We start from the raw sequence: 69,830 nt of genomic DNA on the forward strand, positions 1-69,830 counted from the left end.
TTAGGCCCCATACTCAGCAAGGAGCCCATCGTGGAGCTCATGACCATGAGATCATGACCTGAACTGAAATCAAGAGTCAGATGCTGGGGCGCCTGGGTGGCGCAGTCGGTTAAGCGTCCGACTTCAGCCAGGTCACGATCTCGCGGTCCGTGAGTTCGAGCCCCGCGTCGGGCTCTGGGCTGATGGCTCAGAGCCTGGAGCCTGTTTCCGATTCTGTGTCTCCCTCTCTCTCTGCCCCTCCCCCGTTCATGCTCTGTCTCTCTCTGTCCCAAAAATAAATAAACGTTGAAAAAAAATTAAAAAAAAAAAAAAAAAGAGTCAGATGCTTAACCAGCTGAGTCAGCCAGGCGCCCCATCATCGCCATTTCTTAAACGTGTCATACGTTTACATCCGGTTGTGTCTCTGCTCAGTTTGCCAGCCCTCCCTTCTCTGACCAGTCTTCCATTCCTACATTCATTCAAGACTCATCTTAGCCTAAATGAACACCAGGGCCACCCTTGGTCTTTCCCCAGCTGGAAATAAGTGTGTGTGTGTGTGTGTGTGTGTGTGTGTGTGTGTGTGTGAGATTCCACAGCTTTTTGTACCTTTTTAAAAAAAATTTTTTTTTAACATTTTTAACTTTATTTTTGAGACAGAGAGAGACAGAGCATGAACAGGGGAGGGGCAGAGAGAGAGGGAGACACAGAATCTGAAACAGGCTCCAGGCTCTGAGCTGTCAGCACAGAGCCCGACGCGGGGCTCGAACCCGTGGACCGTGAGATCATGACCTGAGCCGAAGTCGGACGCTTAACAGACCGAGCCACCCAGGCGCCCCCACAGCTTTTTGTACCTTATTCATTCCTCCATTCAGCAAATATTTGTCAGGTGCCTACTCTATCAATCTGCCTCCTTGCTCTCCTGTCTCCCTGACTTGGCAGTCAGTTCCTGGGGAAGGGGGTGAGCTCATGTCTCACGCATAGGGGTTTCCCGGGAGAACAAGTATCCTGGTCTACCCAGCATGGCTCCAGTTTTCATCAGTTATCTGGGGGGAATTATTGGTAGTGCCCCCTTTTCACTCTGGCTTAGATGAAAAGATCACGCGATCACTTGAGTTTTACGCACGATAGACGCTTACCGTAACTGTTCGTTGGAAACAAGAACGGATGGTGGATGAATGAATGTAATTTGCCGCTCACGATTTGAGACGCCGCCTTACTCTGGGCTGAAGACTGGAGAGAACGCGCTCCGTCACGGAGAGGTCATTTCAGCCTGGGCTCTGTTGCCTTTGAGGGGTTTGGTTTACGGAATCCTATAATCCCCGGACAGCTTGCTTATAGGTAGTGGGGCATTCTTGTGGTGAGATTCTAACGGGACATGCTAAGAAGTAACTGGCACGAAGGCAGCATTTATGAATGAAAGACGATGACCCATTGAAGTGGGGTTAGGAAGCTGTTTCTAAGACGAGGTCGTGCAGAGCAGAGGTTCAGCAGGTGAGCTCTGGGGTTCGATCACCGGGGTGTGAGTCCCGGTTTTGCTACTTGCGGCTGCGGAAACTCGAGCCAAGTCACTTCCTCTCGGAGCCTCAGTTTCTTCATCTCTAAAGTGGGGATGGTAAAATATCAGGCTGAACTATACGAAATTATCCCTATTTGATCATTTTGGCCTTCGAAACGGCCCGTCATATAGTACCAGCTGGCAGCTGGCATGTAGTTGCTGCATAAGAGATGATAGCTGTTTGCACCTCACGTCTGGTTGGGCTGATCTTTCTGCTTTCATGGCCTAGCTGAACAGTTGCTTCATTGTGTTTCATTCAGAACGTATTTGCCGGGGCGCCCGGCTGGCTCAGTCAGTAGAGCGGTTGACTGTCAATCTCGGGGTCTTAAGTTCGAGCCTCACGCTGGGCGTAGAGATTACTCAAAAAAATAGAAATCTTAAAAAAAAAACAAAAAACAAAAAAACCCGCAAACGTATTTGCTGAGCACTAGGTGCCAGGAACCGCAGGAGGGAAGTAGAACAGTCTTTCAACATTTTCAGCAACAGGGTAGCAGGGAAGGAGGGCTCCAGAATGCAGGTCAGAGACTGCTCTGTAAGACTGCCTGGCCGGGGGCGCCTGGGTGGCTCAGTCGGTTGAGCGTCCGACTTCGGCTCAGGTCATGATCTCGAGGTTCGTGAGTTCGAGTCCCACATCGGGCTCGCTGCTGTCATCAGCCTGTCAGCGCAGAGCCCGCTTCGGATCCTCTCTCCCCCTCTCTCTGCTCCTACCCCGTCTGCGCTCTCTCAAAAATAAATATTAAAGTCATCTGGCGGTATGCCCCATGACTGACAAAACGGGCCTTGGCTGACAGAGCATGAAGGGCTGAGGCAGAAACAGGCTTGACCTGAACCTGGCACTTTGCTTCGAGACTGGCAAGAGAAGCCCAGACCTTCGCTTTCTCAAAGATCACGGCTCAAAAGGAGCCTGGGCTGCCCAGAGGTGAAGCACAGGGGAAGAGGCTGATTTCTCACATCAGCCAGGCTCGAGACAAGGCTGTTGAGCTGAGCTTTCTGCCTGGGCATGTCCTTTTTGTGGTTGTCCGGCTGGAGACGAGATTCCACACACTGTCACTTGAGGTCATTCGCTATATTTAGTTACCAATAATATCGCCGTTAGGCCCCCTGGACCCGATGCCACTTGGGTCAGGATCCTGGACAAGTTCCACTTTCAGGCAGAATTCATCCGTGGCTGCTCTTTTTTGGGGGGTGGGGTGGGGTGGAGGAGGGATCCTGCTTCTACACCTTTTGGCCATGCTGAAGTGTGGATTGGATCCCGTCTGGAATGAAGGGTTTGAGCTAATGAGGACCTCAACTCGGCTCACCCGGGACCTGCCGCCCACATCCTAGAGTAACATACAGAAGCAAGTTGTATCGCAGGCAATGGTGAGGGGAAGGAGGCTAGAAGTAAGGGAGTTATATTTTCCCTTTCCACGGGCATGGGGCCAGTGGGGATTCTCATCTTGACGGGGGGCAGAGGCGACCTGGCCAAAGGCACTCCCCTGGCTGAGAGAGAGGCCAGTTGGGGCAACACAGCAGCAGCCACAGGCAAGAGGACCTTCTGGAGGGACAAGGCTCTGCACACCAGGGCTATGGAGGGCTGACGTCTATTGTATACTTCTCTTTTTGGTGTTATAATAATAAATTTTTGTTAGCCATTGCAGTCAGACTAGCCGGACTCTGGGGATTGAAGGAATGTGCCTACTCTTATAATTGGGGCTCAGCCTGGCAGAGAAGATTCTAGAACTATGCTTTCAAACCTGGTAGCCACTTGTGGCTATCGAACACCTAAAATACGGCTAGTCTGGGGGCACCTGGGTGGCTCAGTCAGTTGAGCATCTGACTTCAGCTCAGGTTATGATCTTGTGGTTCGTGAGTTTGAGCTCTACACTGGGGTCGCTGCTCTCAGCCTGTCAGCACACAGCCCGCTTTGGATCCTCTGTCACCCTCTTTCTGCCCCTCCCCCGCTTGTGCTGTCCCCAAAATAAATAAATATTTTAAAAGTATGGCTAGCATGAATGAAGATATAGGTAGAAAATACACATCAGTGTTCAAGGACTTACTATAGAAGAGTGTGAAATGATGTGGTTTTGGGGGTGGTCTGGAGTTGACAACCAAGAAAGAATTCTTGAGATGTCTTTGGTGCAAAAAGGTATTGTTTTCTTTTTTTTTTTTTTTAATTAAAAAATGTTTTTAATGTTTATTCATTTTTGAGACAGAGAGAGACGGAACATGAATGGGGGAGGGTCAGAGAGAGAGGGAGACACAGAATCCGAAACAGGCCTCAGGCTCTGAGCAGTCAGCCCAGAGCCCGACGCGGGGCTTGAACTCACGGACCGCGAGATCATGACCTGAGCCGAAGTCGGCCGCTCAACCGACTGAGCCACCCGGGCGCCCCCAAAAAGGTGGTTTTATTAAAGCACGGGGGACAGGACCCGTGGGCAGAAAGAGCTGTCCGGGGATTGTGAGGAGTGACGGACTGTATACTCCTTGGGAGTTGGGGGAGGTAAAGGCAAGGGGAGGTCTCCAAAAGGACTTTCATAGGCTACAGAGGACTCACAGGGTCCTGGAGGCCTAGCTATTGTCAAGCTAAGGTGGTTTTTCCCTGGAGGAATGGCCTACTCTGCCTGCCTCAAATATTTGCCCATGTGCTGCAGACTATAAGGAAATTTAAATTTCTCTACCATTTCCTTCTTGCCTTTGTTCCCCGCATCACTATGGAGGGGAGGGTGATGTTGGGGCTCCAAGAAACTGAGTCTACAGGATTCTGGAGATGAGGCTATTGATAAGATTGCCTTTTTCTTGTAATTTACTAAGACATCTGTAAAGTGATGGAGACTCAGGTCCCACATGACTGTGATCTCTATCAATTAACCATTGGTTTTTCCCTTTCCTTTTGTTCTTGGGCAGCCAGGAGTGCCCGAGGAATGTCACACAGGTCCCACCTGGGGAGGACGGGGGGTTTGTCGGGGTCCTCTTGCCTTATGCTCCCTCAGCATGAAATATTTCACTGATATTTAACTTTTTTTTTAAATGTTTGTTTATTTTTGAGGGAGAGAGAGAGAGAGACAGAATGTGAGTGGGGGAGGGGCAGAGAGAGAGGGAGACACAGAATCCGAAGCAGGCTCCAGGCTCTGAGCTGTCAGCACAGAGCCCGACATGGGGCTTGAACTCACGAGCCGTGAGATCATGACCTGAGCCGAAGTCGGACACTTAACCGACTGAGCCACCCAGGCACCCCGATGTTTTTAAATACCGATTACACGTTGAAATGGTGATAATTTGGATATATTGGGTTAAAGGGAACATATTAACTTCACCTTTTTTTCCTTTTTTTTTTTTTCCTTTTTAAAACATGGCTACTAGAAACTTTTAAAATTGCATGTGTAGCTTGCATATTTCTATTGGAAAGTGCTGTTCTAGAAGTCTCAGGGTGACTTCCAGCAATCCTGAGGTAGGTGAGTAGCCAAGATATGAAAGTGTCACTAGACTGGATTTAACTCACCAGCATCCTCTGGGGAGTCTCCGAAATGGGTGGCTCAGGAAGCCACAGTGAAGATTGCCTTTGCTATGGCTTGGGCCACATTAGTTGGGTATAAAACGGAGGACTGACCTCAGAGGGCTGGACCCACGGGTTAAGTCTGGGAGTATAACTAGTGACTTTCATTTTGCAGTGGCTCCTTAAAATGGCATCACCAAAATATCAGTCCAGAATTCCAAGGTGGGGCTGAGGGGTAAGACCTCCTGAGGTATACCCCCAAAGAACTGGGAGTGGCTTCTAGGCCCAGCAAGCAACTAGGTGGCTTTATTTTAGGGCTTCAGAGAGTGTCACGAAGTTTCACGAAGACCGTGTTAGACCATGGCTATGTAGTATGGATTTTTCTACCATGGGTCAAATCACAAATATCTACATGTAACAATTCCATATAAGAATATGATATTATCTACAGCAGTGGATACTGTTGGTGCCCTGCCAGATCGTCTTCTGGTTATGAGCCCATTCCCCAGATCCTGTGACTTTGCTGCTCACTGCAGCTGTATCCCCTTTAGATGATTGCTCATGGGCTACTGGTGTCCCCTTGACCATTTGGAGAGCCAAAGTCCCCATCGCCAGTGACTGCCTGGTGCAGGTGTACAAAACTCTGCCCCCCCTTGGGACGACTCTGAGCGGCCACGTATGTTCCAGAGCTCTTCCTTCAGTGAGCAGGCTGAGGCTACACCTCAGGTCACATTCCTGTTTGGCTTCTTCCCTTTCCTCATCCTGCTTCCTCCACCCCCTTCCTGGTTTCTCTTGGACGGACTTAATAAATAATAAATCATTTGTTCCCAAATGCTCATTTCAGGGTCTGCTTCTGGGGAACACCACCAGAAAAACATAGCCAGACTTTACTATGGGTATTGGTCTTGACCTTGGGTGGTGGCCATGTAATACATATGCATTGAATGTGTAGGGGTTTCTAAATTCTTGAGATTTCCTTGCTGAACCCTGACCTTGAGCCCAGAAGAGCAGGGGCTGAGCCCACCAGGACAGGGCCCATGTGTGGACTGCTTCACTCCAGGCTGCGTCCGTGAAACAACAATGAACATCACACCAACACGTGGCTTCCCCTCTGATGGTTTATTTTATTGCTATTTATTCAGGCTCTTCCCCAAACATCTTTCGATCTCCGTCATGGCCTCTTGTCCAGAAAGTTGAAACCGTGCCCAGCTTCTTGCCCTCTTCGCAACATCCCCCCCCCCCCCCGCTTCCCTCTTACACAGAATATTTCAAAATAAAGATCGAAACAGGAACTTAGCTGAGTTTTGCAACACAGAAGTGTATCCTAGGCCTACATTTAGAGAAAGCGGGGGGCGGGGAAGAGCAGTGAGTCCATGGGGTGGGGGAGGCGTGCACACGGAAGGCGGTCACACGGGGTGGGAGGCAAACAAGATAATAGGTATCTGAGTCCTGGGGGCTCCAGAATCATCACAAATTACCGACTTCCCGATGGGAAGTTTTAGAAAAATCTATAACACACACTGTCTCCACATGGGAGGCGTTCACTTCCCCTTAAGGTAGACTAGAAAAAAATGAAAGAAACCCCAAACCCCACATTAACCGAACACACACACGCAAACACACACACGACAAACTCTAAGTCTCCAGATAAACTCCTTCAAATAGGCACTCTGGGGTTGCAGATATCTGGGGCTTTGGCCCCAAAAGGCAGGGGGGCACGATAGCTTCTGAAAGCTCTGAGGTCTGATCTGTCGGGTGGTACCGGCCCAGCTGGATGGGAAAGGAAGCTGGTTTGAAAAAGAACCTTCTACCTTCATCTAAAATAGTGACTTACAGGAAGTTCTGTGCCCTGTGCGTTTCCTGAATGTAGCAGGTTGGCATTGCTAAAGAGCGCATCACTGAGATGGCAAAAGCTGGCCATTTAGATGTGGGCATTGCATCTGGAGACCTGGCTGGCTCCACGAAGCAAGGACAAGGTGCAGTCTGCTGCTAACCACCGTATCCTCAGAGCCCAGCACTGTGCCGGGCACTTAGTAGGCCTGCAACAAATGCCTGCTGATAGAATGAATGACGTAAGCCAAGAAGAAAAATCCTGTTCTCTCAAGAAGACGGATGTATAACCTTTTCATTGGTTATAAATTGGCTCTTTTTAAACTCTCAAAGTGGAATTACACTTTACTTATTCTCCTGACATCAGCTGGCCCTACGCTTTTTTTTTTTTTTTTTTTTTTTTAGTTGAAACTGAGTCTTTTTGGTTGGAGCCAGGGAATTAATCTAGTTATGTCCAAATTAGTGGTTGCTCAGCAAATGCACTGGTGAACTTCCATGGGACAGACGGTCCGTCTGAGGCCAGCTGCTGGCCCAGAACTGGCTGTTCGGCTGGAGGCCAGGCCAGGTCCTTACACGTTGAGTCTAAGATCTGGGGAGGACAGGTGGGTCCTTCACTGTACCCTGGGGGGGCAGGGCTGAGCTTGGCTGGTGGTGAAAAAGTCCTTGTCTAGCTGCCTGGAGGGATGGCGTCAGGAATAGGAAGTAGAGGCAGGAGAGGAGGGAGGTCAGGGATTGCCCAGAGACTGGAGAACCAGGCAGCAGAAGGCTATGGTGAAGCCCAGGTGTCTTCACGCACTGCACTCTTGGGCACAAGGATGCTGGTGTGGGGGGATCAAGCACTTGGGGGAGCCTGTGTCCATCAGAAAGACGAGGTATAAGGAGCATCTTGAGAATGGAGAAGGCTGTTCTGATAAAATCCGCTTCCAGGGAAGGTTCTAAGGTAAACGATTGGACCCTCAGGGAATAGGGAAGCTAGTCAATGGTGTCTACACCGCAGAGAGAAAGCCAAGGGGATCGGAGCGAGGCAGGGAAGGAATGACTAATTGGAGGCAGCCACCTGGACACCCCAAGAGAGCTGAATTTGAAATGATGTCAGCAGTTCAAGGTATGTCTGGGGGGGGGGGGTGGTGGCAGGGTCCCTTTCCATGGGATCTAACTTGACCTTCAGGGCATGGCTACCAGAACTGGTGATCCCAGAGCCTCCGGGACCTCCTTCCCTTCTCCCCTCTTTCAATTTCGGACAAGAGACTAAGGACTCTTTGGGGGAATGATTTGGGTACAGGGTTTTGGTTTTCTTTTTTGTTTTTCGTATCAGGGTTATACAGACACTGGCCAAGTGCACGGCTGTTTTCAGGAAGGACAGAGTTGAGGCTCACCAGGGTGGTTTGGGTGGATGCTAGGGCCCTTCTGAGAGATGACAAGGTACAGATATCTCAGATTCCTCACCTCTTGCTCCCAGTGGGACAGAATCCTTGTCAAGTCCCTGCCGGGCCAGGGGAAAGCTCTGGGGGGTTCAAGGAGTCTGGAGAAGGAAGGGAGGAGGGAATTGTCAAGGCACCTGTAGTGTAAGCCCTGACAGTTGGGTTTTCTCTTCGGTGGCTCAAGTGCCTGACTTAAGCTTTGATTGCTGAGGTAGCCACTTTAGAGAAGGCTATCTGCACTAGGCATATTGCCAGCCACAGGACTAGATAAAAAGCCAGGCTTCTTCCTCCCCCCAGGCTCCTTTGTTTTAGATTTGGTTGGTTTCTATAGCTGACCATCTGGGCCCCTGGGTTTCCCTCTTCCTGTGCTTTAAATTCCAGCTCTTATGTTTTAAGCTCACCAATAGGAGCGAGCCCGCAAAACCCTAGGCCCCCCCCTCGACCCCCCCCCCCCAAGAAAAGCAGAACCCCAGGCCTGTGTGGTCTCTCTCTCCCTGTGACCTCGCTGTGTGGCCCCAAGTGTGCCGTCCCATAGGTAATAATCCTAAAGTTTCCTGACAGTTACTGCCGAAGGGTATCTTGCGATCGTAAAGAACCACGAGGGCGGGCCCAGCCACAATACGGGTTATGGGTGAGCTGAGACCCGCACACGGCAGCCCCCTGAGATCAGGGTACCATGTGCCACCACTTGAAGGCGAAGGGCTTCCTGCGGACGTTGGTGCCGCAGTGGACTTCGCCCAGAAACTTGTGGTAGGCCGAAATGTCATCCACGAAGGTGCAGCAGAGGCCCAGGGGCTCCAGCAGGGAGCGCACGTGTGTCTCCAGGCAGCATACCTCCTCCACCTGGGGCCCGAACGGCTTAGGGATGCCCAGGTCCTTGTCCAGCACAATCATGTTCACCTGCCACGGGGGTGAGGCACCAGCTCCGTTTAGTGAGCGCCTACTACTCGCCTGGGCCCCGTGCGAAGCCCACTGAACCTTCCCAGCGACCCTACGATGCGAGTGTGGTGATTATCCCCACTTTACGGATGAGGAAACCGAGGCACCGATGGGGCGAAGCAACCTCCTACGTGGCAGAGCTGAAGTGGAAAAACCAGGCAACCTGCCTCTGCATGCACGCGTGGGAATATGCACACGCACACGCACGTGGTCAAATGTGTACATATGGGCGCGTGAGTATTTGCGTGTGCTTCGATAGGTATCTGTGTGTGTGTTCTAACCTCCCTCCTTCTCATAGAAGACTCTCCTGTATGACGACAAGGATCCCTCCTGTCCATAAAGGTCTTTTTAACTCGGAAAGCCGTTTCCGGTCTGTTAAAGGATTTCTGGGACCCCCGTGAGGCAGCTGTAGGATGGGCATTCTCACCCCTACGAGGGAACGCGGCCCCGAGAGGACAGGTGCCTGGGGTGGATGGGCGAGGCCACGCAGCAGCTCATCCAGGGCGGGGACCTGGACTTCCCGACCCACAGACTTAGCGGAGGGGACCTTCTGGCTCTGGCTGCCCCTGGTTGGCCCTGACGAGGTTTGGGGCCCCGTGTGCCTCACCATATTTGGGAAGTAGGCTCTGGCCTGGCGTTTCTCATCCATCTTGAACAGAGCGGGCAGATCGATGATGTCCTGCTCTGTCAGCCCCAGCTCCTTCTTGAGGATGTCACGGTTCCAGTCCAGGCAGCGCTGGGGGGGGAGGGGGAAGGGAGATAGGCAAGTCCGGGGACACTCCTGCCATCTGCGTCGACCCTGCTCCTGTCTGCGGCATCACACTTAGGGCCCCAGCACTCCAGGGAGACTTCCGGCACCTACCTAGCACCCCGCCACCTCTCCAGTGCCCCTCCCACCAGGGCTCAGTAACGGTGGGAATAAAGAGAACAAGACAGAAGAAGGTCACAGAATGATGCTTGGTAGAAATGAGACAGGGACTCAGAAGGGGGGATGCATCCATAGCAAACTTCAGGGAGCACTGATCCCCTAAACAAAAATTAAAATCCAGGGCATATATTTACACACGCATTGCCTAGAAAGCAAGTCTGAGGCTTGCATCATATTTGAAAGGCGTGCGCCTCCCCCAATGTCATGGGCCTTACAGAACCCTTGGCTCTTTAGCACTGCCTGATGCACCTTCCTTCCCAGGTCTCCTGTCTGCTCCTGGCCTCCGCGGGCCGCCACAGCCTGCCTTTGTCCCTCCATTTAGCTCCCAGCTTTAGCACAGCAGCAAAGCAGGGAGGCTGGACCGGAGGCTCATCGAGGCCCTTCCCTCCGTCTTGGACCCTGAACCCTCGGTCGTTCCCTGTGGAAGCCCTGAGGACGTGAGAGGCGTCATTGGGCACAACCCCATCCCTCCCAGGGCCCCCTGCTCCGGCCTCACCTGGAAGTACTGGTTCTCTTGCACGAGACTCTCGCTGGACAGAATCTTGTTGATGGTGATTCGTTTGCTGCTCATCCCGCCCAAGCCTGTGGAGGTCAGAGGTCCCAGGGGACAGTCGAGCCTCAGGTTCCCAGCCTGGGTGCTCCCCTCTGTCAGCCCCTCCCTGCTCCCAGCGATTGGGCTAACTGCTGGGAGGGAAGAGATGGGGCCGGGGACAGGCAGGGACCCAGGAAGGTAACCCCAGGGCAGGGGAGGGCAGCACACACACTTCCTTCTCCAGGACGGGCCGTGTTGCTTGGGCCAAGGAAGGGGTGGCTTGCTTCCTCTCTGGCCAGAGGGTGGAGTGGTACTCCCCCCGCCGGAGCCTGCTTCTAAGGACCAGCAGCTGCCCAGGGGGAGTGTGGCGAAAGCAGGAGGCCCAGGGGTCGCCCTTGCTGTTTTCTAGAGCTGCCTCATGCTTGGCCCCTGCCCTGGTGTGTGCCTGCACCTGCCTCCTATTCCACGCACGGCTTTTGGTCTGATTAGTCATGCCTAATGCTCGCTGAGCACTCTTCTAGCTGTTTTACATGGATCAACTCAGGAATCTTTCCTATATTCCTAGGAGGTAGCTGTTCGCGTGAAAGATGAAGAAACTGAGGCACCGAGGAGCTAAATGACTTGTCCAAGGTCTTTTAGCTTTGGCAGACCCTGTATGCAGACCGGGCAGTCTGATTCTAGAACCTAAGCTATTAATTCTTCTTCTTCTTTTTTTTTTTGTGCCTGATCTGGGAAGAGTTGGCTGGTCCATCGCACTTCCCAATCTTGAAGCCTGTCGGTGGCAAAGAGATTGGGGCTGTCACACCCTGCACCTGTGCTGCCTCCACAGTGCCACTTGGACCTGTCCGTATAAAGATAATGGCTCCTATATCCTATGGGTAGCTTTGGGGGTGTTTTTACTATATAAAGAAGCCTCCAGGAAATCCAGACTCATGCTGGCCAATCCAAGAAAAACAATTCCCCATCGGTTGGGAATAAAAACAGGACAGTGGTCTTAAATTGGCTTTGGTCTATTCTGGCCCCTAGTCACTATCAAGAACACTGCCTTTGGATACGGAGGGCAGTGATGTACGTAAGTATCAATGAGCCTTAGGAACACAGACTTTTGGGAGTAGGCAGACTGGAGATACCAACCTGAAAAGTGACAAAAAGTAATTTAAGAAAAACGTGTAAGAAATTGTTACGCCCTCTGTAACCTGGCTCGCCGTCTCCAGCCGATCAGCTTTCCCTCTTTCCATAATTAATTCAAGAGCACACCTAGTCTCCGTCTGCATCTGTCCCAGTTAAGTGCATGCCTAAATTAAGCAGATAATTTCTCACTCTGGGACTGATAGTAATGACGTCTGGCTGTAGATCATGTCAGGCTATTCCCATTTTTCTTCCTGTCCCCCAACTGCATTACGTATATTTTTCTCTATCTCCCTTTCAAGCTCCTCAAATCCAGATCACAGGTCAGTTAGCTCTTTTTGGGGTCTGGTGCCACTTAAAGTGTCCACTTTAAATGTGTATGCTGATAATAGGGAGCAGCGGGCAGCTCGATGGTCCAGCTGACCACGGCGAAGGTCACAAGAGGCCGGGGCTGGTTCCCACCATGGTGACCTCACAGCCCGGAGCCGTCCGGACCCCCAGAAACTGGAGCCGGATGCTCAGGGGCAAAGTGCTCTGCCCCCTCCTCCTGGGCGTCTCTCTGGGGGGGCTCAGCTCCCCACTCCCCGCCAAGGGCCCGTGGGCACTCACCTTTGAACATGATGGCCTCCCCGTGGCCCTCCCTCTGCTTCTCTCGGAAGAGCTTGTAGCAGGCCGAGGTACTGGCCATGAGCAGCCGGAATTGCTGTGAGAGAACATCCAGAGGGACGGTGTCCACAGAAGGGAAGTGGCCGAGGAGCACGAGGGAGCCCCCCCCAGGGATGCGGAGCCCTGTCTGCCTCTTGTCTCAAGCCTCCCCGTGCCAAGTGGCACAGACGGCCTGGCAGGGTTTTCTCCTCAATGCCATGGAGTCCAAGCTCAGAGTCCAAAGTGGCTTCGGGCAGAATGGAAGAGCTTCTCCACGTGGCCAAGAGGCCGGGCCATTTGTATAACATTCCCAGGGTATGACGCTGCAGCCATTCCTTTCCCTTCGGAAAACAAAAGAGCCCCAGGCCCACGCCCCACAGCTCTCCAGAGCATTACAGTAGCCCCTAGCCCTGTGATTATTGGACACTTGAACTGCGTGGCTAGTCTGAATCGAGACGTGCTGTTCCGGGTAAAGTACACACCAGATTCTGAAGACTTGGTATGAATAAAAAAATGTAAAATCTCTCATTAATAATTTTTAGATTGATGGCACGTTGAAATGCTAATATTTTGGAATATCGGGTTAAAAATTGACCCTGCCACAGCAACAACGTGCAAACCAACTTGAGCCTACTTCCTTCTTCCTCTCTGCGGTCCACTACCTCTAGATCCTGCCGTCTGCTGACGAGAGCTGGTAGCACATGAATTCTCCTCTATCCTATTCACTCAGGCCTCAGCGGCCAGCTCACCTTTGTGCCTGGGATGGGGACGAAGGTCATGAACTCATCGACGTGGCCCACGGTCAGCCAGTCTGAGTAGAGCTCCACGGGTGCCTGCACCTGCTGGGCTTGTAGGAAGTCCCGCACCACCTTGGTCATCCTCCGACCACCGGACCTGGGGTAGGGGTGGGGACGAGGCAGCTCTTCAGGGGATCTCCCGCTGTGCCTGCCTCACCAGAGGGCCTGCAGGAGTTCAGCCTCTGGGACCTAGCCTGTATCGAGGGCGGCATCAGCCAAAGTCACGGGAAGGAGCCTGAGGCTCAGGGCTGAGAGATCCTGGTACACAGGAAGGCGTTTGTGCCCAGAGGCAAAGAAGGAGGCCGTGGCTGCAGCCGTGGCCTGTATGAATGGGTGGCACGGAGCGCAGCCTTCAGCCCCTTCAGTTCCTGAGGGTGTCACGGGGTAGAAAGAGGCCAGCTTCTGTGCTCAGGGGTCCTGCCTGGACTGCTGAAGGGGGCTAGGGCACAGGCACAGTTCGAGAACCTGCCCTAGCCCATGTGCCTCTTTGTTACATTAACTTCTACCGATCTTCGATCTTTAATCAGTTTGAGCAACACCTCCTCCAGGAAGCGCTTCCCGTTAGACTCTCTGAGGGCTTCGATGTCCCCAGTACCCTGAGACTATGACTCCAGGCCTTTGCAGTGGCCAAAATTCCTCTCCGATCTGGCCGCTGCCCGGGTCTGCTACCTCCGTTCCCTCCCTTTCTCCTTGCTCTACTCGCTCTGCTCGCTATCCCCCAAGGCTTTGCTTTTGCTGTTCCTTCTATTTGAAATGCTCTTTCTCTCCCATCTTCCCATGGCTGTTCCCTTCTCCTTCAAGCCTCAATTCCCAAGTCATTTCCTTAAACCCACGGAAGCTAACTTTACTCTTCACCACGTAGCCCTATCCTATCTCCTTCATTGCACTTATTAGCCTCTAGAAGGATCTCATTTATTTGCTGGCTTCCGTGCTGATTTTCTGTACTCCTCCTACCCTAGCTGAAAATTTCCCAAGGGCTGGGCTTTGTCTATTTGGCTCACTGTTGTATCCCTACAGCCTAGAACAGTGCCTGGAAGAGGAGGCCCTCAAGAAGTATTTGTCTCTAAGGAGCCCTCCCTGAACTCCCCGAGGGGGACCTATCTTTGGGTTCCCCTGGCTCCCTGTGCTTCTGTCTATCACTGTATATGTCCCTCCTCTGCCCCTGCTGTTTCGTGTCTGTGATCTCCACTGTCTCCCTGAAGGCGGGGCTGGGCTTCATGTTTAGAACGCCATGACTGGCACAGGGCTTGGCACTTGGTTGCTACTTGGAAAATACCTGCTGAATGGATGAGTGACTATGGAGTGGAGGGTGGCAAGAAGCTAGACCAATGGTCACTTCCTGGCCAGTGGCCTCCTCCCAGAAGGTAGAGCATCCTGTGTGGCTCAGAGGGACTTGGTGGCCAAATCCTGGCTGGTCCCATATAGGCAGGTTCCTGGCAGCCCTTTTGTGAGATGAGGACCAATAATTCTTCATTGTGAAATGAAGACCAATCGCTCTTCCCACTGACTGTCCTGATCAAGAAAGAATCCGCCTTTTCACTGGGAAGTGGGTCACCCGGGGAGGGAGTGATGGTGTTACGGACAGGCCAGGGAGCCAGGACTGGTGCTTTGGGGGTAGGGCCACGTTTTCGCAGCCCTCTTTTATGCGTGGGCACCCCCAAGGACTTATTGGTACTCTCCCGCTCATTCTCCGTCAATTACCTTCTATGGACTCCTTTGTCCCTTCCCTACCTGGTTTATAGTCTCACTACACACCCTCCCATTTGGGGACGAGCTCTGTATTTAGTTTTATATTAGATCCTAAGTCATGCTAAGATACAAAGGCCAACTCGGTTTCATTTCCAAGCGTGTCTGCATCTTTTCAGAGTTGTGGAAGGGGTTCGTTCTCCCAGCCCATCACTCCACGCGTGAGCAGCCCAGGCCACTCCTAAAGAGAAAGAATAACTCCTCCCCCCCTGCTCCCCCCAGCCCCGCCCTGGCTTCTCTTACAGAGGAAAGCTGCTTCCGATGAGGATCCGGCCCAGGGGGTACGTCTTGCCGTTGACAGTCACTGGTGGACTGACCTCCAGGTTCCCAAAGGAATCGAGGCTGGTAACAGGCTCATAGAGGGGCTCCCGGGTCACGTAGCCGAAATCTGGGCCCTGGGCACGGGGCACACATCCATCATTAGTCTCCTGGAGCCCGAGGTCCTCAGCCCCCTCTCAGCCACCATCTGATGACTACTCTTACACCACCTTTAATCTGCCACTTAGCGTCTAGAGCCTTGCCCACGGTCGTCTTATTCCCGCCAAAGAGCGGGGGCTGGGCACGGGGAGGCTGAGTTCGTGAGCGCGCTGGTGTAAGGGTGGGCATGCCGGACGGTATACAAGTGTGTTTTAGTGTGTGTGTGCCCTGGGTCTCTGCGTGTGCCTCTTTTTCTCAGACACAGAGACATATCGGTGACTTCAGAGTTAGTTCTCATTTTGTGCTGTTGAAATCCCCGCTCATTGCTTCATTTATCTGACCCTTGGTTTCCCAAGCTATAAAAAAGAGGCATCCGATTGGATACCGGAGAGAGAGGGTGGTAGATGGTACCGTTGTTCCCAGCAACTTGCTACCCTTTTCCCAGTGAGAAGGCTCTGCATCCTGAGCCGTGGCTGGTATGTGGGTATCTCCCCGTGGAAGGAATAGAATTCCCCGCCTAGTGTTGGACTTGGTCACGTGATTTGCTTTGGCCACTGGCACGTGAACAGAAGTGTGCGTGCCAGGGCAGAGCAGAAGCCGTGAGATCCACCGCGTGTGCCGGCCAACTCTTTCTCTTCTCCTTGTGCTAGGAGAATGGCATTTCCCAGGCTGGGGGCTGCTCCTGCAGCTGGGGCTCTAGAAGGCGGAAGGTGTGAGGAAGCCGGACTGCAGGTAACCAGCCAACAGTCACTGCCGAGTTCAAGCAATACGTGGACCGTTAGTCGTTAGCCATTAAGATTTGGGAGTTGTTTGTTACTGCAGCCTTACTGAGAAAAGCTGACCGATACATGCGGGAAATGACGGACACGCAACATATAGACCATACCACCCATTCCCAGCCAACCGTATTTGTTCACTGAGCCCAGAGGCAGCCTCTGAATCCTTCTTAGCACACAGCTCCAACAAACTGGAGTTGACACATAATATAGCCCTCTAGGGACTCTTGAATTTTAAGGTCCCTGCCCTGCCTTTTTGGTGAAAAAGTAGGGGCCTCGCTTGGAGACTTGCCTTGGGGCCGGGACGAAGCTTGCCTGACAAAAATTCTTGTTTGAAAAGAAAACAATACCATGGGGTGGGAAGATGTGGCTTGCCCTGGCCCAGCCGAGGGCTCAAGGGTCAGCCGTGCCCAGTGGGGTGGATGGCTGCAGCTTAGCGCTTTCTCGCCTGGGAGCCCCAGATGGCAAGGTGTGATTTGCCGGGAGCTGGAGCAGCTGGGTTTTATGGCAGCACAAAGCCGGGCTTGGCCCAGGCCTCCGGGAACAATGCAGCCCGGGGCCTTGGAACCAGGCCAGCCTGGAACAAAGAAGGCAGGTGGTGACCCGGGAAGAGTGTGGGAGCAGGAGCTGGGAGGCCTCGGTTCTCATGCCTGCGGCGACCGTTGCTGGTGGCCAGTTTGATTCTACCCCTCACAGTGTGGGAAGAAGTGGACAGTCCTCACCGAGGACGATGTCTAGGACTGTGGACTGATAGCCATAATGATGGCTAATAATGACCATCGCATTAGGTGCGGCAGGATGCCCCAGGTGTGCCTTCAGTCTTCACAACAATACGGTTTCTATCCCCATTTACAGATGCGCAAACTGAGGCTTGAGGAGGGTAAGACGCGAGGCCAGGCTCTACCATCTCACCGTGGCGAGGGCCCCAGGTTAGGGAAGGTTCTCAAGAAGTAGGTGTGACCCTGTGGCCCTCTTGGGACTCCAGGAGAGGTTGCCACGCATGTGACCTTGGGAAAGCCCCCTGACCTATCCCCGTCTCTGCCTCTTGCTCTATCCAAGCATCCCCTGCCTGTTCAGGGTGGAAGGTGAGGACAAAGGAGATAGGTTTCGGTTCTGCCCTTATTGTGCCAGTGGTTCAGGGCATAAGTGGGGTGGTAATGGCCTCTAGAATCAGGGGGTCGGATTGCTTTAAAGAAACACATACACTGGGGCACCTGGATGGCTCAGTTGGTTGATTTCAGCTCAGGTCACGATCCCAGGATTGTAGGATTGAGCCCTGTGTTGGGATCTGCATTGGGTGTGGAGCCTGCTTGAGATTCTCTCTGTCTCTCTCTCCCTCTCTCTCTCTCTCTCTCTGCCCCTCCCCTGCTCTCTCTCTCTAAACAAAAACAAAACAACAACAAAAAACCCACACATAAGCTAAAAAACCACAGCTTCAATGAGCTTTGAAGTTGGAACCATGATTTTCGACAATGGCTTCACTGTAATTTTCCTCTTTGGAACTTATTTTTCTGCAAGTGGGGGGTGGGGCGGGGGCAGGAGTTAGGGTTCTTGCCCCGCCTCTTTCCCATAGCTCCCATTTCCTGTGAGATAACTCTCCTACGAGAAAACTTTTTAGCCAGGGGACAAAAAAAGTCACATCAGGGTGCTTTTCACTCCTGCCTTCCCAAGTGGGTGCAAGTGATAACAATAGAACATTTATCGAGCACTTGGGGTGTGTCAGGCCCTGGGGTAGTGTCGCACTTTCCTATGAGAAACTTCTCCAAGGAAAGGACCTTGGAGGTCACTATCCCAACTGATCCATTCTGCAGGGGAGAAGATGGAGGTGCTGGGCCACAGTCTAATTTGTCAAGGATGCCCAAGGTCTCCTGACCATTCTGTGCTGTAAGAGTCCTCAGGATTGTTTCCCCTGCCCCTCACCCCAAGGTGGCCCTCAGCATCTCACCAGAAGCTGCTTCATTGGGAAGTCCTTCAGGTATCCATCTCGGGGGGAGTCCAGTACCACGGGGAAGCCTTTATGGGGGGCCTCTATGTAGCCAAACTCAACTTCATCCTGTGGGGACACCAAGGAGAGCTGTCAGGCAAACCAGCCTCCCCAGTTCTTTTCACTAGCAAACGACGGCAGTGGTTTCTTACACATCCTTCTTCAAATAGTCTCTGCATGCTCCAAGCACGTTTGTACTCATATCAACCCCACTTCTTAAAACATAATCAATAACATCCTATGTACATTTTCTTGCAAGTAACATCTTTGTTTGAAGTGCATTCTGTATATATAGGTTGGCTTCTTTTTAGCTGCTGTATAGTACTCCACAGTAAGGCTGGCCCATCATGCCATATTCCAGTCGCCTGTGGATAAACATTTAGGTTGTTTTATAATCTTTTGCTGCTATAAGGAGCAATGCTGCAGTGAATTGCCTTATACATTTGTGTCTCTGTGCACATGTGCACGTATGAGTTGACAGCAGAATTCTCATACATGGACCTGCTGGGTGCCAGGGCCCTGACATGAAGCCAACTCTCCCTGCGTAGCCATGGCCCACGTCCCTCCCAGCCCGGGGTTCCTCACCTGGATCCAGCGGTCGCCTCGATTCACATACTGGAAGCAGACCTTTAGTTCACAGTTGGTTTTCTCAACCAGGTTCTTCACCTCTTTCAGGAACAAGTAATTGTCCTTCATGCTGAGAAGTTTGGGGAAGAGAGGGAGGCCAGGAGGAAGGGTGAGGAGGGACAAGGGCCAGTCCAACCGAGGTGGCAACAAGCAGCTGGCACCTCCGGGCTGTGCTGGGCAGATGAGGCCACAAATGCGTTCATAGTGACCTTTGCAAAGGTGGAGCCAAGGCCAAGCGAATTGCTCTAGTCGCGGCGTTTGCCAAGGTCACAAACAAATAAAACGAGAAAGGGGACTCTTGCCCCCACCTTCCCAGATTTCCAAAGAAAAGCTGTGTCTAGCTTAGAGGCAGGGGATGGGCCCGGGGCCTCAGGGTCCCATTGGGCTTGACCGGCACCCATGCAGGCCCTGCTTTTCCTTGCCTCTCCTTTTGCTGCAGGTGCCTAGCACATAATAGATGCTCAAAAAAAAAAGAAAAAAATGCTGCCTAAGATGAGCTGAACACCCACGGGAGGTTCCCAACCAGATGACACGGGCGAGAATGAGAAAAGAAATGATGGCTATCGTATTTGAAGCACAAACTGTACCAAGACCTTGGATTAATACTTTGCCTGCTTCTTTTAATGCCCACGGTGACTGTGTGATGTCAGCATTTCAGAGAAACGGAGGCACAGAGAGGCCCCGCGGGTCGCCCAAGGTCACACGGGCGGTAAGTGACAGAGCCAGGATCTGAACTCAGATCTGTCTGCCCCCAAAGCCCCAGCGTTAGCCACTTGCTTGCTTACCAGCACACGAACACGGACAAGGGAGGCAGGATGTTGGGGGTCATGATCCACGGAGCAATCCGGAACACCACAGTGTCCGTGAAGATAGGAGTCAGGGGAATCTCCTGGGCACGGGACAAAGGAGGGGATCACAGAGTCTGGTCAGGGTGCGTTTCAGGCCTGCCTCGTAGAGCGGGTGGAATCGACAACCAGCCTACATTTGTTGAACACGCACCGCGTGCCGGGCCCTGGGGTAGCGTCACATGTGCCATCTCCTTTCTGCCCCGCAGCAACCCCAGGGGGTAGATACTATCATAACCCCTTGCTTTGAAGGCGGGGAAACTGAGTCACAGACCTCTAGTCACAGGCTTGCTATGCAGCTGCCCACGGGCACGTGATCAGCAAGGGGTAAAGCCTGGATTTGAACCCAGGCGGTCAGGCTGCTGCAGCCATACACAACCACTATCAGATCTTGCCCCATCGAAGTCCACTTCCTGAAATTGGCCCACGGGACGGCCGAGCCAGCCCCCCGCCTTCTGCTTCTGCTCTGGGCACCTTGCCCTTTTCTACAGGTGAACGTTTCAAATGTTTGGGGGGAATTTTGCAATGTCCAGGTTGTTCTTTAAGGAAATGTTCAGAAGGCTTGCCTGGAACCCGAGGGAAAACAAGCGAACTCCAGGGTTCCTTTGTGTACTTGGCTTTGAACACCTACAGGAAACGGCGCCTGCCCTTGGCAGAGAAGGCGGGAGCGGACGGGACTATGGGCCTCGCTGGCCTTTCCTGCCTGGGTCTGCTTTCTCAGTCTCTGCTGGTTTCCACTAGGGGGGCCGGTCTGAGACCCCGTTGGTCAGGCTCCTCCAGGCACAGGTGGGAACAGAAGCCTTCTCCTCACCTCGTCCGGTTAGCGTCACCTTTCCTGCCTTTCTTCTTCTGTGGGACCTGAGGGATTCTGAGGAAGGAGTTCCTAAAAGTTTGGATGCTCGCAACGGCTCCAGAAGGAGAAACTTTTGCCGTTTGTTTCATAGACGGGGAAACGAAGGCACGGGGGCAAATTCACCCGCCCCGTGTCTCAAGGGCTCTAAGCCGGGCAGTCTGACTCCGGAGCCTGTTCTGAGAAGTCTGAGCTAGACCCAGCCTCACCTTCTACAGAGCCCATTGTGTCCTGGCCCGAAGTGGTCTGGACCTGACAGTGGGCACGAGGGCCAGGTCCCTCCCTGTATCTGAGTAAAGCGGGCTGGGCCCGAGAGGTGGGAGTCTGGGCCTAAGACCCTTGTCAGCAGGATACGTCTAAGTGAGGGTCGCTTCTCCTCCAGAGGGGCAGTCCGGTTTCCCAAAACCAAGAACAAAGATGGGTGACATATGTGGCCATAGGGTGGGGGTGTGACCTGGGGCTGGGATTGGGGTTCAGCCTGTGGGTCAGAGTTGGTGTAACCCACAGTCAGGTGAGGGGAGAGAAAAGCGGGGCATACGAGTAGTCGATATACCTCGCGTGTGTGGCCCAGTTTGCTCCCTGCGCTAACCAGGAGGGATCTGTGCCTCGGAACCCCGCTACTGCGGGGGGGGGGGGGAGGGCAGACCAGGGGACAGACGTGGGGGATGTCAGAAATGTCACGCACAGGGAATCCTGGGGAGTCGGTGCGGCAAGCCGGAGGGTCCCCAGCGCACGGCTCCGAGGACCCTCACAGACATGTGTGGCTGGCGGGGGGGGGGGGGGGCATCTAGGTCTCCAAGCTTGGGGTGGTCCAGGCTTGGAGGGCAGTGGAACGAGTGGGGGCCCCGAGACGGACCCTCTGGAAGGACTCCACCTGGTCCCCAGAGGCAGCCCTTCATGCTGGAGGCCTGGAGCCCTCACCTCGGCCATGTACTCCAGCAGGCTGACGTGGATGGACACCAGGCCCGGGAAGCCCTCGTCGGGAAAACGCAGGCCTTCCACAAAGAACAGCAGCTCTGCGGAGCCGCCCGTGTACTTGACCACGTGGTAGAGCTTCCGTCGGCCCAGGATGTGGATGTAACGCTGGCCGAAGAAAGGGTCTGGAGGGAGAAGGGCCGATGTCAGGTCCCCGCCCCCACCAGGGAGCAATGTCAGTGGGGCAGGGGGCGAGATGGCAGAGTAACTAGTCCTCTAGACTTAGGGAGAAAAGCACAAGCAGAAAACGCCACCACAAGGGCCATGGCCCGCTCGATGTCCCAGCACTGTGGCCCGCTCGCCATGTGGCATGGAACCAGATGACCTCTCTGGCTTCCGGCTTCCTCGCCTATGAAATGAGCTAGCCCTCCCCGCCATGGTGTACACAAAACGACAGCAGATGATGGCTGAGCAGCTAGCGGCGTGGAGGAAGGACATTACGTCCCTGAGTTACAGATAAGGAAACCGAGTCTCAGGATAGGGAAATGGCTTCTCCGAGGCCACACAGCCAGCAAGTGGCCAAGCTGGGACACAAATTCATGTGTAATTCTGAACCCCAATCTCCCTTCCCCCTTAATAAACAAAACGTCGCTGTGCCCATTTGCACCCCAGATTCCTGTCTGCGGAACAGAAGTCACGTTGGCATGAAGAACCACACGTGGTCTCCGGCTGTACCTTCTTGTGGCTCTTCCCTCCGCTGGGAATGGTTGTTCCTTTCCTTCCAGGCCTGGATGTGTGTCCCTTCTGGGAATTATGCCCAGATCCCCCAGGGACCAAGGCAGGGGCTCTGTGCGGAGCGTCTGCAGCCCCCCCCTCCTTGCCCATCACAGACTCTCTGAGGGAGTATGATCTTGGGGGCTAGTTGTCGGCCCTGAGAGACTGCCACCCGGGGGCAGAGACAGGCCTGGCTGGGCACAAAGCCAACGTGGCACGTGTTCATGTTGAATAAATATCTACTGAATGAACCAATGGCTTCCGTGCCATGCTCTATAGATTTTTCAGGCCAGAGCACACGTATTGAATGACAACTGTGTTGCCAGCATGGGCAAGGACTTCTGGGGAAGGATAGAAATGGTCGGGATGTAGCATCTCTCTCGGTCTACACACGGTGCTCAGCCAACGAGAAGGTAACGCGGGTGTGGGAAGCGTCATAAGTGAGCCACAGGAGAGAGATCCCGGCAGTTACTGGGGTAGGGAGGGTAGGGGAAGGGAGTCAGGGCGGGAAGCATGCGAGCAGAGGAAGGGAGACTTTGAGAGGCCCTTTAGGGTGGCAGAGGTGGGGTGTGGCAAGGAGAGGAGATACTTGCATTGCCAAAGGCATGGAGGTAGGACCCTATGCAGAGCTTCCAGAAGGAGTTTCTTTATGCCCTGCAGAGCTGGAAGGGCAGAATCAGGCTCAGCTTAATACTCATCGTCAATAACAATGGTAATGATTAATGACCAGTCACCCATGGGTTAGAACATGTCACCGGGACGGTCCTGGTACAAATAGGGTGCTTGATTAAAACGTGTAAATTAAGGGGCACCTGGGTGGCTCAGTTGGTTGAGCATCTGACTTCGGCTCAGGTCATGATCTCAGGGTTCGTGAGTTCGAGCCCCGCGTCGGGCTCTGTGCTGACAGCTCAGAGCCTGGAGCCTGCTTTGGATTCTGTGTCTCCCTCTCTCTCTCTCTCTGACTCTCCCCTGCTCACACTCTGTCTCTCTCACACAAATCAATAAACATTAAAAAAAAAAACCCCTTGTGAATTAAATGGAGGAATCTCAGAAGCCCGGGTTCAGGACAGTTCCTCACATTAGGACAATATGCTCAACTAGACCCTGGGATAGGTCTGGTTAACCTATTCATCTCGCTGAGGGCAGGTTACCCTAGTGGTTATGACCTCCAGAGTCAGAGAGACCTGGGTTCAAATACTGCTCTAACTTCACAAGCAAAACCTTAGGGAGTTCACTTAACCTCCCTGAGCCTCAGTTCGCCCATTTGTTAAATGGGGATAATAACACCGACGCCACAAAGTCGTTGCAAGGTAAAAGGACGCAGCATCAGTAACTTAGGGGAACCCAGTAACCCCGGGTAACCATCAGTAACCCAGCTGGGGCCTGTTGGCATTCGTCTTACAAGAGCCCGTCAGTGAGTTGGCACCGACCCTCCTGCGAACCTCAGGGCTTTCTCATTGAACGGCTTATGAACAGAAGGCGAAGAAATAATACCTCACCTCACCTTGCCTTGGGTGGGCCCAAGAAATGAGGCAGATAGACTCAGACACCGGATGTGCCAAGGAGCTCGTCACGGCCCGACCCGGAAACGACGGCGTGCGCCCCGAGTACCTCCCGATCACCAAGTAGATCCAGATGGGTGCGCGTAATTGAGAAAGTTCTCTTCCAGGCACTCAGGCCCACCCGTATGTCCCAGGTTGCACTTGCACTGATGCTCAGGGGAGAGAGCTCAGGCCTAGAAGCGGACCTGTCTTCGCAGGAAGCTCCAAAGCTTCCCCAGGACTCTGGGCACTTGGGCATTCGGCCTGGGCCTGGGCCGGGAAGGGGTCTGGTCAGGTAGCTGGGTCAGGTGCCAGGACACCTTCTTGCCCATCTGCAGGTGGTATTCTCCCCCTCGAGGCCTGCAATTTATGTTTCTCTCTTTCTGGTGACTTGGGTCAGCGCCGGGCGGATCGATTCCTTGGTGGGAACAATCCAGCCACTGTCCCAAGGAGCCTCCTTCCCCCCCTGTCCCCAGCTTGGTGCGGGCCGCCTGGGCATGGCCGGCTTTCCCTGCGGGACACCACAATGCCCTTCTGTTGAGCAGCCCACATGCCTCAGGCTGGGCCTGCCAGCCACCCTGACCTCTCCTTGGCCCCAGGCATTGGCCCTACCGGCCGGCGCGTGGTATGGGTTGGCATAACCCTTCTGGTCACTTTGGAGCCACTCCACCTCCCAAGGAGGCTCCTTGATAGTGCGACCAACTGTCCTGGTTTGCCGGAGACTGAGCAGTTTCCAGGAGGAGGGATTTTCTGTGTTAAAGCCAGGAAAGTCCTGGGCAGACTGGGGCACGCTGGTCACTGTATCCTTAGAGGACGAGGTCAGGCCCCAATGTTGGGGTCCTGGGGCAGAATCTGAGGCTGGAACACAGATACCTGTGTCTGCCTGACAGCACTGGGGACCTCTGTCTATGGCAATGATTGTAATGAATAATCGTCAGAATAATCCCAACAGAAGCAACAAGTTCTACCTTTAGAAGCATTCCACGGGCCGGCTGCTGAGCTGAGCGCCTGGCACCCACTCCTTTAATCCCCACCGTGAGCAGGGACGGTTAGGCCTCGCATCATCCCTACATCCCAGATGAACTCACAAGGCGTGGGCTTGTGAGCCGACTTGCCCAGATGCAGGGTTTGAACCTCCCAGGCTCCGGAGTTCCCTCCTGGGGTCCCTTGGCCTCCAGCCTGGCCCCCAGCCCTTGGGGGACACAGGTGACACACCGCATTCATGTAACACAACACGCTCTCACCCATCGCCGTACTCAGATTTTCACCAAGCCCGAGAACCTTTGCCCAGAAGGAAAGAAAACCGTCACAGATGGATTGTTCCCTTCCCCCCACCTGTTCTTTCCAAGATTCCACATTTTGTGGGGAACTATTCTGGAATCGTCGCCGTGTCAGGAACGGGCCCCCCTCGCCCCTTGGGACAGCAGCCCAGATAAGACAGACGGGGCGACGGAGCCTCAAGGTGCTTGTCTACTCAGGGCCCGTCTCAGATGGCAAGTGAGGGACCACGATGTGATCGCGGGGCCAGACGGCGACCCGCTCCCACTACCAAACAGGGCCCTCTGGATAACGTGCAGGTGTCACCGCCAGCAAATCATCCCGCGTTACAATTCAACGTCACGGTCGAGAGGCACAGGTGGAGGCCCGGTCCCGCCGGCAGCCCCTGTCGCTGTGGCAACCCTGGACGGGACGGGGTAAACATCAACCTCTCCGGCCCCCTGGGGGCAGCAGAGCCGGCCTGTCTCTGGGGACGTTCCAACCTGTGTGAGGTCACTGTCCGGGCCCAGGGTGGATCAGAGGGAGGACTGGCTTTGGGTGGCCGCCGTCCACTGCTGTCCTGGTTAAATCACCCCCCGCGGTGAGGGTCCAGGGCCCCCGTGACCAACTCCTCGTGGTTCTAGCAAGCCTGTCCAGAGATGGGCCCCAGAGGTAGGCCGGAGATCCGGGGCCCCCCAGACAGCTGGGCACACAGGGGAAGCCCCGCCCCACATCATGGCAAATTGCAAAGCAAACTATTTTGCTGAGAGAGGCTTTTAATACATAAATCAGATCTTGACAGCCCCTTGCTTAAAACCCTCTAATGGCTTTCCACTGCACCCAGAATAAAATCCAAGGCCTCTCTCTGCATGCCCTGGCCTCTGCCCAGATCGCTGACCTTGACTCCAACACAGCCACCACTTCTGGTCTCCCTTTTGCTCCTCCCAACGCCCCAAGCCGGTCCGCTCCTCTGGGCTTTGTATGTGCTGTTCCCTCTGCTTGGAACACTCTTCCCTCAGCTCATGAATGGCTATTTCCTCCCCATTGTTGATTTGGGTCTCAGCTCAAATGTCACCTGCTCTGAGAAGCCTTCCCAGACCTTCCCAGGCTAGCGAGGCCTCCCCTCTGTCTCTGATGTTCCCTATTACTTGGTGGGTATCGTTCCCTCCAGTTGTGCTCCTTATCAGGTCTCCCTCACTAGGCCATCGCCTCCCCCACGGCAGGCCGGGACTGCAGAGTTCACTGCCAGGACCCCGGCACTGAGAATGGCACTTGGCACTGAGGGGGCTCAACGTGTATTTCTAGAAAGAATGAGACAGAGCGGGCAGCTGTGAGGGCTAGTTCTGTGGCAGAAGCAAGCTCCCTGCACAGCGGGGACCCAGGGTGCCCTGTCACCATCAAGAGGCGCAAGGGGTCAGCTCTGCAAAGGTGCCCAGAACCTCATCGGAGACCCTTTAAAAGTTAGAAGGCAGTCGGGGCACCCAGGTGGCTCAGTCGGTTGAGCGTCTCACTTTGGCTCAGGTCGCGACCTCACGGTTTGTGAGTTTGAGCCCCATGGGGGGGCTCTGTGCTGTCAGCACAGAGCCCGCTTCGGATCCTCTGTCCCCGCTCTCTCTCTCTGTCTGCCCCTGCCCTGCTTGTGTATGTCCATGCTCTCTCTTTTGAAAATAAATAAACACTAAAAAAAAAAAAAAAAAAAGAGTCAGAGGTCGTTTTTGGCTCCAGAAAGTCTGAGATGGGCAGAAAACACCCAGGGAAGTGATGGGTGCATGTCATGAAGGTGATGCGGCTCTAGAAAAGATGGACCTCAAAAGCCCTTCCTCCTTTGGTTCATGGGGAAGGGGGGACTCTAGGTTGTACATAAACCTGCATCACTACCAACTCCTTTGAGGCGGGAGAGGCCCATCCCTGGGGCCTCGTGACCTCACAGGACAAGAGTGCTCCCCGTGGCTATTTCTAAGAGGCCAATCCTGGCCCTCTCCAGTCACCTGCCCCTGCAGGGGCCATAACTGCTAAGGGGTGGGAAGACAGGAGACTCCACAGAGGCGTCTGGGGAAGGCCTGGGGCAGAGCTGGGGATAACTCTGGGGAAGGTGGAGGGCAGAGCTGGGCCCCGGTGAGGTTAGCTCAGTGAGCGCTGAAGGGACGGAAACGTTCAGAAGGGCAGGGGTCACTCACTCTCCACGTAGAACACGCCCACTTTGTCCGAGTCTGTCATGGAAATGTAGAGAACGATCTCATATCCCACGGGGAGGCGGTCTGGGCCTTTGGTCCGCAGGATCATCTGGGACATGTCCTTGAGGTCTGTGGCGAGTGCGGGGGGCGGGGCAGGGGGATGCACGAGGAGGTTAGAATTAAGAGACATGCGGCTGGACTGTCGGCTCGCAAATAACCCTCACTTTCCCCATCAAGACAGAACCCGCAACCCCCCCCCCCCCCGCCTTGTAACATGCGTATTGTGGAAACTGCAGAAAAGCATAAAACCCGGTTATCACCTCCAATACCATGATCTCCTGTGACCTCGTGAGAATTTCCTTCCAGTCCGTTCCCTAGGTGTATGAGTATGTGTAACTCCTAAAAAATGTGGTTCCGATTGAACCACATTCGTAGATTTGTCTTTTTTTTTTTTTTTTTTTTTTTTTTTTTAGCAAGAGTGGATACTTCAGTCGACCACCCCCTGGAGACTGAAGGTCACTCCTGCCTCTGCCTTGGCCCGGCCCAGGACTGAGCAGGAGTGTTTCCATTGCTTCTCCCTGCCCCCAACCCCGAGCGTGGGTCCCGCTGGTACCTTCCTTGCTGTAGACCTTCTCGTCGTTCAAATCCTCCTTGGGCAACCAGGGCGTGTCTCGGTCACAGTTCACCAGCAGGATGGCCCCCTGGCCCTCAGGGCCCCAGGTCCAGGATGCCTGCGTCGGCAGGGAGACAGGTCAGTGCCTTCTTGTCTACCCTCTGGCCGATTCCCGGCGCCACTGCAGATCCCACGGGACACCAAAGAGACAGCCCCAGGTTGACAGAAAGAGCAGTCACTGCTCATCAGGGGCAGGGGGCACTTGGCAAACGCGAATCCGCCATCTGATGCCCGGAGAGGGTAAGCTCAGGAGGGGGACGGTGGCAGAGGGAGACCCAGAGATAGGAAAACTGACCGGGGCTTTTATGAGCCTCGTGTCTGGTGTGCCTGTGCCTGGAGGAGGTGGAGGCAGGGAGACGGAGGGAGGCCAGAGAAATGAGCCCGCCGACATTCTGTGACAGGCTCTGAAGTCCACAGGGGATCACGGGGAGATGCCTGGACGGACAGACACCCAGCTGTTTGCAGACATGCTGAGTGGTCCAAATGGGACCTGCAAGGCGATCCATTCTCTACGCTGCAGCCAGGGCCGAACTGGAACGAGCTCCAACCAGATCATGTTGCTTTCCTGCTTTAAGCCCTGCCGGGGGCTCCCTGTTGACTTAGGATAAAGGCCCGATCCCTCACCGCAGGCTGCAAGGTCCGGCGAGACCTGCCGGCTCTCCTTCAGCCCCCCTCCACCTTCCCCCTCGCTCGCTCTGCTCCCCCAGCTCTCAGGCTTGTGCCCTTACATGTCGCTGTGCTCACTGCGTGGTCCTGTGTCCCCCTAACCTGGCCAACCCCACTCCTCCTTCTGGTTGTGGCACGGCCATCCGTTCTTCCTGGAGGCCCTTCTGATTCTCCAGCCCTGAGCATCCGCCCTGGATCTACACTGAGGGCACCGTACACGTCCTCTCTGGGGATGAACTGGCATATGAAAGTAACATATGCCCCTGGCAAAAATATCGGTGACGTAGAAGGCCAGGAAATGGAAAATAGGTAGGAGCAAACCGCCTGGATATACGCAGGGCGAAACCAGTGGAGCTGAACAGCTGGCTTGAGGGCAGGGGAGAAAGCAGCATGAAATGGACAGCACAAGGCTCTCGGCACGAGTTAAAATACACACGTGCGCGAACCACACTGTGCGTTCTACGAGAATCATGAGAACACAGGGGCGCCTGGGTGGCTCCGTCGGTTAAGCGTCTAACTCTTGGTGTCAGCTCGGGTCATGATCTCGTGGTCTGTGGGTTCGAGGCCCCACATCAGGCTCTGCACTGACAGTGTGGAGCCTCTCTCTCCCTCGGTCTGCGCCTCCCCCACTCGTGCTGTCTCTGTCTCTCTCAAAGTAAATAAAGACAATTTAAAAAGGAAAAAAAGAATCATGAGAACAGAAAGAAACACCTTGAGCCCGTTAAAATGGCCCTTTGCGGGGGAGCAGAATGGGAGTGTGGAATGCAGGATAAAAGAGAATAAATGAATGAATGAATGAATGAATGAGTAGAACATGAGAGGTGTTGTGTGTGCACCATGAAATTAACATGCACGGGCGCCTGGATGGCTCAGTTGGTCGAGCATCCCACTCTTGATTTCAGCTTAGGTCGTGATCCCAGGGTCTTGGGATCAAGCCCTTGTGTTGGGCTCTGGGCTAAGAGTGGAGCCTGCTTGGGAGTCTCTCTCTCTCTCAATCTCTCTCTCTCTCTCTCTCTCTCTCTTTCCCTCTGCCTCCCTCCCCCCACTTGCTCTCTCCTCTAAAGTGAGAAAAAATATATGACTTGAACTGAGAACGATTAATGCAATCTTTCCTCCCGAGAGTCCCCCTCGTTCAGTTTTAAAATTAAAAAAAAAAAAAAAAAAGGGAAAATAATGAGAGCAAATGCTTTGGCAGCACTTTCTCTGTGGCAGGACGGTCATTATTTCCACAAACTAGTGTCCCATCCTGTGGTGGTGGGGGGGGGGGAACTGAGACTCAGGAAAGGGCCCTGTAGCTATTGCTTTAAGGAGCCCGGCTCCCCCGTGAGCTCTGCCACGGGTGTGCCGTGTGTGGGAGCCTGCGCTGGGCCTCAGTCTCCTCCTCTGTAAAAGGGGAGCTGTCTGTGTCTGCTGGGAGAACTACGGGATCCATCCTGGGGCTCTGCCCCCAGGCACTCCCCACCCCACCCCACCCCCCCATGCCAGCCCCGTCTGCCCTGGTAACTAGGTACCTTTCTTGGGTTGTTCTTCTCCACCACGCCGTCCCGGTCTGCGTCCACATCCAGGGAGATCTCTGGGGACAGACACATGGGTGAGTTGTTGAGCCTGCCGGACGGGGTGAGGTAGGCCGGGGATCTCCCAACACTTCACTGTTCCGCAGGCAGTTCTGGGGGGTGGGCGGGATGAACCTCACTCTACAGGTCTAGGAGCCTTGGCTCAGAAGGGCCAAATTGTGTGCCCTGTGTAAACAGGTAGCATTAACAGAACTGGGACACACACTGTGTTTGGTCAGATCTGAAGCTCACATTTTAAAAACTTTCACAGGCAGGGTGCCTGAGTGGCTCAGTCGGTTGAGCATCGGACTTTGGCTCAGGTCCTGATCTCACAGTCTGTGGGTTCAAGCCCCGCGTCCGGCTCCGTGCTGACAGCTCAGAGCCTGGAGCCTGCTTCGGATTCTGTGTCTCCCTCGCTCTCTCTCTCTGCCCCTCCCCTGCCCATGCTCTGTCTCTCTCTGTCTCAAAAATAAATAAACATTAAAAAAAAAGTTGAAAAACTTTCATAGGGGTTCCTGACTGCCTTTCCCAGTCTTCTGTCCTGATGGTGCACACACAGGTGGTGCATTTGTATGTGATCTCTTCTAGAACGCCCACCTCCCACCAGGGTTTTACTGTGGGTGGGAAACTAGGTCTCCAACCCCTCTGGATCTCAGGATGCCCGAGAAGCCAGGCTGTCAGCTAGAAGATCCAGGGTGAGGTCCCTGTTTATTCTTTCTTTTGGGGAAGGGGCGTTTGGTGACCTTAGGCCTGTCCCGGGGACAGGTGTCACAGAAACTGTGTGGGGCAGTGAAATGAGCTCAAGATTTAGTGTCAAGAGAGTGCTAGGTTTGAACCCTGCTTTTCTGCTTATGAGCTGTGTGACTTTGGGCAGGTTAGGCAGCCTCTCTGAGCCTTAGGTTCTTTACCTGCAAAATGGGGCCCTTCCTAGTCGGAGGAGGTGTACTAATTGGAACAGTAGGCACTGCTGACATTTTGAGCTGGAGGCTTTGTTGTGGGGACTGTCCTGTGCACTGGAGGATGTTTAACAGCATCTCTGGCCTCTGCCTGCTGGATGCCAGTAACACCCCCCAATTTCAGCAATGAAAGTGTCCCCAGATATTGCCAAATGGCCCCTGAGTTAGAGACTAACAGGGAGGGGCAGGGGAGCTTGTCCCAAGGTGATGGGGATGTCACACAATGGGACAAGCTAGTCCAGGTCCCAGAACTGCCCCGTGGGCTTGGCCTCACGCTGAGCATGACTTGGACAGAGGGCAGGAGTTGGGTGGGAATGAATGCATTCCTGGTCTGTCCCCTTGGCAGGCAGGCTCTCTCCCTGGCTCGGGTGGGAAGGAGGGTCCTGGCACAGGAAGGGCACTGATGTCACCATTCCGGAGATGGCTCACCCTGGGGATTACACTCAAGTCTTTCCTTTGCCCATAGCCCGATTCCCTGAATGTGGCTTTTCTGGGTCTAGGAGGAGGCAGGGCAGGGAAAGCTTTTAGGGTACTCTTTCGTTGGGAGAGACAGCACCCCAGGGTCCCAACCTCTGCCTCCCTAGGGATGCCAGGTGCCATAGGGCATGATTAGGTAAGCTTCTCCCATCGACCATCTGCTCAGCAAATCACTGTTGGTCATCTACTATTTCCAGGCACTACACCAGGCATGGGGACCCAGCAGTGGGCATTCAGGGCATAGTGCCTGCCCTGGAATCCCCGGTCCTATGGGATAAATATTATTGTTGCCGTTGTACAGGTGAGCAAACCCAACCTCAGAGATGTCACCTGTCAGCAGACGGGGCTGATAACCTGGAGGCTGGTGCAGGGTAAGGATGCTGGGGACAAAGTGGTGAAGGGGGGTGCCCCCAGCTGCTGTTAAGCGACCGAAGTCTCAGATGGAAAAGCAGTATTGATTTTGGCTCCCAGACCTTCATGAACGTTCCAGCTGGACATTCCCCAGTCAATGCGGCCTCTCCGCGAGGTTGGCTTCCCGAAGCTCCGCCCCCGAGAACCAGCCACAGACCCGGGCTCCTTAAGGAATCCCTTTCTTTGCTTTTCAAGGTAACAATCTCTCCTGTGTGCGCAGTTCCCCTTGCCAGAGGCAGAGAACTTGCCATGCAGGGAGGAGTTATCACTCGCCCTGCCACCCTCCCCACACAGACGAGGAAGCCGAGGCACCCAGCAGGGAAGTGACCATGATGTCCCCAGAGAGTGCAGAGCCAGGCCTCCCAGGTGGGCCTCTGACTCCAGGCCCCTGGCCTTGGCCTGTTTCCTGCACTGTCTCAGGCTGATCTCCACCTTGGGCTGTTTGTGAAACCCAAGTCCGCCTTCAAGGGGAGATTTGCTCCCCTTAAGGTCATTCCCAGAGGGGCTGGCCACATCCCCACCCTGGCACACCCCTGTGGCTTTTGTCTCTGGGTCAAGGTGGCGCCCTGCCATGGCAGTGGCGGGTCCACGAGAGCAGCGGATCACAGGAGAGAAATTACGAAGCACTGAATTGTGTTCTACCTCATGATGAATTCCTTAAGTTAAAACATTTTATCGATATAATATTTGCACATAATGCAAAAAAAAAAAAAAAAAAAAATCAAATAGCACCAAACAGCTTCTAAAGAAAAATAAGTTTCCTGTCCATCCCATCCCCTCACCTGACCGAGGCAATCTCTGTTGCTTTTCCTTGATTTGTTAACTTCAGACACATTTCATTGACTTCCTGTTAGGATATTTACCTAATTGGGCCCTCTTATCACCCGCGGCCCAACTGAGGACTTCTCCCCCTTCAAAGCTTCCTCCAAAGTTCAATTTAACCAGATTCTGACGGGATGATCCTTGTAGGGACAGAGAATAGGGCTCTCATGACCCTCCCAGAGCTCTGCCCTCTTGGGATAGCTCTGTCTTCCCCGGGGGGGGGGGGGAGGGAGTGGAGGGAGGAGAGGAGAGGACATCTGTTTCGGGGCATCTAGGCTCCAGACGACATTTCCCAGAGGCTCTGAATCCTACCTCAGCTCCCCAGAATAGCCCTAAGGTGTCAGGTGGCCTCTGGGGTGTGGGGCAGATTTATGGGAAATGTCACTGGGATTGGGTTCAAGGTAGTCTGCCCCGAGAATCAAGACACGGAGGCTTGACACAGAGGCCTGAGCATCTTGGCAGAGGCCGCCGGTCCCCATGGACAGTGGCAGGGTGCCTGGCCTTCTTACGTAACTGGGCAGCTTGGGGTGGGGTGGGGAAGAAGGACTTTCTCCCCCACAGCCAACTAGGGCAATCATCCTAGACTCTGGGGAAGGGGTACAAGGAGTGAGATCCTTAGGTTGATGCTAAAAATTCTCAGCGCTCGCGTCGTGCTCCTGTTGCCAGGATAGCAACAAAGAGGAGCCCATCCCTCACCCCCATTCCCCTCAACGGGGTTGGGGGGGTCGGGGGGGGGGCTTTGCAAATCAGCTGTACCTGGAGTCTCGAAGGCCCTCGGGGACCGCGGGGCCCAAAGGCTTCATTTCACAGCTGGGAAAAAGTGAGGTCTAGAGGGGTGGGCTCCTTGGTAAGGTCACACGGCGAGTCCTTGGCGGGACGGGGAACCGAGACCCGGTTTGGCCGAGGGCACCATGGGTTTACTTCCAAATCCCAGGAGGAAGACTGAGGGGCAATAAGGGTCTTCCAACTTTGCTCAGGCAGAGGGGAAATGTGGCTACCCCCAAGCAGAAGGGAGAAAAGAAAAAGTCCTGACTGAGCATCTTCTTTGCACACAGCATCCCATCGGGTCCCCATGAGCACAGCGCAAGCATGCGCCGTGAAGAGGAGGGCCCTGAGGCTCAGAGGGGTGACGGTCCCTAGGTGGCTGAAGGGGCAGGGCCAGAACTTAGACTTATCTCTGTCTACTCCGCAGCCAGGGCTCTCTCTGCTCAGCGTGGGCTCAGGACAGAACTAGGGTTCAATGGGGGCGCCCGGGTGGCTCGGTCGGCTAAGCATCTGACTTTGACTCAGGTCATGATCTCATGGTTCATGAGTTCGAGCCCCGCTTCGGGCCCTGTGCTGACAGCTCGGAGCCTGGAGCCCGCTTCGGATTCTGTGTCTCCCTCTGTCTCTGACCCTTCCCTGCTCATGCTCTGTCACTCTCTCTCAAATAAATAAACATTAAACGACAATTTTACTGGCCCGTGGAATCTAAACTGTCTGGAAGCATAGTTAGTATGTTCTGGGGTCTCGGCCCTGCTGCTCCCTCTGCAAACAAGCTTCAGGGTCTTTTAGTGGAGAGGGGGGGGGTCCAGTCCTGCCTCCTCACGGGGCATTGCCATCTGTTCTGTGTGCCTCGCTTTGGCAGAAGTCTCGCTAATGGCATGGTCAGCCCTCTGGGACCACCCCCGTTGGACAGGCCTCTGGCCGCTGCCCTTCCTGCTTTGTCACCAGTGTCCCTGTCTCTGTGGGATTAGGTTTCCTCAGGGCCGGTCATCCGAGACATCCTCACGTGCATACGCCTGCTGGCTCCTGCCTGCAACGGGGGAGGCGTTGGCGCCTGTCTCCCAAGGCCCCGCGGAGGGCGTCCTGAGGACCCCACCCCAAGGCTGGGCTCTCCCTCATGAGGTGCAGAAAGCGGGTCAGGGTAACCAGCAAAAGAACCCACTGGGGAAAAGGTGAGAAGCAGGGGAGCGTTGCTGTTGAGCCCATTTTGGTGGCTAACGGCACACAGCTGGAGGAGGAGGCCCTGACGTGGGAATTAATTGTTTTCTGGGGGCAGTTCTGAGACCCCCCCCTTCGATCCTTGGGACAGCTAGGAGAGTAGATGGCAATCGTGACAGTAAAACGTCTAGGATTGGAGCCTGGCACACTGTAGGTGCTCAATAAAGCTCAGGAGTTTCTCCTTCTCCTCCTCAAAGCACCCAGCACAGGCCGGGACACAGAGTGGGTGTTGAAGAAATGGAAGACATTATTACTGTTTTTAAAGCGCTCAGCACAGAGTTGACTCTCAGTAACTGGTGGTTCTCTCCCCCTGCCATGTGGCAACTCTATCAATGCTACATTAAGGCTGGACAGACAGAATGACCCCCTGAAATATCCTCCCGGAAAAAGCATATACACGTGTACATGGAACACCTCGACTGCAGAAGAAGCCGACCTGAAGGACTGGAGGAGACCCCAGCCCATGTGCCCTGGCACCCGGGCAGGGGAGTGCGGTGCAGATGGGAAGGCCCTGGGAGGGGAATAATCCTGAGCTCCGGACTCAACCTGCTGTGGAGTTGCTGTGTGACTTTGAACAAGTTCCCTAACCTCTCTGGGCCTTGCTGTGCCAAACGCCAAATGAAGGGCTTGGACTAGGCGAGTTAAGGGCCCAGGCATCTCTGTTTCCACGGCTGGGTCCAGGGTGAGTTGCTGGCGGGCCAGGGCCTGCCTCCTCCTGCAGGACACCCCCCAACCCAGTACGGAAGGGACTGGGTACCTGTGCATCCCTTCTCGGGCCCGCGTTATTCAGAGGAAGCTCTGAGTGCCAGGTCCGAGGCACTGAAAACAGGCCAGGTGCCCCTGGGGAGCAAAGGCACGTGGGCCACAGCCCCACCAACTTACCGATGGCCGTGAGGAAGAGCCCAGCCTGGTCAATGGGCATGCTCCCCTCCTCCTCGTAGTAGTTGACGGTGACCTTGGCAGGGAGGGGTGCACCGGGAGGGAGAGAAGAGCAGAGATCACAGATCACAGGCAGCAAGGTTTGCAGGGACCGCCTTCCCTGACTCATACCTCACGGCCTGTCAGGCCAGTTCTCCCCAAACATGCAAACCGTCTCCTCCAGGAAGCATTCCTGGGTTGCGGGGCTGCTTCTGTCCAATTATCCAACCGGACAGGGGCCTCCCCTCCTCCCAGAGGGCATCCGGGGTGCTGACTGCTTACCTGTGTGCCCCGGTGCATTCTGCTGGGCCTACCATGGCGTATGACTAGCTTCTGCTAGGCAACCAGGGCACGGGACTGAGGTTGTTTGCTTTGAAGAACGCCCAGAGCCATCACTGCCGTGGGGCACATGGCAAAGCTCGTAATCAAAGGACCCAGCGACGAGACATCTGGTCTCAGCTCCGGGCACATCACCCAGGGGCACTCAGCGCCCCATTTAGACCACGTCGAGACGGAGGACGTTGCGGGGTGTAGCTTCCAGTGATTTCATAGATCACTCGGCAGCCGACAGCCTTACCCTTCCACGAAATCGTCACTCGGCCGTCTGGCACGGAGCTTCCAAAGCAGTAGCCACCAGCCACACGTGGGTACCAAGCACACAGACGTGGCAAATCTGATTTGACACGCGCCGTGCGATACGGACTTGGTACGACAAAGAACGTGAGCCAGCTCCTTGGTCTTTCTTTTGTGCTGGTATCACGTCAAACTCGTAAGACTGTCCTCTATGGTGTTAAGGGCCACGCACTGCGAAAATTAGGCCCACCTCTTTCTTTTCGCCCTTTCACGGTGGCAACTAGACAACGGGCAAAAGGGGGGGTGTGGTTCCCACTCGCTGTGCGCTGGGATGGCGCGGTCTAGCTGGGCCCCTGGTTCCCGCCGCCCTCGGAGCACCTCCCCAGCCGCGGTACCTTGTCGCTGCTGGCCTCGGTGCTCGCCTGGCTCATAGTGACCCGCAGCGTGGTGCTGGGCGACAGAAGCCAGCGCTGTTTGCCGTTGGCGGCCACCTCCTCGGCCTGCCCGTCACGCACCACCTCTACCCGCACGCGCTCTGAGTGCTTCAGGCTGAAGGTCTGGGCCTCGGCGGGGGCCGCACTGGAGGGAGAGAGGAGAGCGGGTCGGAGGAGGCGATCCCCGGACAGGTGGGACAAGGGGCTCCAAGAAAAAACTCCTGGGGGGCCAGGTGGCAAGGGCCCTTCTGGGGGATCGGGTCTGGGGGCCCCCGCAAAGGACCCCGCTGCACTACAATCACCTGGTTGTGAGGAGGGCCCTCGGTTAAAATACAGATTCCTTGGGCCCGTCTCGTACCCACTGAGTCAGAACGTTCGAGGGTGGGGCCTGCGGCTCTGAATTCTTAATGGCTTCCCCATGGCTTCCGATGGGCACCTGTGTGGTACCTTACGGGTCCAGGCCCAGAGGCCTGGACCAAGGAATGAACTTGCTCCAAAGGCAGGGCCCGCCCCCCTTCCCGTGTCTGAGCTACAGGCGGAACTTGGTGGAAAGGCCTCAAAGCGGCAGGCGCCCAAGTGCGGGGTCTGCCCAGGGAAGGAGCCTGGAACTTGGGTCCTCAAAGGGCAGGGGTGGGTTGGCTCTGTCACAAAGGCCCCTCCCGCCGTGACTTTCTTTCCCACCTTGGAACTTCCCCTCTCACAGTCATTCCTACGGGTTCTGGGGCGGCCTTCTATGAAACGGCGGTACATATAGAATTCTTGAAAAGCCATTAAGATTTCAGGGCAGGAAGCGAACTGGTTTGATCTGGTTTGATCTAGGCACATTTGTGTCCCCCCACAGATACACATGTTGGAGCCCTGCTCCCCAACATGACTGCATCTGAAGACAGGGCTTTTAGAAGATAATTAAAGTGACATGAGGTCATGCGCACGAGGTCCTGTCTGATAGGGCTGGCCGCCTTAGGAGAAGGGGAAGAGAGATCTTTCTCCCACGCACCGAGGAAGGCCACAGCCAGAGAGCGGCTACCCGCCCGCCAGGAAGCATTGCCACCCCAACCCGACCACGCTGGCCCCTGATCTCAGACTTCCGGCCTCCAGGGCTGGGAGAGAGAATTGGCTCTTTTCAAGCCCGCCAACCCGCGGTATTTTGTTACTGCCTGAGACACTGGTTTAAGGGGAGGCCACAGGAAGGACAGGGAGACTGGGGGAGGAAGGTGTCTGGGGAGGACAGTTTTGCTAAAGCCAGCGCCCAGTCTGAAGAGGGCTCAGAGGGATTTAGGTGGGATTCCCCTGGGCTTTAGGACTAAGACATAGAGGTAAGTGTCAGCTTTGAAGGCACATCTGCCGTCCCGAGGGCCCGGCACTCCCGGTTCCTGAGCTGTTCTCCACTACAGTTGGGCATCAGAATCACCAGAGGGTGCGGTCTAAATCCTCAGGGTTTTTCTTTTAAGGCTGGAGATTTGCGGATCCTCTCCCCGGAGTGTCTGGCTGGCAGAGCGGAGGTCCGGCCGGGGCAGCTGCAGAGGTGAGCAGCGGCCAGAGGCAGGGTGAGAGGTTTAGGGCAGAGGTTCTCAAAGCTCAGCAGCATCACCTGGAACACTTGTCTAAATGACGATCGCCGGGCCCTCCTCAGAGTTTCAGATTCAGACGCTCTGGAGTGGGGCCTGAGACTTTGCATTTCTACCATTTCCTTCCTTTTCTTTTCTTTCTTTCTGAGAGAGGGAGGGCACAAGTGAGCAAGGGGCAGAGAGAGAATCCCAGGAGGTGCAGAGAGAGAGAGGGAGAGAGAGAGAAGCAGGGCTTACCCGAAGCGGGGCTCGAACTCACGAACCGTGAGATCACGACCTGAGCCCAAGTCAGATGCTTCACGACTGAGCCACCTGCGTGCCTACTGTTTCGGGGACCTGTTGGTGATGCTGCTCCAGAGCTACACGGGTCTAGGGAGCCACTGGTTTAGACGCCCGGCAGTGCAGTCTGGTGGTTAGAGCTCTGGGGTGACCAAGGTTGTGAGTGAGTCTGTGGAGGCCGCCAGGCAGGGTGTCTCTGAGCCAGGCCACGGACTGCAGGGGCCACTGGCCAAGACCACCGGTCCGGGGCGCTGCAGGAGAGCGTGGGTCAGGGTCTGGCCGTCCATGCCCGGGGCTGGGAAAGGAGCCTGAAAAAGCTCCAGGGCCACCCTGTTTCTTGTCCAACTGCCCCCTTCTGAACTCCTGAGCCCATCTCGGGGTCACTGAGCTGATCTGAGGCTGGACGCTTGTTGGCAGTGGGCTGCTGTCCTCCGTCCACACTCATGGTTGGGAGAAGCAGAGTGGCAGCAAAAACCCGGATTGGGGGTCCACTTGCTTAACACGTGGGCTTGAGCCCAATTTTGCCACTGAGTTGCCGAGGGAGGCTTGGGCGTGTTCCTTGCACCTTCTGCCCACCCGGAAGACACCCACCCACCCCTCCTGTCCCACGGGCTTTGTCCGTCATCCGTCACAGGGCAGGGACTGAGTTTTGTCTCAGGGTGTTGCCACGGGGTACCTGTTCTCTGGATGGCAAGCCCCCGAGGGCTTCAGGGGCTCCCCGCCCCGCCTCCTGCAGAGACCAGCGTGGGGCTGGGCACATCACACACACCCCAGCAAAGAGGGTGTTGCTGAGCAGGACAGAGGTGAGCCTTCTAGAAGTGCCAGGCGGCATCACCCAAAGGGCACGCGCATAAGACGCTGCCAGGTGGCACATGGATGCACAATTGAAAAGATTTATGTATTTATTAAAAGTATTATCTTTTCGGGGCGCCCGGGTGGCTCAGTCCGTTGAGCGTCCGACTTCGGCTCAGGGCATGATCTCGTGGTCTGTGAGTTCGAGCCCCGCGTCGGGCTCTGTGCTGACAGCTCAGGACCTGGAGCCTGCTTCCGATTCTGTGTCTCCCTCTCTCTCTGACCCTCCCCTGTTCGTGCTCTGTCTCTCTCTGTCTCTCAATAATAAATAAATGTTAAGAAAAAAAATTTTTAAAAAGCGTTATCTTTTCATGGCAATTGATAAAGGATTGCCATTTATGGTAATAACATAAGTTCTCCATTTATTTACTTTTATTAAAATTTTTAAAGTTTACTTATTTTGAGAGAGAGAGAGAGAGAGAGAGAGACAGCGCAAGTGGGGGAGGGGCAGGGAGAGAGAGAGGGAGAGAGAGAATCTCAAGCAGACCCTGAGTTGTCAGCACAGAGCTCAACTTGGGGTTCGGACTCCCGTGAGATCATGACCTGAGCCAAAACCAAGAGTCAGACACGTAACTGATTGAGCCACCCAGGAGCCCCTATTTACTTATTTTTTAAAATAGGCTCCAAGACCTCGTGATGGAGAGTCACATGCCCTACCCACTGAGCCAGCCAGATGCCCTGCAAGATCGCCACTTAAAGTTAGGGGCGCCTGGGTGGCTCAGTCAGTTGAACATCCGACTTTTGATCTCAGCTCAGGTCATGATCTCATAATTTGTGAGTTCGAGCCCTGCATCAGGTTCATCCCCTCTCTCTCTCTGCCCCTTCCCTGCTCAAGCTCTCTCTCTCTCTCTCTCAAAATAAAGAAATAAACTTAAAAAAAATTAAAATAAGATAAAGTTATAAAATGTGAGTTGATGTAAAGAAAAATGTTAACAGTACTACAGGCAGAATACTGTGTGGGGGAAAAATCACAAGCCTGGGCAATTGTGGTCTCAGGTCAGGAAAATATTCCTCTAGCCCAAGTCCCAGCTTTGACCATCAACTTGCCGGATGGCTTTGGGCAACGCACTTTTCCTCTGTTTCACCAAATGGAAAATGGGAGCATGACACCAGCGGGAGGCGGCTGGCACCGGGGGAGCGCAGGCCCTGCACCCAGGGGTGAGGAGGGAGGCACTGAAAAGCTGGGGATCTCTCGGCCGGGTCCCCACTTCCCTTTACGCACAGCCACTATGATTTCATCTGGTTTTATACGTTGGGTTTCTGCATACAGTTTAGAAAAAAACGCTTTACAAACTCACAGGGCAGGATGAGTTTTAGGACCCGACTTTGACAACTGCTGCTCTAAGTGATGCTTCCTGCCACCTTCGTTCCTCTGGGCCAGTGAGAAATTGGAGGAGGCCCCAGAGGCTCAGGGGGTTAACGCCTGGCCCTGGCTGGCATTGGAGCTCCAGGGCCCCATTCCCTCCTACCCCAGCACCAGCCCTGCTCTGAGCTGAGCAAACAGCTATTCTTGGAGCGGCTCTGGCAGGAGCAACAAAGGCACCCGTTGTCCCCTGGAGATCCTGTTGGCTGCCTCCCTCCCCAGAAAGAACCAACCTCTCAGAGCTCTTCCCCCAGAAACCCGAGAACCAGGGGCTGTGGGCACCTTGATTGTCCCTGGAGAAGGCAGGGAGGGGCCCAGGACAGTATCGAGGGACCGAGTGGGGAAATTGGGGGCGGCCACGATCAGGTCACGATCTCACGGTTCATGAGCTCGAGCCCCACGTTGGGCTCTGCACTGACAGCATGCAGCCTGCTTGGAATCTTCTCTCTCTCTCTGCCCACCCTCCGCCCTGCTTGTGCTCTCTCGCGCGCTCTCAAAATAAATAAATAAACTTAAAAAAACACTGCATTTCTTCCCCCCCCCCCGCAAATTTATGGAGGAACAACTGACAAATATAATTGTGCATATTTAAAATGTCCAACATGATGATGTGCTACACATACATGTTGTGGAATGAAACTGCATGTCTTTCTTTTCTTTTTAAAAAAATGTGTTTAATGTTTATTCATTTTTGAGAGAGAGGGAGAACGTGAGCAGAGGAGGGGCAGAGAGAGAGAGAGACACAGAATCTGAGACAGGCTCCAGGCTCTAAGCTGCCAGCAGAGAGCTGGATGTGGGGCTTGAACCCATAGACTGTGAGACCATGACCTGAGCTGAAATCCAACGCCCAACCGACTGAGCCGCTCGGGTGCCCGGTGTCTTTTCTTCGTTTCGTTATTCATTTAGTGGCAAACTAACAACGGTTATCTTCAAAAGTTATTACAGCAAAGGTGCTATCATTTCTCGAGGTGAATGGGAGACCTAGGATCACAGACCCTTCCCACCTAAGAGGCATCCCTGGGGTATGTCGCCAGCATTTGCAAAACCAGGACTAGGGAAGGGACAGGGGTCTGGGGACACGCGTGTGGTCTTAATACGGCGAACGTGTAGCCTGGAGACTGCCTTTCTAACAAGCTCCCGCAGTTTGAGAAGCAACGAATTGGACACAGACAGGAGGAAGACGAGCAGAGGATGCCGGCAGCACGGGCAGCCTGGGTGGTGGCTGAAGCGGACGTTAGCCAAGCGCGTTGGAGAAATGCGGGAGAGCAGCGTGGCCGCGGTTTGTGAGCAAAGGGGAGGGGGGTGGCGGGAGGAGAGGACCTAGCTCATGGCGAGGAGCTGGCCTTCCCCCTGCGCCCCCCCGCCGAGGGCACTGATGGCTTCTAGGCTTCGGTGACATGATCGTTTTTGCGCTGTAGACAGATGGCCCAGGGTGCGGGGTGGGGAATGTGTTTCAGGAGAGCAACAGCGCAAGGTGGGGGGGGGGGGGGTTCAGTGAAGTGACTGCCGCTGTCCGGGTGAGTCAGGATGGCGGTGTGGGACAAGGTGATGGCCGTGGGAATGGAGAGTCATGGCTGGTGTCACACAAAGGAGCTTGGAGCAAGAACTGGAATGCGGTGTCAGATGTGCAAGAGGGAGGTTGGCTGAGCCCGGCCCAAGGGAATGGACTGCGGAGACCTAACATGTGCCCGGCCCCCCGAAGGTTTTAGGGCGTCCGAGGAACCAGTCGGTTTCTCCGATCTTCGCTCAGTCAGAAGGAAGGGTCACCAGCTTGGCCTCGTGGGGCCGGGGTGCCCACTCGGCCCCAGGCGTGAGGGCACGGCGTGCCCGCTCCTAGCTGGCATCTGGAACTCTCGGCTTATCCACCTGTCCCGGGCCTCGTTAACACCAGGCGGGGATCACCCCCACAGGGAGCCCAGCTCCTGGCGGTCTGACTGCGACATCCTGCCCTCGGGTCTCTGCAGGATGTGAGGGGGTTTGTGGGTGCCAGCTTGGCAGGCAACCCCACGGCGAGCACCCTCCAGACGGGAGGAAGGCAAAGCCTCAAGCTGGCGTGATGGGGGCTGGGGACGGGGATGGGTCTCTCTTCAGCCACCCCCTTCTCTGCCTGGTGACCTCAGCAGCCTCTCTCAGTAGGCACTGGTGCTTCCAGCCGCCCCTCTCCTTAGGGCAGAAACAGTCTCCTCTGTGGTCACTCCCTCCCCAGACACCTTCAGTGGCTCCCCACTGCCTACGTCACAAAGTCTAACGTCTGAGCCTGGCAGTCAAAGCCCTGGCTTGAGCTCACCGACTCTCTAGCCTTACGCTCTAGGCTACGGAGTCGATGCCCTTTCTGCCCCTGTGGGTCCCTACTGTCTTGCCAGGTACCTTTGCTCCTGCATGGCATGTCCTGGTCACACTGTGCACCCTGTCCATCCTTCAGCTTGGCTGCCTCCTCCTCCAGCAAGTCTTCCCTGATGCCATCTGCCAGGATTCCTCCCTCCCCCCACTTTGTTGGTGCCTCAAACGGCACTTAAAACAAATGCTCAACATTTCTTTCCCATGAGTCTCATGGATGTTTTGAGGCCATAGCTCGTTATCGTTTTACTAATATTACAATAAGCCCAACGGTACCTCACGATAATGACTTAGTGAGTATTTACTATGTGCCAGGCACTGTTGGAAGCCCTTGACTCACGGGATCTCGGTCCATCCTTCCGACACCCCATGAGGTCTGTCTCAATATCGTCCCATTTTACAGGGGAGCATGTTGAGACTGGCAGAGGGTGAACACTTGCTCCGAGCCTCAGGGACGGTGTTGGCAGAGCGTGGGGGTAAATTCAAGCTCTCTGAGCTCTGGGTCTGGCGGCTCCCTTCCTGGGGGAGGATCCACAGGTTACAGAAGGCGAAGGGAGAATGTCAGGCCTGGCTCAGGACAAGAGCAAATGAGAGGCCCTTAGGGACCCCTAGAGCTCCCTGCTGATTTTGTAGGTGGGGTCAGAGGCCCAGAGAAGGGACACCGAAGGCTTGGGTGAGTGGCCTAGATAGTCAAAGCCCCTGGCCATGGAGTCTGGCGTGGCTGGACAGGCAGAGCTGCCTCTGAAAACTGCCCCCCCCCCCCGCCCCATCTAACAGGTGTCTGTCCAGCCGGGGGAGGGGGGAGAGGAGAGGACAATGGTGGTGAGCCCCTGTCACCATGCTCCCAACCTGATGCAGGGCCCTGAGGGCAAGGAGGGAAGGCTCTCGGGGACCCCAGCTATGCCAGCTGGGCCGGACACACAGGGTACAAGGTCCTCCTTAGAACGCGGCCCCCCCACCCCCCAACCCCTCCCAGGAGCTAGCCTGAAACCAGAGCCCCCGAACCGCTCCTGGCAAGGCCTCCTCTTTAGGGTTGAGAGCGCTGGGTGCTGTTCTAATTTATGAGGCCTCCTGACTTGGCCTGATTCCTCCTACCATCATTCTCTTAGCAGCAAGCGCTGCTCTGGCCAAGCTCGGCTACATGCCCTTGACCTTCCACTGGCCAGTCCAACGGTGCTCATCCCTTGAGGCTGGGGGTGGGGAGCTCAACCCAGTGACAGGCCAGTCTACATGCATCACTGGCCACATCCATCCATTCATTTACTCAGTGAAGGAGCCCTTCATTGACTCGGGGGCTGGAGGTGTATGGGAGTGAGGAAGGCAGCCGGTGTGGAGAATGCTGCTCAGAGGAGGTGATATCTGAGCTAAGCCTTGGTGGATGAAATGTCAGGCTTGCAGCGGTCTGGGGGATGGTCCTCCAGGCAGAGGGAACCGCATGTGCAAAGGCCCTGTGGTATGAATGAGCTTGGTGTGGTCGAGAGCTAGTAGGATCCACAAAACCAGTGCGGCCAGAGCGGAGTGCGTGCAGGGTCGTTGGCCAGAGATGGGATCGGTGAGGCAGGGCTTGGCACGCTAAGGGAAGGGGAGATCATGGCACACCAAGTCTCCATTGCTTCTAACTGGATCGCAGACCCTCCCTGGCCTTTGTCCTAAGGATACTTTCTAAAACACTCATACCAACCGAGGAACAGGGAGGGAGGGAGTCTGAGAAGAGTCGAGGGAGTGAGGTGGTGAATTTGGAGGCTCTGGGCTCTTCCCCAAAGTGGGGTACAAATCTGTACCCCTCCCTATGTTCCCAACATTTTACTGTGCCTGCTTCTCCCGCCCTGGTACCCTCCTTCCTGTCTTCTGCCCGAAAGTGATGGTCAAGATCCTGCCAAGAGACATGGCTGGTCAGCCTCTGCCCTGGGGTATGCCAGGGGAGGGCGCGGGGATCATTCCCACCTCCCTTCTCATCCTGAGGCCAAGTGTAATTTAGGACACCACTCTGCAGAGGCAAGAGACAATTGTTCACATCATCTGTGCCCTGAAGTTCCTGTGGACTTCAGGATACGGATCCTGAACTTTCTCCAACAGAGTGAGGGGGCCGCCTCTCACCCCCCAGGACTGTGTAAACAAAGGGAGGGGTAGGAGAATCTGCCTTCACAACTTGGTCTGTGGGTCAGCGGGAGAGTCAGGCAGAGTGTGATCACCCCATTACTTGACCCCACGGCTGCCCTTTCTCCAACGCCTCCCAGCTCTGGGGGTGTCCCCGCTGGGAAACCAAAGGTGAGTGGGGAGGAGGGTGAAACCAACATGGGAATGTCACTGCTCTGTGCCCTCACTAGCCTCAAGCCAGGATCAGGCGGGGGCCCCGGCAGCCCCAGTGAGGAAGCAGCTGCCAGCTAAAGGGAACATCTGGGGAGATGGTGTGGGCAAGGCGTACCTGTGCTAGACCTAAGATAAGATGCTTGGGCGTGAGAGAAGGAAACAGAAAGTGCCTTCAATAACTATGGCAAAGCAAATCTCTAGATAAAAATCCCCACTTCCCCTTTTCTGTGTGTTTAGTCACAGCTCGCTAGAACCAGCACCCAGAATGTGCCTGGGTCAGGGCGTCCACCCCCAAAGGGTCAGTGTGGCTGGGGGGAGGGGGGGTCAACCATAGGGTCTGCTGAGTAACGGGGCAGGTGGGTCCCCACCGTGTGTCTGGGAGGGGAGCCGCGTGTGAGTCTTAGGAAAGGGGGTGTGGGTGTGGAGACTTGTTCATTCTCTTTTGTCACTCAGGAGTGAGAAGTCAAAAATACTCCCTTACTAGCTGGGCCCAGGGTCCATCAGGCCTTGTCCCTTGATGCCTCCACAGAGACCCTGGCAGGGGCGTGGGGGAGGGGGGCTCATGTGGGGTCTGGCGTCAGTACCTGTGTCTGGATCCAGAAGGACTCATTGGGCAGTGCAGGGCTGAAAGGGGGCGAGTGAAGTGTCTGGGGGCAGCGGAGGGTAGAAGGGACACAGGCTGAGAGGGTCGCCCAGTTCAACCTGCTAGTTTGAAGGTCACACAGGATAGAGTGGAAGTTAAGTCAGACAGACCTGGCCCGGAGTCCTATGTGACACCTCTCTGGGCCTCACTTTCTTCATCTACAAAATGGGATGATCTCAGCATGACCCCCAAGGTCTGCAATGAGGAAGATACAAGATAATGCATTTGGTTTCTCAGTGCTCCCTAAAATCTCTGCCATTATTAATACTGACAGTAGCTCGTAACGCTACCAATATTAGGTGTGACAACAGCAGTAATAGCTCCAGCTGCTTTGTTCTAGAAAGGGCTTCCTTCCACTAGACCGGTGGTTCTCAAGCCTGGGGGTGACTCTGTCCTCCCACCAGGGGACTCCTGGCGTTACCCGAAGACATTTTTGCTTGTCACTTTTGCAGGGGCATTGCTACTGGGGTTAGAAGCCAGGGATGCAGCTAAACATTCTGCGAGGCACAGAACAGCCCCCTCCCCACCCAGCAAAGAGTTATCTGGCCCCAAGTGCAACGGCGTTGAGGTTCAGGACCTCTGCTCCAGGCTCGTGCTGTTCAGTACAATGACAACCGCCTACCTGGGGCTCTGGGCACCCGATGCTCGGTGAAAACTGAACTGAGATGTGCCGTAAGTATAAAATTTACACACTGGATTTCAAAGACTTAGTATGAAAAAGACAATGTAAACTATCTCACTAACAAGTTTCATACTGATTACATACTGGAATGCTAGTATTTGGGATTATATTGGGTTAAATAAAATATATTATGAAAATTGGGATGCCTGGGTGGCTCCGTTGGTCGAGTGTCCAACTCTTGGTCTCAGCTCAGTTCACGATCTCACAGATTTGTGAAATAGAGCCCCGAGTTGGGCTCTGTAGAGACTCATAGAGCCTGGCTGGCTAAGATTTAAGGAAGAAATGTTTGCAGCCTGGGAAACAGCTGGTTGAAAAGCAGCAAAGCAGACCAGGAAAACCAGGTGTCCTTTGAAATGTCAAGCCTGGAAACAGCCAGACCTTGCCCGGGGATCAACATTCCCACTGTGTAAATGCTTAATCTAAGGTAGAAAAACAACCCCCTTCCTGTGATGTATATACTGCCCCCATCACGTTCCGCTCGCCTGCCTGCACGTCACTACCCTGATTGTAGTCATCAGCCAAAACCTTAGGAATAAGCTTTGATCCTGCTTTTGAAACTACGTATTTCTTTCCCCTGCAGCCTTGGAGACGGGCCATCACCACTCGAGTTCTTGGCCCCCTTGCTCTCTCCTTTCTTTGATTCAGGAGCCTGGAGTAATCTGTCATTTGCTGCCCCAGGGTTTGCTGATCAAACCCGGCAGGGCTCTGTGCTGACGGCCCTGCTTGGGATTCTCTCTCTCCCTCTCTCTTTGCCCCTCCCCAACTCGTGCATGCGCACACACTCTCTCTCTCAAAATAAACATTTAAAAATATATTTTATGAAAATTAGTTTCACCTCTTTATTTAGTGTTTCATTTATTTTTGAGAGACAGAAAGAGAGAGAGAGGGAATGAGCGGGGGAGGGGCAGAGAGAGAGGGAGACACAGAATCCGAAGCAGGCTCCAGGCTCTGAGCTGTCAGCACAGAGCCCGACGCGGGGCTCGAACTCAGGAACCACAAGATCGTGACCTGAGCTGAAGTCGGATGCTTAACCCACGGAGCCACCCCGGTGCCCCACACCTCTTTCTTTTAATCCTAAAAAATGGGGCCACAAGAAAATTAAAAATTTACACTTGTGGCTCAGTTTGTAGCTGGCATTCTGTCTCTGCTGGACGGTGCTGGTCTAGACTTCACCTCTTCTCTCGGGGGTGGGGGAGTCTTAAGGGATGTGCAGTTGCGGGGTGTGGGTTGTGGTGGCAGTGGCCGCTTTCTTGAGAAAGGACAAAGCGGATCATCACAGCTCTGCCCCCTGGCAGAGGGAGGGTGAGTCCACACCTCCCCGACTCCATGCCCGCCCCACCCCCACCCCGCCCCGGGGCTGGGCCTCTCTCTGCCAGGACAAGGTAGGGCAGGAGGCCTGAGCATGGCCCCTCTCTTTTCTCCCCATCCCCCCTCCGGAGGCACCATGCCAGTCTTTCGGGCTGCGGCAAAAGGGCCCCAGTGCACAAACAGGCGGGTATGGGGACAGCTGAGGCTTAGAGACCTAAGTGCCCTGGCTACCTGCCCACCCCCTGGCAGTGCTCAGTTTAGGACTGGGGGGTGGGGAAGGGAGGGGAGCTCTCCCAAGCACTGAGGCCTGGACCACACTCCACTGCTGCGTTATGACCCTCAGAAACCACCCCTGGAGTTTCCATGTGGACAACCGAGGCCAGGGGCAGATGCCTGGGGAGGGTCCCTCATCTGCGTGGTGACCAGGACCTTCGCCTTCATGGAAGGAGGCTGGGGCTTAACGGTATCAGGGTGGCCAGTGCCTGCCCAAGAGGTGGCAGGCGACTGGGTGGGCAGGGCTGCTGGGGCCACCGGAGACGACAGAGGATGGGCTGGGGAGGGTGTGTGGGAAGACACAGGGATGGGATTGGTAAGGGTCTGGGGAGGCGGGTGGTCCAGATGACAGGGCAATTTGGGAGCAACACGTCACACTGGCACCTCCAGCTCAGCTCAAGGCACAGGGAGGTTAGGGGACCTGCCTAAGGTTATCAGCATGGGGTCCCGCCTTAGAGTCCGGCATGCTCTCTCCTGTTGGCACTGACCCCTCCAAACTCTAGCAACGAGGAACATTTCACATGCTTGGAATAGAGGGCTGCTATGGCAGAATGGTCACAGAATGATCCTACCTGGACCCCGTCCACCTTTTCACTCACACCAGCCACACCTTCGCAAGGATGCCCCACAGAATTACAGGAGATGGACCACTGGCCTTGCCTGCTTCCTGGGGGCTGGGGGCTTTGGGGGGCATGGCCTCAATCCCCCCACCCGATGTCCTGCTGTCTCAGAAATCCTGCACCCTGCCAACATTTGTGGGCAAGTGAAGACAGGGAGGGGACAGGGTCTAGAATCAGGGACGCTCTTCGGACAAAGACCCCCACCTCTGCACCCTCCAGCCTGGCAGAATAAAGTCCTTCTCAACCCCAGGGTGAAGTCAGGGGAAGGCATTTGGGGACAGGAGCTCACAGCCAGTGCCTGGGGACAGGCAACCACGGGCAGCCCCCACAGGGCGAAATTGGAGCCTGAGCAACCCCCAGGGCCAGATTCCGCCCCAGGGCAGCTCCCCTCTGGCCTGGCCCCAGCCCCCCCCCCCTCCCCCAGCAAATCCTGGAGAAAGCTCAGCTGATTTGAGGTGAGTGGGGAGTCGGGAGGGTCTGAGAGGAAGGGGAGGGCCTGGGGGGAGAAGGGAGGTGCTGAGGGGAGAGGATGGCGGGAGGACTAGGGGTGTCTCTGGGGTTGTCCTGAAAGGGGCTGGAGGGGGTCAGACCGTGGGAAGATTGGAGTACAGGGGAGGGGCCCTGGGAAAGGGGTGGTGAGGTTGCTGGGTCTGTGTGAGGGTCTCGGGATTGGGGGGGGCGAGAGGCGGGGGGTCTCGGGCCGTCGCGGTGGCCCTGCTCACCTGTAGACATCGGTCCAGAGGTGCGTGCCCAGCACGTACACCGCCTCCACGCGGCTCCCGTACTGCAGCCGCACGGTCCGCTCCTGCTGCATCGTCCCCCAGTGGCCGGCCCTGCGCCCGTCCTCGCTCGTCCAGGTCAGGTCCGCCCCGAGCACCTGCAGCAGGTGAGTCCCCTCGAACCGCCTGAGCCGCTGCCGCCCCGGGCGGCTTTATCTACGGCCGGTGGGCGGGGCGGCCGGCCGGCCTCCTCTCGCAGTGGGCTGCGGGCCCGTCCGTCAAGCGTGGCCACGCCCCCACCCTTCCCGCGCGCGCGGCCCCGCCCCCTCGCCCCCGGAGCCTGTAATCCGGGTGAGGTCAGCGGTTGCCAATTTCCTCCTTTCCACGCTTGCTTTGCTGGCTCGATACGCTTGCAGTGGGCTCCCAGCTACCGGCGCCAGGACGCCGGGGCCAGTCTGCCCTCCGGGCGCCCCCAGTTTTTCAGGGCAGATAGTGCAACTGTGCAGCTGTCAGAGGTCAGAGGGGAGAGGACAGGAAGCGGCGGGAGCCCAGAGGGAGTGGGCGCCCAAACCCAGCCTGGGGGCCAGACCCGAGCCTTCTTAAAGGAGGCATTTGCAAACTCGGGGGAAGGGAGGCGGGGGAGTCGCCAGGAAGCCAGATACAAGCTGACATCCCTCCGCCCACCGGACAATCAGGGAAAATGGGGAGGGGGTGGCAGGCGAACCCAGCAGCCTACAGGGTCAGGATGCCAAGTCAAGGCATTGGTGAGTGGGTGGGCGGTGGGAGCCTTGGCGTGGCTTCTTCAGCGAGGAATGGTCGGGTGTGGAAGTGAAAAGGGCCATTCTGGCTGTGGAAGATGGAGGTTCCCTGGGGCAACGGGGGTGGGGGAGTGGTGGTGATGAAGACCCTAGCTGGGGCTGTGTGAGCGGGGGGGGGGGGGGGGGGGGGGGGGGGGCCGGAGAGGAGGGGATCGACGTGAGCAGCGGTTGTGGGGTATTGACGTTCTGGGGGAAGGGCAGGGAGGGGTCCCGAGCTGGTCTGGGCTGCGGGGCCAAGGAGGGCGGCACCGCAGGGGTCAGTTCGTGTCTTGTGGAGGCTGAGGTGTGGGACAACATCCAGTGGGAGCCCAAACCGGTCCCCACCCCTGTCTCAGACCCTCCCCGCTCCGAATCTGAGCCAGGGCCTACGCCTATTCAGATAATTCAGCCAGCTATGAGTAGGTGTACCTTGGTAGAGTGGACAGGAGCTGGGGGAGGAGGGGGCGGGGGGAGTGAACAGAGGTTACAAGAAAGAGGGGGCAGGCTGGAGGGGGTGTGTGTTTGAGGAGGGGGCAGGACTGCTGGGGCATGGGAGCTCTGGGAGGGGGTGCACTTGAGTGAGAGGGTTGAGGCTTAGAAGTGCCCAGAGCTGAGGCACACCCAGCCCCTGACCCCATCAACTTTCTCGAGGTGGCCCAAACTAGGAGAGAGTAGAGGCCAGCTGCTCCTGGGCAGAGCAGGATCTGGGAGGAATGTGGGTGGCGAAAGGGGAAGGCCTGAGTTGGGCTAGGGGGGCGTGTGCCCCAAAGGGCTCACAGACCCAGGGAGACGCTGGTAACTTTTAATAGGCTCCTGGCAGTGCTGAGGTCAGGAGACAGCTCGAGGGGAGCTACCTTGTGCACCTTGGAGCTGACTCTGAGGGTCCCCCCAGGTGGGACCTTGCCTGGGCATCCCTCTACTGGAGTCACTTTTGCAGCCCCTACCCTGTGGCAGATACGGGGCATATGCTGGGGACCCTGCCTTCCTGGGGATCGTAGAGCATGGTACCCTTATCTCACCCACCAGGGAACTAGGGCCCAGAGTGTATGTGTGTGTGTCGGGGGGGGGGGTGGTGGAGGGACATCGCACCCCCACCTAGGCCCCGGCAGGTCACGACAGCAGCCGCGTAGTGATAACGTCAGGCAAGAGGTGGTGATCGCCAGCAGACAGAAAATAACAGCGGGCCCTTAATGCGTTCTTTCTGGAGTGTGCCAGGCTCAGCTCCAGCGGCACTTTTCATGTATTAGAATTAGATCATCGTACCGTCCCAATTAACCCTGCCACTTTACAGATGAAGAAAGCGAGCGGCACAAAGGTTAAAGAATTTGCCCTCAGTCTCCTAGCTCCCAAGAGTGGCGGAGCCAGGGTAGGACTTGTGTGGCCCCGGGGGTGGGGTGGGGTGGGGGACAGGGGAAGAGCAGGCAGGAGCAGAGAAGGAACGTCGGCTCTTCATTGGTAGATGAGGAAACCCAAGTTCTAGTCCCCTTGTGGAGCCTTGGGCAATGCGCCCTGCCATTTGGAGCCCTCGGTTTTCTCATCTGTGAACGGCTGCTCTCTCCGCATCGACGGGAGGGTGGCATCACCTGAGACAATGTATGGAAAACACTAGCACGAGGTCCCTGGCGCGAGGCAAAGCAAGAGATGAGACTCCCTCTCCTTGAAAAATTCCAACCGGGACCCGGTGGACCCACACTCAGGGTTCCTGTCTTTGGCTCAGGGCCTGGTTGGTGTTAAGATTGGGGGGGGGGGGCTCCCGGTGCCCAAGGGTTTAAAATAGCTGAAGTGGTCACAGCTGTTGGTGGATTCAGGGCCGGAGGTCTCACGCATCCCTGCTGCTCCCACCGCTCCCCTGGGGGCCGGAAGAGCCGCAAGGCATCTCATTGTGCCTTTTGGGGAATGCCAACAAAGGACAGGCTTAGCGTGGGCCAGTTCCTGGCACTGACCCGCACCCCACACCCCTGACTCCGGCTCCTGCCAAGCATTTGGCTGGAGAGTCTGGGCTGGAAGGGCTCCTCTGCGCTGCTCTGTGCTACGATCCTTTCCTGGGGGTCTCTGTGCCCCCCTGTGCCAGGCCTTGGGGAGGTGATGCAGACATCTCATGGGCCTGCTTTGAGCTCACTGAGGGCATCATTCACGCTAGAGTTTAAAAAGAAAGAAATCTATAAGCAATACCTGATGAGCATAGAAAAAGAAAACAAGTATGATCACCCGTGACCTCAGGCCCGGAGACATCACCGTGAACTTTTTTTGAGGAAGGTCTTGCAGGGCCCGCCCAGAGGCGGTCCGGTGCTGTTGTGGGTGACCGCACTGGCTGAGCCCTCAGGCTCTGCCAGGAGCCGCTCTGAGGGCTTTGCACCTCTTAGCTCATTTAATCCTCCAACAACCCTGTGAGGCGGGAGCTATTATTATTCCCAATTTGCACAGAGGCACCAACTGGTCTGGCGGTGAAAAGCACGCATGGCCTTCGGACTTGGCAAACCTGGGGTCAAGTCCAGTTCTGCCCCTCGCTAGCTAGGAGACCTCTCTGAACCGTAGCTTCTTGTTCCTTATAGGGGAAACTGGGGGTCCCCTGCCCACAAGGTTGTAAGGAATAGTGAGGTGATACACACAGGAAAATGTTTAGCGTATCAGAGCCCAGCTCAGACTAAGTCCGATAGATGGAGTTATATATTAACTCCAACCTGGATCCAGTGGACCCACACACTCGGGGCTCCTGCTCCTGGCTCAGGGCTCGTCATTTAAAATATATGAATAGATTTTAAGTTTTTGTGAAAACAGGCTTCTGAGTGTACGTGCTGTTCTATAACACACTTGAAAAATCTCTGTGGTTTGTCAAGGGCATGGGTTCCTAGGGTGCAATCATCGCTCCCCCTTCCTATTGTCCAGAACTTCAGAGTTTGCAGATTAAAGCAAGGTTCTGATTCCCCAAGGAGGCCCGGAGAGGGGAAGGGATTGGAGCGAGGTCGCCCAGCCAGCCAGCAAATGGAAGAACGCAGGGTGGGGAGTGGATGATATTTAGCGTCACTGTGTGCCTGGCTGTACCAGGCACTAGGTGGTCGGAGATGTAAAAACAGACAGCTGTGGCCATTCTTAGGAAGGAGAGGGCAGGAGCAGGGGAGTGTTCTTGATCACTGCTGGGGCGGAGAGACTTTTTTCTACCTTTCAAGGTTCTTGTAGCTGGTCTACGAATCAAACCGCATGAGACAGATTAACGAGAGAAAATCAAACAAAGTCTAATAGTACACATACCTTCTGTTTACATGGGGGAGACTCAGGAAAACGGAGTAACTCCTGAAATGGCTGAAGCCATCACCTTAAATACCATTTTCGGCTAAAGACAAAGGAAGAGGGACGCCTGGCTGGCTCAGTCAGTAGGGCATGCAACTCGATCCTGGGATCATGAGTTCAAGCCCAACATTGAGGGTAGAGAAGACTTAAAAAAAATTAAAGAAAGAAAATGGAGTCAGTTGTGGGAGGTGACCGGGAAAAGCACAGTCAATAAGGGGCAGGTGTTATGCAGATTTAAGTCGTGCCTTCTCCGTGGATAGAGTGTCTAGAGATTTAGAGTCCTCCCCCTTTTCCTGGCACAGTGAGGGAGACACCCTTACACATAAAGATTTCCCGTATACATATTAAATGTACATATTTTGTACATACATATTTTGGGGTGGCCCCCTAAAGCCTCGTAAGCAGATGTCTGAATCTAAAGCTCTTCTACACAGAAGTTCTTTTCTTTAAAATACATTTTCTTCTTCTTCTTTTTTTAAAGTTTATTAATTTTGAGAGAAAGCAAGAGGGAGAGAGAGAGAGAGAGAGAGAGAATCCCAAGTAGGCTCTGAGCTGTCAGCACAGAGCCCGATGCAGGGCTCGATCTCACGAACCATGAGATCATGACCTGAGCCGAATCAAGAGTCAGATGCTTAACTAACTGAGCCACCCAGGGGCCCCTATACAGAAATTCTGGAGAGGCCACTGAGCCAGGGCCTTGGGGACCCAGAGGAGGGGAACAGGACCGCCTTGTAGGATGAGGTGAAAGTTGGAGGATGGTCTGGAGATGAGAAAAGTGTTTCAGACAGGGGCAAATGCACGTGTGAGGGTCTAGTGAGTTCCATCTGGCCAAGGTTTGGGTAGGGTAGGGGCTGGCCTGGCCAGGACTAGGTCACACAGTGCCTTGTAAATCACAGGAAGGACTTTTGGCTTTACCTTAAGGTCACAGGAAAGCCTCACAAGGGCTGATAGATGATATGACGGAAGCTTTAGGAAAATCACTGCGGAGCCAAATTTGGCAGGAATTTTGATAGGAGGCCAGAGCGGGGAGGTGATGGGCCATCCATCCTCAAAGCAGCTCCTTTATGCCCAGGGATTGCCCTCCACCCCAACTCTGCCCCCAAGAGCAGCTCCCCACACTCTGGGTCTTTCCTTGCTTCCTCACATCCCTTTTCCCCCAGCAAAGCCCACCCTACGATCCCACTTTCTTGGAAGGGGGTCTCTGGCCAGCCAGTGAAGGAGGGGCTCTGGCATGGCACCTGAATTCCACTTCTGCCTCAGCCGTGGGTCCTGTAAGCGGTTTCACTCAGGGGAAGGGAAGGGCTGAGATGTTACATTTATACATTGTTACATTTATACAGTGGCTTGAACAATAACAATGTAGTCATTCTACCTTTAATATCATAGGTATTCAGAGCGAGACTCACACTTGAACGCTTTCCAGGGCTACTGTCACCTATGGAAGTGTGTGTGTGTGTGTGTGTGTGTGTGTGTGTGTGTGTGTGTGTATGTACAGAGAGAGAGAGATTTATTTTAAGGAACGCTTCATGTTATCGTGCTATTGTTGGGGCTGGCTATTCTGAAATTTGTAGAGCAGGACCGCAGGCTGGCTGAAAATTCAGGAAGAATTTCTATTGCTGTCTTGAGTGTGAAATCTGCAGGATGGAAACCCAGGCAGAATTTCTATGTTGCAATCTTCAAGCAGATTTGCTGCCTGGAGAAACCTCAGTCTTTCTTCTGAAGGTGTTCAACTGATTGAATGAGGCCCACCCACAGTGTGGAGGTGCTCTGCTTTTCTCAAAGTCTACTGGTTTATTATTATTATTATTATTGTTATTAAGTTTATTTATTTTGAGAGAGAGAAAGTGCATGTGAGCAGGGGAGGGACAGAGAGAGAGAGAGAGAGAGAGAGAGAGAGAGAATCCCAAGTAGGCTCTATGCACAGAGCCCAGGAACTGCAAGATCACGACCTGAGCCAAAATCAAGAGTCGGACGCTCAACCGACTGAGCCCCCCTCAGTCTACTGATTTAAATGTTAATCACATCTAAAAAAATATATACCTTGACAGCGAATCTATTCTGGTGTTTGCCTAAACAACTGGGTGCCACAGCCCAGCCACCCTGACCCATAAAATTAACCATCACAGCGCCACAAAGGCCACTAAGCCTTCGATTCATTAGGTCACCATCTCTGGAGCATTGACTGCCTGCCAGCGATCCCCGCTACAACCTCAGAGGTAAGTTTCTTTTTTTTTTTTTTTCTTTTTTAATTTTTTTTTTCAACGTTTATTTATTTTTGGGACAGAGAGAGACAGAGCATGAACGGGGGAGGGGCAGAGAGAGAGGGAGACACAGAATCGGAAGCAGGCTCCAGGCTCTGAGCCATCAGCCCAGAGCCCGACGCGGGGCTCGAACTCATGGACCGCGAGATCGTGACCTGGCTGAAGTCGGACGCTCAACCGACTGAGCCACCCAGGCACCCCAGGACTTGGAAAGTTTTAAATGAACACAAGGGATGTGCATTTGTGGCTTGGGTGTTTCTCCTGGAGGTGCTGGCCTAGATTCTTCTGTCACGCAGGGGCCGTGGCCCTCTTGCGCATGATTGTCCCTTCTGGGTTGAGCCTTCGTGCCCGCACATACTGAATATTTGGTGAACGGGGTGGGATGTCCCGGGAGTTCCCAGAGGGCGTCGGGGCAAGAAGATACACGGAAAGGAAACCGTTCGGACGAGGAAGAAGCGATGACCACGAGGTGGCGCCAAATCCCCATCGTAGAAGCCGGGGGGGTGGGGGGGGGTGGGTGGGAGGGAGGTTTTCTCCCCGGAGGGACGGTGGGTACCCGCTGGTGTTACTGCCAGATCCAGGAAGCCGCCTCTCTCTGTCTTAGCGCCTTCCCTTAGCTTTTGGGACCCTCTCCCTATTGGGTGGTTGGAGTCAGTAGGCACTCCATTTGTGTGAGGTCAGTGGTGGGTCCTTTGGAGTGGGACCCTCTCCTTGGACAGAGGAGCCCGGAGAAGGAGGAAATGAGGCCCAGAGAGGGACAGAGACCTGCCCAAGGTCACACAGCCTGTTGGTACGGGTAAGCAGGAGCCAGGTCCTCTGAGCCTCATCCTTTACGCCTGTCCTGTTGTCTTCATGCCTTGGTCCCGTGAGCCTGGGTGTTGATTCATTCTAATAAGCACTTAATAAGTAATCACCGAGCACGCATCATCACTGGGCTGGGCAGGAGGCGGGGCGTAGGTCCGTAAGACACAGTCCATCTTTAGGAGCAACCTAGCAGGGGTGGCACACGCATGCACACACACACAACCCCTTTATAAGAACTCACGGGGCACCTGGGTGGCTCAGTCGGTGAAGCGGCCGACTTCGGCTCAGGTCACGATCTCACGGTCCGTGAGTTCGAGCCCCGCGTCGGGCTCCGTGCTGACGGCTCAGAGCCTGGAGCCTGCTTCGGATTCTGTGTCTCCCTCTCTCTGACCCTCCCCCGTTCATGCTCTGTCTCTCTCTGTCTCAAAAAATAAATAAACATTAAAAAAAAAAATTAAAAAAGAACTCGCCTCGGGCACTCACAACCACCTGGAGGCAGGCGTTGTCATGACTCCTGCTATATCCCACACGTGGTTACAGGCACCATCTCTAGAATCAGTCCACCTGGATTTAAATCCCAGCCCTGCCACCTGCTGGCGTATGAGACCTTGGACAAATCGTTTTACATGAGTCTTGGTATTCTCATCTGTGAAATGAGGGTAACTATGGCACCTACTTCCCAGGTTTTCATGAGGTTTAAATGAGATAATACACAGCAAGGGCCAGGCGTTTTGCTCGAGTCATCTTGCCTGTGTTTTCGCGGTCATCGCTCAAGGCCTCTGCTGACCAGTGCTACAGCAAAGGCATCAGCTAAATCCCATGGGGGGAATGCAGGGGCCTGTGGGCGGGGGGTTCGCTCGAAGCAGATCCTGCCACGGAAATTCAGTGCAAGTTGTTTATTTGGGAGGCAGGAGGAGAGGGAGGAGTTGAGGCAGTAAAGGTTAGGGAGTCAAGAAAGAGAGTATTGCCGAATTTACCACTGTAGGCAACCGCGGCTTGATTCCACTGGCAGTCGGTTAAGTGTCTGACTCTTGATTTCAGCTCAGGTCGTGTCCTCACGGTTTGTGAGTTTGAGCCCCGCATCGGGCTCTGTGCTGACAGTGCCGAGCCTGCTTGGGATTCTCTCTCTCTGCCCCTCCCCTGCTCACTCTCAGTCTCTCTCTCTCTCTCTCAGAATAAATAAACTTAAAAAAAAAAAAAGAGTTATCCTAGAGAGGGGTGAGGGAGCTGGGGTGTTCAGCCTCCAGCTGAATCACGTGTGAAGGGCTGTGCCTAGGTGGTGGTGGTGATGGGGGTAATTCCTCAGTACTCCCGGTCTGGGGCCTGCGGCAGAGAAAGCCTTCTGCCAGGCAAAGAGATACAGGCGCTGTTGGAAGTCTGGCTGGTACGCACAGCCCCTGCTTCACAGAGCAGGGAAAAGTTAATTCAAGCTAAGGAAAGAAGGGAAGGCTCTATGGAAGAGGTGGCTTTTGAATTCACCTTTGAAGGACGGGTAAGAGTTTGACGAGCAGGGCTGAGGGAGGGCATTCCTGGCAGGAGGCAGAGCACAGCCAAGAACGGCGAATGTGGGGACGCCTGGCCGGCTCGGTCGGTTAGCCCTCCGACTCTTGGTTTCGGCTCAGGTCATGATCTCACGGTTCGTGGGAGTTTGCCCCAGATCGGGCTCTGAACTGAGCGTGGAGCCTGCTTCGGATTCTCTCTCTCTCCCTCTCTCTCTGCCCTTCCCATGCTGATGCTCTCTCTCTCTCAAATAAAAACTTAAAAAAAAAAAAAAAAAGCGAATGTGGAAGCTCTGGGAGTGGGGGTAAATGGTGGGGAGATGTTTGAGGGGCAGGGCCAAGAATACAGTCTGGGGCCTTGGAATGCCAAGCCAGAGAACCTTCGGGATGGATTCTTTGGGCAGTGGGGAGCCATGGGAGGTAGGATCTCTCTGGCTGCCCCTGAGGGTGGGCAGGAGGGACTCCTGAGAGCAGGTGGGAGGCCTGCTAGAGGTGGCAGGCGATGAGGTCTCAGATGGGACAGTGGGACTGAACTTAGAGGCAACGTGGAGGTTGAAGAACCTTCTGGGGGCAGGTCCTAGAAATCTTGGAGCCTGGAGTCCTTTCTGTCCCTCTGGGGTAGAGTAGGGGTGGGGCAGGGCAGAAATCTTAGGTGAGCTCCTCTCCGTGTAGCCAAGCTCAGCTCTGCCATATGCCCACCGTCCAGCAGGGGGCGCCACTGGCACAGAAACCCTCAGCTACTTAGCGCTCCTAGAAGGAAGACAGACGTGGCCAATCCTCCCCGCTCTGAGTGAGTGAATTAGCTGGATTCCATTCTTAGGGGAGGACTTGAGACCTAGCAAGACACAGCCAGCAGCCTGGAGTTGGGCGGGCCTGGATTTAAATCCGAGAGTCACCTTTATCTCTCTGTGTGTCCTTTACCTTTCGATAATGTAGGTGTATCCTCTGCACATGATTGTTACAAGGATGAAATGAGATAAAGCACATTAAAGCCCCTGGCGCATAGTAGGTGCTCAGAAAATGGTAGCTGCTGTTGTTACTGGTGAGAAAGTTCTGGAAACAGCCACTAGCCGTGAGGGCTGAAGCCAGGTGATAGGAGCAGTCCAGAGACCGGGACCTTGCCCGAGGGTGCCAGTCCATCTGGGCGGTGGGGGGACCCTCAGGTCCCTGGGAAAGCGGGAGCGGGTGACCTGATGTTCATTTCCAAAGCTATTGCTACCTGAGTGTCAACACGAGTTTTTGGTGCCTTTCAGTGGCTTTTCTGCCTGGAGAAGATTATTCAGCCTCCTTTGGTTTTCCAAAATTAACATGCGATTGATTATAGTTATAAATTCAACAATCCCACCTCAGCGTTTGAGTTCAGAATAAAAATCTTTCATGAGTCGAGCAACTTTTAAAATAATTTTTTGAAATGATCACTTAAAAATGATGAATGTTTGTTTGCAGTCTTGGTTAAATTAAACACGCTTAAACATTTTAAATGGAAGATATAAATTGAACGTATTCAATTTCTGTTTAAAATACTTCATTCACTTGCCTTAATGACAAACAAAACGTTCGCAGGCACTTACACGGTTCTTAGAAATCTGGTAATTTATGTTAATAAATATGGTGAATTGAGATTCTCAGAACTACTCTAATACTGTTGACAAACTTGATTAGATTTCAATTAAAAAATCCGAAGTCTAAATCAATCAATGATTCGTTTGTGCATTTTCAATTAGAAACTTAAGGCTGATCTGTTATACCCATCAAGCATGTTCTCTTAAATATTATAAATACTTAAAATTCTAAACAGGCACCCATTCTTTCTTTTAATTTTTTTTTTTTTTCAACGTTTATTCATTTTTGGGACAGAGAGAGACAGAGCATGAACGGGGGAGGGGCAGAGAGAGAGGGAGACACAGAATCGGAAACAGGCTCCAGGCTCTGAGCCATCAGCCCAGAGCCCCATGCGGGGCTCGAACTCACGGACCGCGAGATCGTGACCTGGCTGAAGTCAGACGCCTAACCGACTGCGCCACCCAGGCGCCCCATGCACCCATTCTTTCTTAACACCACGATGTACCTGCTCATATGTTTGGTTCTCTTAAATATTTTTTTCACTCGATTCTTACCAAGCTTAAGAAAAGTGGGCTCACGAAAGCTATGATTTCGCTACTCCAAGCAAATTCTGGGGTTAACTTCCCAAACCGTTTTGGGGTTATCTCGTCTAAGATTTCTTCCTATCCATAGAAACCTCAGGGGTAGATGTAGCTTTTTGCCCGTGACCTTGATGGGACAGGAGTCCTATGCATTGTCGCTTAAACAGGATTTCCCATCACCTGAAAAGGGAGTGGTTCCATAGCCTGGTTCCTGTGGGTTCAACCTGTATATTCCCTATTTCTCAAGTCAAATTTGAGGTTAAGTGTTTGGGTTTGGGTTTGGGTTCAACTGGATTAACCGCTTGATTCTATTCTGAATCCTGTTCAAGCACTTCCTGTTGGGGCCACCCTGTTACAGATGCTTAAATAACACCCAACTGAATCTTTCTGCTTTCGTCTGGCTCCTGGGGGGTAATTCTAAGGTGTTCGAGGTGACGGTGAATTGAAGCTTAAAAAACCCGGATGCAGGGCGCCTGGGTGGCTCCGTCAGGTTAAGCATCCAACTTCGGCTCCGGGCATGAGATCACGGTTAGGTTGGTGAGTTTGAGCCCTGCATCGGGCTCTTAGCTCTTAGCGTGGAGCTCGCTTCGGATCCTCTGACTCCCTCTCTCTCTTCCCCTCCTCCCACTCTCTCTCTCTCTGTCTCTTTTAATACACATTAAAAAAGAGAAAGAAAGAAAGAAACCTGAATGCAGTTGGAGAAATGGGCCTGGGAGGTTGTGCGGGGAGGAACCTGTGTGGGGGCGGAGTCTGAGATGGGGCTTTCTCTTTATTCCTGTCTCAGCTTCTCTGAACCTTCTGGCTAAAGAAGGCGCCCTCCCCCCCCCCCCCCCGCTCCCCCCCCCTCCGCAAGGTCTATGACACCAATCACTCTCGCTTATTTTCCTCAGATTGTCACCAGCTGAAAAATACCTTATGCAAGCAAATAAAAACACAAGACACCCAGTGAGATTTGAATTTCAGATGAACAATGAAAAATGATCCCAGGTTCCAAATATTGCACAGCGCCAAGAAAATTATCCGTTGTTTATCTAAAATTGGAATTTAACAGGGCGCCCCGTAGTCATCTGGCAAGCCGACCTCACTGGTTTGCGTTGATAATTGTCTGTTCCACAGCCTCTCCCCACCTACCCTGTACGCCCATGAGGGTCCAGTCTCTCTGTTTCCTTCCTGCTGTGTTCCTGGGATTCCTTTCCTGGGAGGTCACCCTTGGTGATCTCTTGAGAAATCAGAATGAGCCCCCAGGCTGAGTTCAACACCAGATTTTCTTCCTGGGGCCGCCTGGGCCTGGCTGGGTTCATTCTAGACAAATTTTTTTGGGTGTGTTGGTTCTGCGTCTTGTGATGGAATTTGAAGCTCGGTCTGTCAGTGTTTCCTGCTGTTCCTCATGGTTGGGACCAGCGGGGGAGCCTGGGCCATGAGCCTCCGAGGCGCCTCTGAGCCCTGGCGTCACACCTGCTCCATTGACCTGAGGCCAGGAGATGGCCACCCACAGCAAAGCCGAGTGCATCCGGAGCCCCGCGGAGGGGTGAGCCACTCACCAGTCCCACTTGTTACCTTCCCACTGCCCACTACGTGTGCCTGAGAAGAAAACGGGAGTCCCACATGTGTCCTGCAGGAATGTGCCCTCCTGGGCCTGGTGGTGACCTTCCTGCCCTCACGAGTCCTTGAGGGCTCCAAGGAGGGGCCCTGGGGCCCCCACGTGGGGCTGGGCTGCATGGTGCCACCCTCACTCTCGAAGCTTCACCTCTGCCCCCATGAGCCAGATTCCGTGTGCACACATGGGCTGACCTCACATTCCGGCCCAGACCCACACATAGGCGCTCAAACGCACGCATAAGCTTACCCTGCTTCAATCCCATGGGCCCTGTAAGTGTCAGCTTCCCAGAAGCCTCCCTGGGCTCCAGCCCCCTGTCGGAGGGCATGGCTGCGAGGGGCTGGGAAGTCTGCCCCCGTCCCTGGCAGTGAGCTCCTGGCCTTCAGGGCCCTCTCCCTCGTCTCTGTGCCCGGCGCCTGGCATGGGGAGTAGAAGGCTTAGTAACCATTTCCTGAAAGGGGAGGGCGGAGACCTTGTCCCCACAGACCAACAGAATTAAGCACGGAGCCCCTCTCTAAGCTCTTTGTAGGTATGAGCCCACTGAGTGCTCTCCACGAGCTTACCGCGTGGGTGCTCCCATCATCTGACTCTACTGAAAGGGCAAGGATTCAGCGATGACACTGGTGAATCCATCTGAGCCCTGTGGGCCTGACAGCAGTGAAACGTTAAGAAACCCGCCGCCCTTGTGCTCCAGAAAATGGCATACTACAGAGAACTCCCCTTACCCACGTGACTCAGCTAAGACTCACAGATGTCCCCCGGCTTCCTAGGGTAAGGCCAGAACACATCTTCCAAACTCTCATTTTTTTAAATTTTATTTAGATTTTAGTTCGTCAACATACAGCGCAACATTGGTTCTAGGAGAATTCAGTGATTCATCACTTACATACAACACCCAGTGCTCACCACAACAGGTGCCCTCCTTAGTACCCATCGCCCATCTAGCCCCTCCCCCCCAACCTCCCTCCATCAACCCTCAGTTTGTTCTCTACCCTTAAGAGTCTCTTGTGGGGGCGCCTGGGTGGCGCAGTCGGTTAAGCGTCCGACTTCAGCCAGGTCACGATCTCCCAGTCCGGGAGTTCGAGCCCCGCGTCAGGCTCTGGGCTGATGGCTCAGAGCCTGGAGCCTGTTTCCGATTCTGTGTCTCCCTCTCTCTCTGCCCCTCCCCCGTTCATGCTCTGTCTCTCTCTGTCCCAAAAATAAATAAACGTTGAAAAAAAAAATTAAAAAAAAAAAAAGAGTCTCTTGTGGTTTGTTTCCCTCTCTCCTCTTCCCCCCTCCATATGTTCATCTGTTTTGTTTCTTCGATTCCACACATGAGTGAAATCATACGGTTATTTGTCTTTCTCTGACTTATTTCACTTAGCAGAATACACTCTGTCACCATCCACGTCGTGGCACATGGCAAGATTTCATTCTTTTTGATCGCCAGGTAGTATTCCGTGGTGTATACGCCACATCTTCTCTATCCATGTGTCAGTTGATGGACATTTGGGCTCTTCCCGTAATTTGGCTATTGTTGAAAGCGCCCCTATTAAACATTGGGGTGCATGTGCTGCTTCACATCTGTGTTTTTGTATCCTCTGGGTAACTGCCTAATAGTGCAATTTCTGGGCCATAGGGTAGTTCCGTTTTTAGTTTTTTGATGAACTTCCATACCGTTCTCCAAAGCGGCTGCACCAGTTTGCATTCCCACCAACAGGGAAAAAGTGTTCTCCTTTCTCCGCAGCCTCACCAACACCTGTTGTTTCCTGTGTTGTTAATTTTAGCCATTCTGGCAGGTGGGAGGTGGTATCTCATCGTGGTTTTGATTTGTATTTCCCTGATGATGAGCGATGTTGAGCATCTTTTCATGTGGTGGTTGGCCATCTGGATGTCTTCTTCGGAAAAGTGTCTGTTCATGTTTTCTGCCCATTTCTTAACTGGGTTATTTGTTTTTTGGGTGTTGAGCCAAACTCCCATTCTTTACGGGACAAATGATGAGCGGGACTGCTTGTCGGCGCTGATAGATCAGAACAAGGTGCTTATGAACCAGTCTACTTTCCTTCTCCCTACACTCCGGCCCACGGTCAGCACGGGCGAGCTACAGCCCCTGCCCCTGGAAACAGTCTAGCCTTGGGGCACAACTGGTCTACCTTCCCATCACCCACCTTTCCTCCCACTTCCCCATACCTGGTTCATCTCGCCTTCGTTACTTCTCTCTATGAAAGAAACGCCTTCTTTGCCTGCCTCTTGACATGCTTACACAATGTAGGGTCAGAGCTCTCCCTACTGCCAGAGCCTCCCCACCCCCACTGAAATCGTCCCTTCCTCCCCAAAAATGATCTGTATGAACAGAGCCGCTTCCCGCTAAGTCTGCGTTTGTTGGTTTTATTGGCAGTAACTTGCCCAAGGTCATATGGCTAGCAAGGGGCAGGGGCAGGGTTCAGACTCGGGCCTTCTGCGGAAGCCGGGCTCCAGACGCTCTACTAATAGGCCTGTTGTGGCCTCTGCGCTCTCCATACCTCTGCGACTACCCGTAGATCCACACGTGAAACACGCCCCTCCACCGCCCTTCCCAGGCGCAGAGGCTCGCGCATGCGCTCGTCCTCACACAGGTGTAACCCCGCCTCGCCACCTGCACACGCCCGCCTTCCCTCTCCGCGTCTCCCCCCCGCCCAGCAGTCACGTTCTTTGTGCGAGGAAAGGAAGGTGAGTCTGTGTAAAAGCTTGTAACAGGCTTTGGCTGTGACCCTAACTCACCCTACATCCCTGTGCTGCCTGCTGGGATCTCTTGATCCCAGCCCCTACTCCCCTGCTGTCCCAGGGCACCCGCCAAGCTGATGGCACATTATTCTCCACCCCCCACCCCCCCACCCTCCCACAGGGAGGGAGCGGACGGGGGGGGGGGTGGGGGGGAGGGGTGGAGGATCCAGTAGATGGTTAAGGGGACTGGGGTAACTCGGGCCCCAGCACTCGGGATCTGGCCTGCAGCTGTGGAAAGAAGGCCTGACCCGCACACATTCAGGCCTTGCTCCCTGTCTCACCTGCCAGAGAGGGCCCTGTGCTCCAGAGGGGAAGAGCCCAGGGCGCTGTGTTTGCCTCTGGGTGTGAATCTTCCTCCGTCTGCTGCCTGCCAGCTGGATGACCTTGGACAAGTTACTTAACCTCTCTGAGCTTCAATATTTTCACCTGTTACACAAGCAAGGACAAGGAGGACAGTTAATGGGCTAGCTGTGCCAGTCACCGGGCCGAGGAAAATGAGACGGGTTAATTTATTTGATCCTCTCGGTAACCTTCCAGATTAGATGTTAGGTCAAACCATCTGAAATTGGCAATTTTACAGATCAGAAAGAGTCAAATGTTGACAAACTTACTTAGGATAGTCTAATATTATCATCCCTGTGTTGCAGATGAGGAAACTGAGGCTCAGAGAGAGGACAGGACCCGCCCAAGATCACATCACCGCGGAGTAGCTGGGATTTAAATGCAGGTCCGTCTGGTTCTTCTATTAAATGTCAATGCGGGGCGCCTTGGTGAGGACCAAACCAGCCCAGGTCAAGTACTTAGCATGACACAACGGGCACGCAGTAAGTGCTCAATAAATGCACTCTTTCTTTCCTTGTTCCTGGGGTGACTTCTCAGCTAAAATCTTCACCCCTCATCAGGCTAGGCGATTGCCCCCCCCCATGCCTACTCCAGCCCCTCCCTCTGACCTGTCATTCACTCCAGTGCTGGGTGAAATCATGTGCTGGCCTCACCCATGCTTGACCCTCATCAATCATCCCCTAAATGCTTTCTGGCAAGGGCAATCCATCTCCTTTCAGGGAGTCTTCCTGGATGGGCACCTCCCTGCCACGTGCACACTCCCCTTCTTCCTGGGCTCAGGTTCAACACCGCGTTCAACTGGTTCTGCATTTGCCTTGGGAGGCTGTGCGCTGCGAGGCTGCAGGGCTCAGCGGGGGCTCTGGAGCCAGGGTGTCCCAGCTAATGTTATGCTAACGTTTCTGCTTTCTCCAATTTTGTTCCCATTGCAACCCTGCCGGGAGCGGGTACTTTTATTCTTTCCATTTTCCAGTTGCTGAGACTGAGGCTCTCAGAATGACAGTGACTTTCAGGCTTGAGGTAAACTTGAGGTTGGAGGGGCTGTGACCTGTGCGCAGGGGAATGAAGGGGCGTATCCTGGTGGAGGGGACATTTGGGGGGGGGCCCTTGACAAGTGGCTGGCCTGTCAACAGGCAGGGATAGGGAGGTGAGGAGAGAGGGGAGGTTGAGCCGGGCAGAGGACACCGTGCGAGCCAGGCTTGAAGACACGAACCTCTCTGGGTGTCTTTGGAGACGGCGTGGAGGGGTGGGTGGTAAGCAGGGTGGGTTGCGGGGGCTCACAGCATGACCAGTGAGACCCTGGGACTGAGATCAGGCAGAGGGAGGAAGGCTGCTGGGGTCAGGAAGGGAGTCATGTCCCAGGGAAGAAGTGGGTCCTGACCATCTAGAACCATCTAGGACCATCTGGAAGGTCCCTTCCACCTAGAACACTGTGCTATTCTTCCACTGTCCCAAAACTCTGTGGCTGTCATGCACCTAGGTTAAATGAGCCCACCATTTTAACATTTTCGTGTCTGTTATTTTGAACAAGTAGTGTCCTACGCGTCCCTGATCCTGACGTTTTAATGGTCTAAGGTCACGCGTTTCTTCCATCCAAGCTTCTACTAAAGCAAAAGAGCTTAGTAACTCAGAGATGCTATAATTCGCACCTGCTGGGGATCCCTTTGCATCTTAGATCCCGTGATTTGCAGATTCTATGATTAACCTCAGGAAGACGCTGAGCATGTGGGCGGGGGAGGCAGGCACAAGTCTGGTATATACGCAAGCGGAATCAGGAAATGTTTACAGAAGGACTGAATGTTTGGGCGAGAAAGGACAAGAGCTGGGGCGGTTCTGGGCCAGGTGCAGGGGTTAGGGATGGCACAATTAGGGGGAAAGGGCGGGGGAAGTCCACACAAAGTTACAGAGGGAGGTTGAGCAGTTGAGCTTGTATTTGAGATGGGAACCATACCGACATCGGCGTGCAGTGAAGTCAGATTTGCAGTCCAGCCCCATGGCTGCTGTGAAACCAGGATAAGCCCAAAATGGGGGTGGGCCAACCTTTTCCATAGACCTCCAGCTAGTAAATATTTTAGGCTTTTCAGACCAAGATATGTATTGTCTTCTTTTAGCACAGGTATAGTGTCGTTGTGTACTAAGTATAACGCTTTGCCATCGAATTCGATAACAAAATGATACACACTCCCCTGTGCCTTAAAAGTGTGATATTTCACCATCAGAACATACTGTAGTAAATGCATGTGACGGAACATTATTCAGCCTTTTAAAAAGGAAGGAAATTCCGACATCTGCTACAGCACGGATGGACCCGGAGGACATTAGTCTAGGTGACATAAGCCAGTCACGGAAGGACAAATACCGTATGATTCCAGTTGTACAAGGTTCCTCGAGTAGTCCGATCCATAGAGTCAGAAGTAGAGTGGTGACGGCCAGGGGCCGGGGGAGGGGAGGAGGCAACGGGGTGCAGGGGTTAGCGTTTAATGGGTGCAGAGTTTCAGTTTTGCAGGATGGAAAGTTCTGGAGATGGGGGGAGGTGCTGGTTGCACAACAGTGTGAATAGTGCCACTGAAGCCTACACTTTGAAAATGGTTAATACCCTACGACCCAGCAGATCACACTCTTGGGCATTTATCCAAGGGATGCAGGTGGGCTGTTTCGAAGGGACACATGCACCCCCATGTTTCTAGAAGTGCTATCGATAATAGCCAAAGAATGGAAGGAGCCCAAATGTCCATCGATGGAGGAATGGATAAAGAAGATGTGGTATAGATACACAATGGAGTATTACTCGGCCGTCAAAAAGAATGACGTCTTGCCATTTGCAACTACGTGGATGGAACTGGGGGCTATTATGCTAAGTGAAATTAGTCAGAGAAAGACAAACATCATATGATTCACTCATATGAGGACTTTACGACACAGAACAGATGAACATAAGGGAAGGGAAGCAAAAATAATATAAAAACAGGGAGGGGGACAAAACAGAAGAGACTCATAAATATGGAGAACGAACACGGTTACTGGAGGGGGTATGGGGGGAGTGGGCTAAATGGGGAAGGGGCACTAAAGGAAGCTACTCCTGAAATCATTGTTGCACCGTGGGCTAACTAACTTGGATGTAAAAGATAAAAAATAAATAAATTATAGAAAGGAAAAAGAAAAGAAAAAAATGGTTAAGATGGTAAATTTCACATTGGGTGGATTCTACCACAGTTAAAAAAAAAATGGCGACATTTGAAGTCTCCGTGCCTCCCTGTTTTGACACAAGTATTGAGGATCGGTATGCACGGGTTAAAAAACACAGGATGCGCCGTGGCGATACGCACGCTTCACCTTAACAGCTGTGTGGCTGTGATTTGTTGTGCCCTGAGTGGCCCCGAGCGGTGAAGAGAGTGGTGGGTCTGTAACAACTCAGGTCTGCTGTCTTCGGGGGAAAGCATCCTGGACAGCATGTAGCGAATAGGCGCGGTTTTGTCCTGTTGAAACTTTCTTTACGGACATGGCAATAGAATTTCATTTAATTTGTGTGTGTTGTCATGAAATATTCTCCTTTTGATTCCCACCCCCCTCCCCAGTCAATATGAAAAAATGTTAAAACGGGGGCGCCTGGGTGGCTCAGTCGGTTAAGCATCTGACTCTTGATTTCTGCTCAGGTCATTATCTCGTGGTTCGCGGGATCGAGCCCCACGGGGGGCTCTGCCACGGACAGCCTGCTTGGGATTCTCTCTCTCCTTCTCTCTCTGCCCCTGCCCCACCCCCACCCCCACCCCAAGTAAATAAACAAACATTAAAAAAATGTTAAAACCGTTCTTAGCTCGTGGGCTGTAGGCAAATCGGCCATGGGTCAGATTTGATTCGTGAGTTGTCGTTGGTCAGCCTCTGCTCTAAGACATCAGATTTCTTGATAATTTGGTCAATGGCTTCCTTGGAGAATTGATCATATGGCGGATTGACTTTTGGTCTGTTTGCTCTGAGGGAGTTCTGTTCTGCCTCCATGGGGAGGGAGGAATTCAGGCTGCTTGGGTGCCGCTTTGCCTGATAGCTCTCTCTCGGGGAAGAGAGACTCCTGGTGCTCTAAACACCAGGCTGGGACGCTGTGGTCCAGGCCAGCTCCCTGGGGGAGAAACTCAGGGGATCAGGGGCAGGATAGGGTTTCAAGACCGTGTCCCAGGGGCGCCCGGGTGGCTCAATCAGTTAAGCGTCTGACTTCAACTCAGGTCATGATCTCAGTTTGTGGGTTTGAACCCCATTTCGGGCTCTGTGCTGACAGCTCAGAGCCTGGAGCCTGCTTGGGATTCTGTGTCTCCCTCTCTCTCTGCCCCTCCCCCACTTGTGCTCTGTTTCTCTGTCTCAAAAGTAAGTAAACATTAAAAAAAAGACTATGTCCCAAAGAGGAGCCATTACACTCTTGGATGTTGGGGGCAGAGGCTCATCGGTGGCCTCCACGGGTGAGGTAGCTTTGGGTCTCTTGGTACCAATCCCAGTTACCTCCTCTGTGAAATGGGTTAAGAGGGAATATCCACTGTGGGTGGTTCTATCTTCATTGTTCAAGCACAGAGCCTCTTCTGTACAGGCCAAGATGTGCGCTCGGCGACCAGGAGGTACCAGGTGGGTCTGAATGTGGCTAAGGGCTAGGGTGGGACAGAGCGGGGAGGCCCGGAGCGTGCCCTCCAATCCCAGGGTCAGGGACACCATCCCCCAAATTGTGGCATGTTTCCTAACCTGGCAGTTTCTGCCACGTCCGTGACTTATGACACGGTTACTACTTGAATTATTGTTTACTTGAATTGTTATTTGCTTA

General features: G+C 54.2%; 1 protein-coding gene and 1 non-coding gene across 2 annotated transcripts; both read right to left on the minus strand.

Moving 5' to 3' along the window:
• Nucleotides 1-6,112: 6,112 nt before the first annotated feature.
• On the minus strand, nucleotides 6,113-49,757 carry PADI2 (peptidyl arginine deiminase 2). Its single transcript, XM_045475815.1, has 16 exons — nucleotides 49,559-49,757; nucleotides 36,563-36,746; nucleotides 35,559-35,631; nucleotides 29,986-30,047; nucleotides 27,749-27,866; nucleotides 27,139-27,264; nucleotides 21,396-21,574; nucleotides 19,565-19,668; nucleotides 18,738-18,849; nucleotides 18,114-18,221; nucleotides 15,219-15,370; nucleotides 13,182-13,326; nucleotides 12,397-12,490; nucleotides 10,624-10,709; nucleotides 9,807-9,935; nucleotides 6,113-9,160 (listed from the first exon to the last, which is right to left on the minus strand). The coding sequence occupies exons 1-16, from the start codon at nucleotides 49,648-49,650 to the stop codon at nucleotides 8,927-8,929; spliced, it is 1,998 nt and encodes a 665-aa protein (XP_045331771.1). The 5' UTR covers nucleotides 49,651-49,757; the 3' UTR covers nucleotides 6,113-8,926.
• Nucleotides 41,686-41,818, minus strand: LOC123600222. The gene has a single exon (XR_006713581.1). It is a non-coding gene; the product is annotated as a small nucleolar RNA SNORA72 (small nucleolar RNA).
• Nucleotides 49,758-69,830: the final 20,073 nt, after the last annotated feature.

Source organism: Leopardus geoffroyi, chromosome C1 (genome assembly GCF_018350155.1).
Source record: "Leopardus geoffroyi isolate Oge1 chromosome C1, O.geoffroyi_Oge1_pat1.0, whole genome shotgun sequence".
Lineage (NCBI taxonomy): Eukaryota > Metazoa > Chordata > Mammalia > Carnivora > Felidae > Leopardus > Leopardus geoffroyi.

Excerpts from the sequence above, each read along its gene's own strand:
- PADI2 (XM_045475815.1), bottom strand. The coding sequence starts at position 49,650 with ATGCAGCAGGAGCGGACCGTGCGGCTGCAGTACGGGAGCCGCGTGGAG. Across the intron at positions 27,265-27,748 it reads GAAGGTCTACAGCAAGGAAG|ACCTCAAGGACATGTCCCAG; the intron begins GTACCAGCGGGA and ends CACTCGCCACAG. Across the intron at positions 21,575-27,138 it reads GGGCGTGTTCTACGTGGAGA|ACCCTTTCTTCGGCCAGCGT; the intron begins GTGAGTGACCCC and ends TTCTCCCTCCAG.